The 72,089-nt window shown below is 38.0% G+C and overlaps 1 protein-coding gene and 1 non-coding gene across 2 annotated transcripts; both read right to left on the minus strand.

The window, feature by feature from the left end:
* Window positions 1-44,254: 44,254 nt before the first annotated feature.
* Window positions 44,255-44,361, minus strand: LOC127116666 (small nucleolar RNA R71). The gene has a single exon (XR_007801469.1). It is a non-coding gene; the product is annotated as a small nucleolar RNA R71 (small nucleolar RNA).
* A 16,672-nt stretch (window positions 44,362-61,033) lies between these two features.
* On the minus strand, window positions 61,034-62,854 carry LOC127103094 (uncharacterized). Its single transcript, XM_051040385.1, has 3 exons — window positions 62,580-62,854; window positions 61,699-62,348; window positions 61,034-61,305 (listed from the first exon to the last, which is right to left on the minus strand). Exons 1-3 carry the CDS (start codon window positions 62,852-62,854, stop codon window positions 61,034-61,036), a joined length of 1,197 nt encoding a protein of 398 aa, XP_050896342.1.
* Between the last annotated feature and the right edge of the window lie 9,235 nt (window positions 62,855-72,089).

Consider the following 72,089-nt stretch of genomic DNA (forward strand, 5'->3'; position numbering starts at 1 on the left):
CATCCGGTCCTCCCTAAACGACTTTCACCAAAGCGACCTCTTTACCACAGAGTTGTTTCACCTCTCTATCTTCTATCTGCATAGGTAATTCTCCACGGTCAAATTATCTTTAACCTCAACATCATCTAATTGGACAACATACGAAGGATCCGTAATGTATCTCCTCAACTGAGACACGTGAAACACATCATGGAGATTAGAAGGTGACAACGGAAAAGTAATCCGATAAGCCACATCACCTACTTTCTCAGAAATCTGATACGGGCCAATAACACACGACGTCAACTTACGCGACTTCAATGCTCTACCAACACCCGTTACCGGAGTAACTCTTAAAAACACATGATCATCTACCTCAAACTCAAGCGCTTTCCTTCTCTTGTCATGGTAACTTTTTTGACGACTCTAAGAAACCTTCATCTTCTCTCTGATCATTTTAATCTTATAAGTAGTCTATTGAACTATCTCAAGTCCAACCACATCACTCTCTCCATATTTGTACCAACACAAAGGCGTCCTACACCTTCTACAATACAAAGCTTCAAACAGAGCCATACCAATACTCGAATGAAAACTATTGTTGTAGGTAAACTCAATCAAAGGTAAATAATTATCCCAAGCACCTCCCTGTTCCAAAACACAAGCTCTCAAAAGATCCTCAAGCGACTGAATCGTCCTCTTAGTCTGACCATCTGTCTGCGGATGATAAGCAGAACTCAAACACAACTTTGTACCCAAAACACGTTGCAAACCTTCCCAAAATCTTGAAGTAAACCTTGCATCCCTATCTGAGACAATGCTAGACGAAATACCATGCAAACTGACAATTTTCTCAATATACAGCTTTGCAAGCCTCTCAATCGGATAATCCATTCTAATCGGAATAAAGTGAGCAGATTTCGTCAACCTAACCACAATAACCCAAATAGCTTCACAATTACTCAGAGTCCTTGGTAAACCAGAAAAAAAATCCATAGAAATACTATCCTATTTCCATTCAGGAATAGATAACGGTTGTCACAAACCAGACGACTTCCGATACTCAATCTTCGATTTCTTACAAATCAAACACGAATACACAAATTCCGCAATATCTTTCTTCATACCAGGCCACCAAAATAATTTCCTCAAATCTTGATACATCTTAGTAGCACCAGGATAAATACTCAAACCACAACGATGTCCTTCATCAAGAATCCTCGTTCTCATATCCAAAACATCGGGAACATAAATTCTATCATGACACCTCATGATACCATTCTCATCAATCCGAAAATCACTACCTTTACCTTGATTGATCAACGACAATCGATCTACCAAAACCAAATCAGATTTCTGAGCTTCTCGAATCTCATCCAAAATTCCACTAGTAAGCTTCAACATACAAAACTTCACTCCAAAAGAAGTCTTTTCACAAACCAAACTCATATCTCGAAATTGTTTAAGCAAATCCAATTCTCGCACCATCAACATCGACATATGCAAAGATTTCCTACTCAAAGCGTCGGCTACAACATTCACTTTTCTAGGATGGTAATTCAAACCAAAATCATAATCCTTCAAGAATTCCAACCATCTCCTTTGCCTCATATTCAACTCTTTCTGATGGAACAAATACTTCAAACTCTTATGATCACTAAACACATCAAATCTTGACCCAAACAAATAATGTTTCCAAATCTTCAAAACAAACACAACAGCAGTTAATTCCAAATCATGAGTCAAATATTTCCTCTCATGCACTTTGAGTTGCCTTGAAGCATAAGCTAAAACTTGTTGATTCTACATTAACACACCTCATTAACCCATCAAAGAAGCATCACAATACACAACAAATGGTTTTGATGGATTCAGAACAGTAGTCAATCTCCTCTTCAGCTCTTGAAAACTAGTTTCACATTGTGCAGTCCAAATGAAAGCTTGACCTTTCCTAGTCAACTGCGTTAACGGCAAAGATAACTTAGAAAAACCTTCAATAAACTTTCAATAATAACTTGCCAAACTAAGAAAACTACGAATCTCAGAGATAGATTTTGGTGCTTCCCATTGAGATATAGCCTCAATCTTATAAGGATCAACCGAAATACCACCACTAGAGATCACATGGCCAAGGAAACTCATTTCCTTCAACCAAAACCCGCACTTTGAAATTTTGGCAAACAACTGCTTCTCTTTTAATATAGATAAAACAATCCTCAAATGCTCAGCATGATCCTTTTCACTCTTCGAATAGATCAAAATATCATCGATAAACACAACAACAAACTTATCGAGATATTTATGAAAAATCCGATTCATGTACTCCATAAACACACCAGGTGCATTCGTCACACCGAAAGGAATCACCGAATACTCATAGTGTCCATACCTTGTTCTAAAAGCAGTCTACTGAATATCTTCAGCTTTCACACGGATCTGATGATACCCAGACCTCAAATCAATCTTGCTAAACACACAAGCACCAACCAACTGATACATCAAATCATAAATCCTCGGAAGAGGATACTTATTCTTGATAGTAAACTTATTCAGTTGTCTGTAATCCACACACAACCTCATAGTACCTTCTTTCTTCTTAATTAACAAGATAGGTGCACCCCACGATGACACACTCGGACGAATAAATCTCTTATCAAGCAAATCCTCTAGTTGACCCTTCAACTCTTTCAACTCAGATGGTGACATCCGATATGGAGCCATCGATACCGGACTAGTACCAGAAATCAAATCAATCGTGAACTCAACTTCACGTTCAGGCGGCAAATCGCTAACCTCTATAGGAAAAACTTCAGGAAAATCACGAACAACTGGAAATTCACCTAATGTTCCATTTTCAATAAACTTCAAACTTGCCACCAACATAAACACTTCAGCACCATCTCGCACAAATTAATTCACTTGTTGAGTAGACAAGAATAAATCACTTTCCATCTCTGGCTCAAGAAAAAGAACAGCTCTTGCAAAACAATTGATATAGACATGGTTGGCCCTCAACCAGTCCATTCCCAAAATAACATCAAGTTGACTCAATAGAAGACACACTAAATCAACTTCAAAATCTTTATCACAAATATTCAACGGACATTTCAAACAAACAGATGAAGTAGTCATTAAACCCATAGTCGGAGTATCAATAACCATGCTTCCACGCATAATAGATAATTCAAGATTCAATCTTTTATCACAATCCAAAGAAATAAAAGAACTCGTCGCACTAGTATCAATAATAGCAATCAAATGTATATTATTAATAAAGCACGTACCTCGAATCAATCTCTCCTCAGCAGATGTATGAGCACCGGACAATGCAAACATTTTTCATTTGGATTGCTCCTTCTTCGGCTTCTTGCACTTGGTACTAATATGCCCTTTCTCACCACAGTTTTAAGAAGACACATTCGAACCAACTCTGCAATCAAAATATTTGTGACCTTCCTTGCCACACTTGAAACAAGTCACATCGCCCTTAGGATACTCGGGAGCGCGATGTCCCTCAACACCACATCTGAAGCACTTGACAGGAGTGTGAAATCCTCCCCCACTCGGCTTCTTGCCATCACCAGCTTTCTTCTTACTGTCATACGGCTTCCCTCAGAATTTCCCTTTTCCTTTCTTATCATGCAAGGACTTGTAATGAGTAGCACTATCACGGCTATCCTCATCATTGATCCTACTCTTGTTATCCAACTCAGAAAATCTCGTAATCTGTTGCTAACCCATTGCCTTCTTGATATCAGGTATCAAGTCATTCACAAACATAAGACACTTGGATCTCTCAGCATTTGCAGCATACTCAGCTACGGTACCATTACCTTTCTTCAACTCAAGGAATTCAATTTCCTTCTTTCCAAGAACATCTTCTGGAAAATACTTCTCCAGAAAAGCATCACGGAAAAGTTCCCACGTCACATCAATTCCATCCTCATCAAATCTTTAAACAGTGTTGTGCCACCAATCCTTAGCTTCTTTCTCAAGCATATGAGTGCCAAACTATATCTTCTGCAAATCTGAATAGTTCATAACTCGGAAGATTTTCTCAACCGCCTTCAAGCACTCTTGAGCTTTATCAGGTTCATTAGCTCCTTCAAAAGTTGGCGGATTGTTCCTCTTGAACTTCCCGAAAGCACGAAACTCATCGGCATCATGCTCCCGATCACCAGCATTCATTTGCGGAATGGCACCAGCCAATAGGGTCAATGTCGCCGCAAGCGCATCATCATTCCTTCTAGCAACCATCTTCCTGCTACACCAACCAAACTACCACAAGAACAAGGATTGTCAAACAAACTGTATCGATTGTGTCATACACACAAATCAGATACAACAGAATCAAACAAATTCATAACCTGGCCGAATGACCGACCGTGCTCTGATACCACTAATGTAACACCCCCCCCCCTAAACTACTACTATTTAAATACATCATACAATTGCATAATTAGAGTAAGTTCAAGCATGCATACACGAGGGAATCATATTTACTTATACTAGAAACAACACATGCCATGGTCACATACAAGTAACACGAATTATAAATCAAAACCAAATAACCAACATGCAAACTCACACAACGGAATAACATCTCTCTTCATAAATGGTAAATAGTGATGATTCTCTCAAATCATCTACCACAAAATATCGTTTTGGGCTCTAAGGCCACTCAACATCAAAACCAATATATCCAAATAACAAGATAAAAGAGAGCACAACAATATCTCTCAACATCAAAACAAATACAAATGATCCCATAAACCCAAGTGTTACATGACATGAGCACTATAGACTACCTAGTCAAAACACAACAAGAACTAGCCTCTGAATCTAATCCTTGTGTGCAGCACCACTATCTCCCATACTTGAGCGATGTCGGGATAGAACATCATTCCAACAAAAGGGTGAGAATTGAAATCACTATAGAAAAACATAATAATATGAAATGTATAACAAACATACATATATTATTAGAATTCGTCACGCTTCATACAAACATGCAACATATCATCTTATCAAAGAATCACATGTTTACCATCATACGACATGACTCAACAATCCACAAGTATTCATTTATAAATACTAATCGATGTACAAAAGTCATATTTCACAACATATCGATTTCATGTACATATTATCATCCATCATCATTTACAAATCATCATCAAATATGTATATAACTTTCACATGATTCCATAATGTATTCAAGTCACCATTTCATCACATATATCACAAATATGCACACAAATCACATCAATAACACATCAATAATTCATGTCAAATGGATCATGTACAATCCACGTATATGTATATCTAAAAAAATCATATCACATAATCACACAAACAACAATTCACACCGACACGTGTGACTCAAAGTGTGACTCAATATGATATGCATGTGGATCCCATCCGTTATCATTTTCGGTTTGTGGAGCGTCTCTCAAATAGCCTTGATAAGGACCTCTAAAGCTCGATTCAGCCTTAAGCTTTCAAACACTATTCGGCGTTAGGTTTGGGACAAGCAAATAATCTACGCGAGATTACCCAACATTGCCTCTTTCATAGAATCATGCTAGTGTAAGTGTGCAACAACAACAAGACTCATGCAATTAAGACGATCACAACCCCTTAATCATACATAAGCATACCACATCCAACATTTACATAACATACACCTAACATGACTTCAATCCCAAACAATACATCAAATAACATTCATCATCTATTCATAACACATTAACATAAATTAAACAAACCAGTTCATGTTATTCATCAAATTCACATCATCACATACATAATTTCAAGTATTATGTTTCTTCACAAAATCCATCTAAAACCATCCAATACATGCCAAACAATAGAAAACATGTCATTCACATTCACCATACATACAACATACATCCATATTAGGATTATTTTGAATAAAATATTAATCTAATGTTATCAAAATGAATATCACGTTATAGGTAATATTCTTAGCTTCTTAACGGTTCAAACGGTACCTCAAACGGAGTTACGGTTCAAAAGTTATTGAATTTACAAGTTTTCAAAATGTTTTCAAAACCAGAAAATTTGTTGTTGCGAAAATGCTGTCAAAACCCAGAAAAACTGTTGTTATGAAAATATCATATAGTTATACAACTTATATATATATATATATATATATATATATATATATATATATATATATATATATATATATATATATATATATATATATATATATCATATAACAACTATTAGGATCATAGAAACAAGATCCTAAGCTCCACTAATTTTTACCAAAATCCTAAACCAATCATTTTCAAGTGAAACTCAAACATGCAATTATACATCAAATCATGTTCTATACACATACTCATTCATGAAATTCAATATAGAAACATCATAGCATAACATAAACATCAATTTTATAGATTAAAACATAAACGCATGTTAAGGTTTCTCAAAAATCAAAATCCCCAAATCCTAAGTTCATGATACCTAACCCACATACATTACATACATTATGTTTACCCATAACCACTTGAAATCCCACACTTATCTTAGTATAGATGAAATCTCTAGGTCCTTCTTCTTCTAGTTTTCACTTTTCCTCTTTCTCTTCTCTTCTATTCTCTCTTCTTTTCTTGTTTTACAAAACTAACTTTAATCTCTAAAACCCTTACTATCTTTCTAACTCATAATGGGCTTAACCCACTTATCCACCCATTCTAATTAATTAGGTCCATTACTAGACAATTGCTATTTCTACTCATAAAATTCAATTATTCAAATAACACATATATTCAAATAATTTAAATAATCACCAAAACACATAATTAATTAATTATCACACCAAATAATGATTAATTAAAATAAACACCTAATAAATAAATACGAAAATTAAATTGGGGTGTTACAACTCTCCCCCACTTGAAATATTTAGTCCTCGAAAATTACCTAAAGCAAACAACTCGGGATATGAATCCCTCATCTGACTCTCAAGCTCCCACGTCACGTTTCCACCATTCGGTCCTCCCTAAACGACTTTCACCAAAGCGATCTTTTTACCACATAGTTGTTTCACCTCTCTATCTTCTATCTGCATAGGTAATTTCTCCACGGTCAAATTATCTCTAACCTCAACATCATCTAATTGGACAACTTGCGAAGGATCCATAATGTATCTCCTCAATTGAGACACGTGAAACACATCATGGAGATTAGCAAGTGACGACGGTAAAATAATCCAATAAGCCACATCACCTACTTTCTCGAAAATCTGATACAGACCAATAAAACGCGGCGTCAACTTACACGACTTCAATGCTCTACCAACACCCGTTACCGGAGTAACTCTTAAAAACACATGATCATCTACCTCAAACTCAAGCGTTTTCCTTCTCTTGTCATGGTGTCGCTACCGGGATTTCACGATAACGAAACCGGGACTAAAGAGATGCCAAAGAGAGGCAAAGTCAGATGAGTCTCCACCGAATTTTATTTAGTTTTCCTCTATCGGAGAGGAGAGGGGAAATAGTCGGTAAAACCCTCAAAAAGGAGACGCGCACGGGAAGCGCTAAAAGAGAATAAGGAATCGGTCTCGTAACCGAGATTTGGGTTCGGAAGTCGGTTAGGTAAGGGGAAGGTATTAGCACCCCTTACGTCCATGGTACTCCATGGGAATTATTTGGGTTGTTTTACATACATGGAATTTATCTATCATTGTTTTATTTTCAAAAGAATGTGTGAAAAAGGGGGTGTTTTTGTTATTATAGTACTCGCCAAGGATTGGGGCCCTTGTGCCTATGTATCACTCATTCGGGGATGAGGAATCAGAGCTCTGTAGTTCGGAGTAGAAAATGTTTGTGTGTTGGTTGGTTTTACCTTTGAAAAAAGGGTTTTCGGGATGATGCCCTAAGGCACAAAAATGAGTTTGATGAGTTGTACTAAAGTCTATAGGCGGAGGTGATTATTCTAGACAACAAGCCAAGTGTCTTGGGTCCAAAATAATCAGAGTAAGGGTAGGAATGCTCCAGTCTCACTCATTCTCCACCACTTCAGGCTCGTGGCGCACAATAATAATCGAAATTATTAAGTATTTTTGAATTTGGCTAAGAAAATGCGATTTGACGTTGAATCAAGGGTTTATTTTATTTTGAATATGAAATTTGGCTTATGCAACATGAATGCAAAGTAACCAACAAGAAATTAAAGAGTCTCATTGTAAGGTAGTCCAAGAGAAGCCCTTTTGTGTGCAAAAGTGACCTAAGCTAAACAAAGGATAATGGTCTTACAAACATGCCCCCCTAAGGTGGTGCCATGATGCCATTCTTACAACATGAATGTAAGTTACAAATAAAATCCAACATTTACAAAGTACCACAAAGATAAGGGAAAGACCTCCAAGCAAGGGTCCCAAAATTAAATTCTCTAAGTCCAAGTTGATTAAGAGTGGAATGAATATTTTTGTCTTATCATTTTATCATATTTTTGTTGTTTTTAATGTTTGATGACAATAAAATAAATAACAAGTAAATAAACATGCATGATGAATTTGTACAATGATAATGATGATGAGTACTTTAATGTAAATTACAAGGTAATGACATAAAAGTAAATTACAAGATAAAGAAACAATATCACAATAATAATGGTTAGTGAATATAAATGATATAAAACAAATATAAGTCAATAATACCAAAATGACAATAACAAAGGTTAACGATAAACAAAATTAATGGAGTATAATTAGTGGTTATTAACATGTACAAAAATGAATATTTTTTAAGACTATTTTCTTAGGCCAAAAAGACTTAAAATATGACACATTATGGGATAGATTATCATTGATGCAAATTATTGAAGATGATTAAAAAATCAACTAACAATAGATTTGTAACAAAGAAAGTTATGCAACCTTAAGTCCATCTATTAATATTTAAAAAAAAAGTAATTTGTTTTCTTTCTTTAGTTTTTATTCCTCTTTTATTTAACAAGATAATAAGGTAGTAAATAATTTAGCATAATGTAAATGATATAGTTAGATAACAATAAACATAAACATAAAATACTTGAAATAAAGTGAACAATTAAATACATTGCAAAAAAAAGAGTGCAATAATATAAATGTTAGAAGTTAGTAGTTAGTGAATATAAACATAAAGTAAATGAAATAAAATGAACAATAAAATAAATTGCAAGGAATTAAAGTGCAATAATATAAATGTTAGGAGTTAGTAATTAGTAGTTAGTAACAATAAACAAATGGATTAGAAAATTAATGTAAAGATATAGTTTCATCTATGCATCAAATGACCCATATATGGTTAAAATAGAGGCAATCTATCAATCCCTCAAAGTATCATGAATGACATATTGATCAACCATTGATAGGTTTGAAACATTGAAGATTTAATCAACTCTAAACAACCATGGTCATGATCTAATAAACCTCATCAACAAAAAAAAAATACAACAACAAATCCATAATAAAAGAAAATGATAACACACACAAGGCAACCACAAAAAGGTGAACAAAAAGATAGTAAGAGTAAAAAATCTTTAAAAAAAGTGAGTAAACCAAAGTCAATCATTTTTGAAAGCTTGAATATAAACCATCTCAAAAGACCAACCAAGAACAAGCAACCATTTTTAGTAAAAAAAAGAACCAAAAAGTTAAAAAGTTTAAGTTAAAATCATTACCCACAAAATATGAAAAAAGCTAGGTAGAAATGATGTTGAGCTTGAATGTGAAGCAAGAGGTTTGGGATGAAAATATTTGTGGTGAAAGCTTAGTAAAGGGGTTGGGTTATGAGTTTTTTTTTGGTTTTGATTTAGGTTTGGAGAAGAAGGGTTGGATGATACTTTTTCAGAATTTTTGAGGGCTAGAAAGCATGAAAAATGAGGGGGAATAATGCATCTATTTATAAGGAAAACAAGTGGGAAAGTGGGGGGAACCAAATATCCTTTGTGCAACAAAAAGGCTTATTTTTGGTGTCTACGTATGGGAAATCGATTTACATAATTGGGTAAATCGATTTCCCTATTTTTTTTATTTCATACCTTGAGCCCATGCAATATTCCTTTGGTTATGAATGTTAATAGAATTATGGCGATGGAGCAATCAATAAATGTATGTGTAATAGGATCGTAGATCTGATGAAAGTTGTTTTGGGGTAGGGTGAATTTTGGGGTATGACAGTTGCCCCTATTTAATTTTCTCGGACCTGAATATATGGATAGCGGTGGCTTCCAATGCGTTTAAGGTAAGAGAGAATTAAATACTAATAGGAGTAACCAGAAATTTGCCTGCCGGAGAATGTTAGAATTTGTTGGGGATTATGTGTGGTTGTGATGATTATGCATGCAATGTGATGTATGCACCCTAAGTATCATCTTAATGAGAGAACTTTGATGTGAAAATCCCAAGAAAAAAATTAAGGGAATAAAACTTCACTAGGGAATGAGAACAATGGTGACTGTTCCTAGCAATGGCCGGGGAAAAACAACATGGTGTTTCTTAGCAACGACAGGAACACCTAACATTTATTATGGGTCAACTGGAATACCCGACTTAGTGGGTATGATAAATGATTTCAAATGATGATGTCTGGCGATGGCTGTACCATTTAAATCGTTTGGGGAGAAAAGACAAGGTACGGTGATGATTCCTAGCGACAACTGGAATACCCGACTCTTGAGGGAAAAGGGGTTGTTCAATGGAGATTCTTAGTAACGGCTAGAATACTCGACTCGACTAGAGATACAACTTCATGACGGTACATTGATGATCCTTAGCAACAGCTAGAATACCTGAACGCCGGAAAGATCAAACAGTTTAGTGATGATTCTTAGCAACAACTAGAATACCTAACTCTGTGAGGAGAATACAGATCTCAAGTGACGATTCCTAGAAATGGCTGGAATACCTGACATCTACTGGAGAAAATGAATTCAAGGATAATTCTCGGCTATGAATGTCTGACTCGGCTTGGGGAATGAGCCCAAAAGGCATCTAGTCAAAAAAATTAGAATTCAATGACGATTGTTAACAACGGCTAAGAATACCTAACTCTGCGGGAAAAATATGTTGATGACTTTATAGGAATAGAAGAAGTACAGTGATGTTTATCAATAATGGCTAGAATGCCTGACTCCTCTGGGGAAACTTGACAATGAAACGAAACAGCTTAGCGATGATTCCCAGCAACGGCTGGAATGCGTGGCTGTGCTTGGGAAATGTTTTGAGGGTGAACTTTGATTTTATTGGGGAAAATTCCTAACAACAGTTGGAAAATCCCTAACTCTGACGACTTAATTTGAGTAAGTTAAAGAGATACTTATGATGTGATGTTATGTATGCCAATGCATGTTTGGGCTTTCCTGAGGAATATATGAAATGCAGGGTTTGCAAGTTATGCCAAGTATGTTTGGGATTTGCGGAGGAGTGTATTTGGGGAATACCAATGGTGATTGGGCTCAAAAAAGGTGATTGAGGGAAGTGTACTGACTTTCTGATATTTGAGAAATTGGAGCTCGATGTCCGAGCAAGCGCTGAATGTAATGTTTGAGAATTCCAACCATGGGGAGAATGATTGGCCAAGTCCAGGGACTGTGTGGCACCCCGGGTTGAAAATTCCAAATGCGTTTTGGTTACCTTTAGCAAATTTCAGAAAGAAGTGTAATTCGATGTTGTCTCCCTTATAGTTTTTTTTTGAAAAGGGTCTTTTAATCGAAAATTTCCAATGTAATATTATTTAGGCAAAAACTCATATTTCACAGACAAAGCAAGTAAAAAATATGGTACACATGTGAGGGAACTGATTTTATCGATAAGTGCCCCACCCCCCCCAAAATGGGGATTTTGTATAGAGGAAACAATTCCTAAAAGAGGTGATTGCGAAAAGAAAACGATAATTGTAATGGCAATGAAACATCTCGGGTTTCCACCAAATTCTAACTCTGCTATAGCCTCTATGCCTTTGGTCGCTGTAAGACCCTAATTTTGACCCTAAGATCCCTCATGAAATTTCATCATAAGCATTAGCATTGGGATCATGCCTTGACATCCTCCTTACCCCTTTTCATTGGGTTTGTTTTGGGAGAGATCACCAAGCACTTTGTGATTATATCATACTTGTATATTATCATTTTACTAACCAAAATACCAAAAATATGCCTTTGTATCTATCTAACTCTTTTGTAGGTAAGGGACATGATATCCTTGATTCATCAAGATCACGTCTAGGGTTTGAGATCCTCATGAACAAAGAGCACAACCAAGAATTGATTCAATAATGGTTATAAGCATCATATATGAGTCCCAATTTTCTCTACATGTTATATTGATCAAGTTTGCTTCAAGAGTTTAAGGGTGATTTGACTAGGTATCTTGAGTAACTTCTCTAACAAGCTACCTCACCAATTGATCAAATTTCTCATGGGACACTGCAAATTTTGTCATATTATGCATATATGATGTACCATAAACCAATAAAGTCAAGAGAGTTGGAAATTAGCAAGTTGGTCGATGGTGGTTGGCCAGATGGATTCATCTGATCAAAACTGGGTCTCCCTAGACCCTATCTCCTACAATTTTCACCATATGAAAATGATTCCAAGCGAAAACTTACTCTAAATGATATTATAAATAACTTTCATGTTGAGACCTAGAGCTATGTTTGCTTGGAAAATCATTTTCTATGTTGAAACATTATAGGTCATTTTGTCTAAACCCTAATTTGAAAGTCAACTTCCCAAGGCCATAACTTGCTCAATTTTTATGAGATAAAAGATTTCCAAGTTGCACAATCAAATTCAATGTGTCTATTTCAACTTTGATGTTTGGAGTGGGAGCTAATTCAACTTCTTTGAACTTGTGATATGAGGGTACATTATAGGTCACTTTTGACATATACCATTGATCAAGTGATTTTGCGAAACTTCAAAAATGCATAACTCTATCATTTTAAATCCAAATGACATGAAATTGGTGACCATGTTATGGTCTTTGAGAGAGCTGCAACTTTGATGAATACACGTTTCTCATTTGAAGCTCCCATAAAAAGTTAATCAAGGTGGAATATTGAGGCATATGGCTTGACACTTAGAAAATATTTGATATGTCAAATTTTTCCAAACTTCCACCTCAAATATCTCCAAGTTCCAAGCTCCAAATGAAATCATTTTCAACATCAAAATTGTTCCTCCTTATCTCACCTTTCCAAAGAGCTAAAATTCATGCATTTTGGATGAGAAATGCATAGGCTGCGCATGGCTTAAACAGGCTGGAATCATGTGGCATGGATCAAACTTCAAATGGCAATGCTCAATTGCCTTGTAATCCAATCCATCTCCAAAGCATCTGAAATTCATTTTGGAATTTCAAACAATCATTTCATGGGCATATGCGCGCCCATGCACCATGCTTTCATCATTTTCCAATTTTAGAAAGTGAAAGTGAGTGTGCAAATTTCATCCAATTCCCCTATAAATACAGTCGCTTATGCTCAGAATTAACACACACACTGCACCAACTTTGAATCTCCATTGAAAACCCTTCACATTAAGAGGATAACCCTGATAAATTTAGTTGAATTTGAGCTTGAATCTCCACTGTTTTGGAATTCAATTCTCCAGGAGTCCATTGATTCTAAGCCTATCCATTCCTCTTCTACAAACAATTAAAGTGAAGGAAAGCACGATTCAGATCAAGATCTAGCAAGCTCAGACCTCCATTGAAGGTAATTTGCAGAAAATTTGAACTCTTCGATTCTCCTTGTTTCTTGCTCATTTCTATTGATTATTGTGTTGGCTGAAGTCCTACTAATGGTAGGCAAGGTGTTTGAGTTGCTTTGAGGTCAAATCGAAGCAACTCAGATTATGAACCTCATTTTTCAATTCCACATATCTCTCAATATAGTCGGAATTGGAAAAAATGGAGGTGATATTCGTGCTCAGTGATGTTTTCTCTTTAAAATCATGTCCCTGTTTGAAATTTTGGTGATGGTTCATGATGACCAGTCCGATGAAGCTCGCCGGAGAAGATGATCGGAGCTCTGGCTCCGGTGATGAGGTGTCTTTGGTCTAAACCGTGTGATACAACTCATGCATTTTAATCTCAGCCATTCCTTCTGACTACCACGTTTGCAGCGCGCTTGACTAAGGTGTTGGTGGAACGCGCGCTGTGGATCATCAGATCTGCCACCTCAATTAATGAGGGAGATCTGATGGTCCACGTATTTTAGCATTTTCTGAATTTCCATTTAATTACATTTTTTTCAATAATTCATAATAAATTTAATATTGATCCAAAAAACATGGGACTTTCACCAAATATATTCAAATATTTTTCTCTTTCATATTCTGAATTAAAATTATTTTTTGGATCATTATTAATATTTTTCATGAATTAATTTATTTTTCATTTGTTTTTAATTGTTTAAAAATATCTTTAAGTGTCCAAAAATTATGAAAATATTTATCCAAGGTCCTTTGACCTTGTGTGACCTATGATAAATCACAAGGCCATTTATTTGGTGTTTTGATGTGATTTTAGGATTTGGACAAAACATATTTGAATTTAATGCATTATTTTAATATTTTTAATTGAATAAATGCCATTTTAATTAAGTTGACCATTTGGATTGACTTATTTGAGTTTCTCATTTGTTGTTGGGCCATGGTCAAGGTTGATTAGACTTTGTAAAGTTAATATTATTGGATTTAGGGGATTGATGGAATGTACATTCTATCTCCCAAAATGAATGAATAATATTAATTTGGTAACTGTCCTCCTTTAACCAATTTGTGATTTCATTCATCCCTTTCCCTCTTCATCTAATTCCCCTTCTTCACTCATTCATTTTTAATTGGCCAATGACATCTCAAAGCCCTAATGCTAGTTGATTGAAAGATTAACATGAGTATGGATGAGAATAGGCCACACCTTTGCATATTTTTGTGTGTGGTATGTTTAATGAGCATAGTTCTTAATACTATGTCTCTAACATGCATTAACACCAAAAGTTTATTGCCCGACCTCAAATAGTTGTGTCTTCTACATAAGTCCAATTACGATTGCTTAACATAGCGCTAAATTTGTGACATAAAAGGCATAAGCATTCTAGTTAGTGAGATTGTAAGTCTCCCCTCTTCCATGGTATTGTGTGGAAACTTGGCTTTCTTTCCTTCCTTTGGAAGATGTTTTGGTTCAAGGATCCATGCTTGTGGAATGTGGGTTGAGTGTTCTCCAAAGAATGTCTTGAAATCAAAAGCAAAATAAAACTAACTATTAACTTACTAACCATTAACTTTTACTTTCAAGCTTTTACTTTTAATGCAATTTACTTTTATTGTTCTATTATCATTTGTCATTGTACATATCATTCTAATTTTTTATGTTTATGCAATTTTCACTTTGTCCACTTGGACCATATTGTGTGATATACTTTGTTGCTTTGTTTGTTTGATTGGTCTTTGACCATTAATGTACATAATAATAACAAAAACCCTAAAAGACTTTTTAATGGACTGTTGGTTTGATCTTTCCCAATTGGACATAGAACTTAGGCAACATTCCTTTGCTAATGGACATGGCCAATTCCAATTTTGTTGAAGAAAAAAGAACTTGCAATTTGAATTCATCTGATACATCTCTCCAGATTCATCTGCAACATTGATCATTGTTAAGCTGTTATGTTGAACCTGTGACTTTTGGAATTCATGTGCTACATAGGCTACTCTGAAGAAGATCATGAAGTGGATAAGCTTGGATGAGGCCATCATTATTTGATGCCTTTGCTTTTCAAGATTGATATAATTGCGCACTTGTGTGTTGCTTGATCTAAAGAGTCCAAGGGAATTCTGGGTTTCTATTGACATACTTGTCTATTGGATTTCTCCCATTTGGTCAGATCTTTTCAACTTTAAACTTTTAAATTTTTATGTATAGGGTAGTCTTTTCATCTTCTCCCCATTTCTTTAATTTCAAAATCTCTCCCTCCATTTTCAAAACCTTCTTTGTGTGAACTATTTTGTTCTAAACTTTGACCACTTTTACGAAAAGGTAGAAACTTTGGCCTTATGCCATTGTGTCATACCCCAAAATTTGCCCGTTAATCTTGCAAGACATTTTTCAAGACACTCCAACTCATTGTTCAAGGCATTGATCTTAAAAGAACAAAGACCTAGCACACAGGTGGCCAAATCCAGAAAATGGCCCAAACTGGCATGCTCGCTAGGAGAGCAACTCCTTCGCCTAGCGAACCCTTCGCTACGCCACTCGCCTAGCGAAGCTTGCGAATACCAGAAAATTCTGGGCTTCATTTTTAGCCCATCAGGTCACAAAAATTATTTTAAATAGCAGAGCTTCATTCAGAAAAAGGGGACAGAGACAGACGGACAGAAACCCTAGCAAGGAAACCCTGAAGGCTAACCCAGAGAATTCAGAGCAACCCTCAAGGAAACCCTGAAGGAAACTCATCTGCACCAAGGTTACCTCCGCCCAACTTAATGCGGCGCCAACCCTAAGAGCGACTTGCCAATTCAAGGTTGCAATTCAGTTGCAAACAGGTTTGCATTACTATTACCGCTTTATGTTCTTAACTTGCATGTGGCATTATGATTGAATCTATAAAAATATCTTAAGTTTTTGCATGTGAATTTAAGTATGTATGAATATCTTGAACGTTTAACCATGTAATTTCTGTAATGGATGCCATAGGGTTTGGAGCTTTCTGGAATTGTACTGTTACCAAAACCAGAACCCGCAGCCGCTCGCTAGCACATCGCTAAGCGAGCATGTAGCGAGTATTCGCTAAGCCTTCGCTAGGCGAGGCAGGGGCAAACGTGACAGTCGCCGATTTTTCTGTTCTTTTCTATGCTTATCTGATCTGTTTTATTCTAACCATGCGTTATTTTGCCTGACATTCCTACCACTGTGTTTCTTTTGTGGTGTAATTCTCGATTGCACACTGATTTGGTATACTGACCTGATTGCTGAATTTTGTAAGGGTTCACATACTCCCGGAGAAGGTAGCTTGCTAGGTATTCCACTTTATTGGTGGGATACCCTTGTGGAGTTCCACCCTAATTACCTAATTGATTACAACTACCTAATTGATTGTAAAATATTGCCTTTGAATATGTGATCTTGGATCTCTCTTTGTTTCATTACGGTATTACGATATTATGGTCATGTTCCGCGAATGTGGGGATACACTTAGCAAAGACCCTTCGATTAAATCATCATAAAATAAATCATTGTCCCCCGGATGTTGCTTGCGAATATATGATTTTGTCCCTCGATGACCCGTCGTTGTAGCCTACGGTTAATGATGATCGCCCCTTCGAATGCTAAGGTATCCTTACAAATGTTGCCTTCCATGACCAATCGATGACCCTACGATGACCCTTTTACATCCAAAGGATAAAACTACTTACTTCTCAATAGTACGGACAGTTTTACCCTCATAAGGATAGGAAATACCCATAAAGACCTTGGGTAGGTATAACTCTTAATTGCTGACTCACAACCTAAAACATTTTTCATACATCACACTTTGCAAAATAGCTACTAGAAAATCACCGCTTGGTATACATTCATACTAGAATCATTGCCAAGTTATATTTTTCTAAACAACTTTCAAAATTAAATGAGATAAATACTTTGTATACATTCGGACAAGAATCATTACAAAGCTAAACTCTCTTTTCAAAACATTTTCTAAGCAGTTCAGAAACACTTTTTCAGACAAGAAAAACATAAGTGGTCCAGCAATTAAGAGCCCATGGATAACCATGGATACAAAGGGTGCTAACACCTTCCCTTTGTATAATGTACCTCCCGAACCCAAAATCTAATAAAGGTCTTTCCTGTTCTTTTCCACCTTTCCTTATTGGATAAAAGAAAAGTCGGTGGCGACTCTTGCTATCCGCGACATTTGCTTTCCAAAGCAAAAACACACCAAAGTCAGTTCACCGTATGACAGAACTGGTACTGCAAGAAGAAAAGACAATACAGCCGCATGAGGAATCCGATCTACCAAACCGAGGATGGAAGTGAGGAAGATTGTGAAGTACCTGAAGAGCTTGCCAGACTGGTACTGCAAGAAGAAAAGACTATACAGCCACATGAGGAATCAAATGAAATCTAGGTACTGAAGTAGACAAGAAAATTACTGAGGAAAAATCAGGAGACAATATGGAATGATGAATGTCAAGAAGCTTTTGACAAAATCAAGAAGTATCTCCAAGAACCTCCAATTCTGATGCCACCAGTTGAAGGAAGACCTCTAATCATGTATTTGACCATGTTAAAAAAATTCGATGGGGTGTGTGTTGGGGCAACATGACGAGTCTAGTTGAAAAGAGCATGCAATATACCACCTTAGCAAAAAGTGTACCGACTGTGAAACAAGATATTCACTGCTTGAGAAGACTTGCTATGCTTTGGCTTGGGCTGCTCGCCGACTAAGACGGTATATGTTGAATCATACCACTTTATTGATTTCTAAGATGGATCCTATCAAATATATATTTGAAAAACCTGCCCTCTCCGGAAGAACATGTGCCTCCTGCTCCATTAAACGTGTGGACAACCCCTTGGCCCTTTGCAATGTGGGGCATTGATATGATCAGGGGGATTAAACCTACTGCTTCTAATGGACATCGTTTCATCCTTGTTGCTATTGATTACTTTACAAAGTGGGTAGAGGCGGCCTCATTTGCTTCCGTCACCAAGAATGTGGTGGCACGGTTCATCAAGAATAGTCTTATTTGTCGATATGGCGTCCCTGAAAGAGTTATCACTGATAATGGTACCAATTTGAACAACAAGCTGATTACTGAACTCTGCACGCAGTTCAAAATAAAACACCATAACTCTTCTCCGTACCGGCCAAAGATGAACGGCACCGTGGAGGCTGCTAATAAGAATATTAAGAAGATCATACAAAAGTTGACAGTAACATACAAAGACTGGCATGAGATGTTACCATTTGCTCTTCATGGTTATCGCACTTCAGTACGAACTTCGACAGGGGCAACTCCTTTCTCTTTAGTCTACGGCATGGAAGCCGTCTTACCAGTGGAAGTTCAGATTCCTTCTCTAAGAATCATGAAAGAGGCAGGTTTAGACGAGGATGAATGGATTCAGACCCGACTCGATCAGATAAATTTGATTGATGAAAAGAGACTTGCGGCTGTTTGTCATGGGCAGATATATCAGAAGCGCATGACCCAGGCATTTAACAAAAAGGTCAAGAGACGGGTGTATCAAATCCGCGACTTGGTGATCAAGCGTATATTTCTACCACAAAGTGATCCCAGGGGCAAATGGACTCCCACCTACAAAGGGCCATTTGTAGTTAAGAAGGTATTCTCTGGTGGAGCCATGATACTTGCTACGATGGATGGCAAAGACTTCCCACATCCCGTGAACGCATACATAGTTAAAAAATACTACGCATAAAAGAGACCCGCTAGGTCGACGTATCTAGGCAAAAGTAAGGGCATCCCGACGAACCAAAAGGGTTCGGGCAAAAATTAGGGATAAACATATAAAAATGTACACCCGGCAAGTCGAAAACCTAAAAAGGCGGCTTGGGTAAAAAAGGGTATCCTGGTGGACTGAAAACCTGAAAAGGCGGTCTAGGCAATAATTAGAGATAAACATATAAAAATGTACACCCGGCAAGTCGAAAACCTGAAAAGGCGGCTTGGGCAAAAAAGGGTATCCTGGTGGACTGAAAACCTGAAAAGGCGGTCCAGGCAAAAATTAGGGATTAAAAGCGTATGACTATGTCCCGGTCTCAGACAACTTCACCCATGTCCAAGGGATTGAACCAGCCAATCACTTCTAATCCGACAGTAGGAGATGAGATGCTTGAAGACATAATGACAGTGGCAGAATTCAAATCAATAGGACTTTTTCTTCATAGCTTTTCTTTGTTGTCTCGACGATTTCCTCTTACTAGGATTTCTGTCTCCTTTTGCTCAAATTGCCTGTTTATAGGCCCTCTTTCAAAATCAATACAATTTCATTTCCAAAAAGATGATTTGTTTTACTTTCTCTGTTTTGCATGCATAAACGTCCATTGATTCAATCTGAATTGATATATGCATTTGAATATGATCGAGGTTTATCAAAATACATGCATAAAACGGAAATAGCAATTACTAAAAGACTTCAGGATTGAGGAGAAGGTCTAACCATGCTTTCCAACGAATCCGGTTGCTAGTTCTACTCCCCAGCATAAACCAGTTACTCCCTAGAAGGAATTGGCATCGCTAGACAGACGGATCATATCCTCCATCCCCCAGCCAGACTCTGTTGAATATCTCTACCATCAGACAGAAATCAAGTATCCCCAGCTAAGAGAGGGTCATCGATACAAATGTTCCCAACCAGAATATTGGGATTTATTTTCCCCTGGAAGAACCTTCCTCATGCATAGTTCATTCATTACATCATTTCACAGCATACGCATGCCTACAAAATTCGCATTTATTTCCGAAAGCATAAAACATCTCATGCATCATGACATAGCATGAAGCTAACTTTATTTTTCAGGTTAATTATCCTCCTGATGCAGTCAAAACAAAGGTCCATTCAGACGGATATCTTTATCGATTACGTTCAAGATTCAAATACATCCCTCAGATATAGTCTATATGAACATTCATTCTGACAAGCATTCTGATATCCTCCTAATGGTGGCATCTTTAAGCCCATCTCAGACATTTACTGCAAATACAACAAACATTATCAGATACAGCCTAACGTACGGTTCATTCTGATTCAGCTCAACATATGACTCCTTCAACTCAGATGCGATCTAACGTACGATCCATTCTGATCCTCAAATCCTCAGATACTGCCTAGCGTACGGTACATTCCGGGGTGTAGTCTAGTGTACGACTACTTTCTTCTTCAGATACAGCCTAACGTACAGCTCATTCTGCAACTCCAATACGGTCTAGCGTACGACCTATTTGGACCTTCAAATCCTCAGATACTGCCTAGCGTACGACTACTTTCTTCTTCAGATACAGTCTAACGTACGGCTCATTCTGCAACTCCAATACGGTCTAGCGTACGACCTATTTGGACCTTCAAATCCTCAGATACTGCCTAGCGTACGGTACATTCCGGGGTGTAGTCTAGCGTACGACTACTTTCTTCTTCAGATACAGCCTAACGTACGACTCATTCTGCAACTCAGATACGATCTAACGTACGATCCATTCTGACCTTCAACTCCTCAGATACTGCCTAGCGTACGGTAATTCCGGGGTGTAGTCTACCGTACGACTACTTTCTTTTTCAGATACAGCCTAACGTACGGCTCATTCTGCAACTCCAATACGGTCTAACGTACGACCCATTTGGATCTTCAACTCAGATGCGATCTAACGTACAATCCATTCTGACCCCTTTTTTCAGATACAGCCTAACGTACGGCTCATTCTGCAACTCAGATACGATCTAGCGTACGATCCATTCTGATCTTTCCTCCCCAGCGAAGTCACCCACCTAATGAATAACTCATTCCGCGATTCAGATACGATCTAGTGTATGATCCATTCTGATCCTTTATCCCCAGCAGTGTATGACCCATTCTGATCTTTCATCATCAAACTTCCTAGATGGCATCTCTAAGCCCATCTCCATCAAGACTAACCTTTGATTAACAAGTGCAAATTTTTGGGGCATTCTAGTGTTCAATAATCTTCCACCTCCAGACCACGAATGGCATACATACCATTCTAACTCTCTCAGTTCAAGAATATTGAACAGGGGCAGCTGTCATACCCCAAAATTTGCCCGTTAATCTTGCAAGACATTTTTCAAGACACTCCAACTCATTGTTCAAGGCATTGATCTTAAAAGAACAAAGACCCAGCACACAGGTGGCCAAATCCAGAAAATGGCCCAAACTGGCATGCTCGCTAGGCGAGCAACTCCTTCGCCTAGCGAACCCTTCGCTACGCCACTCGCCTAGCGAAGCTTGCGAATACCAGAAAATTCTGGGCTTCATTCTGAGCCCATCAGGTCACAAAAATTATTATAAATAGCAGAGCTTCATTCAGAAAAAGGGGACAGAGACAGACGGACAGAAACCCTAGCAAGGAAACCCTAACTGAAGCAGCACAGCAAACCCTGGAGGCTAACCCAGAGAATTCAGAGCAACCCTCAAGGAAACCCTGAAGGAAACTCATCTGCACCAAGGTTACCTCCGCCCAACTTAATCCGGCGCCAACCCTAAGAGCGACTTGCCAATTCAAGGTTGCAATTCAGTTGCAAACAGGTTTGCATTACTATTACCGCTTTATGTTCTTAACTTGCATGTGGCATTATGATTGAATCTATAAAAATATCTTAAGTTTTTGCATGTGAATTTAAGTATGTATGAATATCTTGAACGTTTAACCATGTAATTTCTGTAATGGATGCCATAGGGTTTGGAGCTTTCTGGAATTGTACTGTTACCAAAACCAGAACCCGCAGCCGCTCGCTAGCACATCGCTAAGCGAGCATGTAGCGAGTATTCGCTAAGCCTTCGCTAGGCGAGGCAGGGGCGAACGTGATAGTCGCCGATTTTTCTGTTCTTTTCTATGCTTATCTGATCTGTTTTATTCTAACCATGCGTTATTTTGCCTGAGATTCCTACCACTGTGTTTCTTTTGTGGTGTAATTCTCGATTGCACACTGATTTGGTATACTGACCTGATTGCTGAATTTTGTAAGGGTTCACATACTCCCGGAGAAGGTAGCTTGCTAGGTATTCCACTTTATTGGTGGGATACCCTTGTGGAGATCCACCCTAATTACCTAATTGATTACAACTACCTAATTGATTGTAAAATATTGCCTTTGAATATGTGATCTTGGATCTCTCTTTGTTTCATTACGGTATTACGATATTATGGTCATGTTCCGCGAATGTGGGGATACACTTAGCAAAGAGCCTTCGATTAAATCATCATAAAATAAATCATTGTCCCTCGGATGTTGCTTGCGAATATATGATTTTTCCCCTCGATAACCCGTCGTTTTAGCCTACGGTTAATGATGATCGCCCCTTCGAATGCTAAGGTATCCTTACAAATGTTGCCTTCCTTGACCAATCGATGACCCTACGATGACCCTTTTACATCCAAAGGATAAAACTACTTACTTCTCAATAGTAAGGACAGTTTTACCCTCATAAGGATAGGAAATACCCATAAAGACCTTGGGTAGGTATAACTCTTAATTGCTGACTCACAACCTAAAACATTTTTCATACATCACACTTTGCAAAACATCTACTAGAAAATCACCACTTGGTATACATTCATACTAGAATCATTGCCAAGTTATATTTTTCTAAACAACTTTCAAAATTAAATGAGATAAATACTTTTATACATTCGGACAAGAATCATTACAAAGCTAAACTCTCTTTTCAAAACATTTTCTAAGCAGTTCACAAACACTTTTTCAGACAAGAAAAACATAAGTGATCCAGCAATTAAGAGCCCATGGATAACCATGGATACAAAGGGTGCTAACACCTTCCCTTTGTATAATGTACCTCCTGAACCCAAAATCTAATCAAGGTCTTTCCTGTTCTGTTCCACCTTTCCTTATTGGATAAAAGAAAAGTCGGTGGCGGCTCTTGCTATCCGTGACATTTGCTTTCCAAAGCAAAAACACACCAAAGTCAGTTCACCGTATGACAGAACTGGCGACTCTGCTGGGGACATTAAAGAGAGGTTATCTTAAAAACAAGATCACTTATTTAAATTGTCTGATTTACTTTTAAGGGATTGCTTGGGTATTTTATGCTTGAGTGAAAGATCCTACACCCGGATCTAGTGTACCTTAGGTAAGTAGCAAAAGATCATCGCGACTATCCGGCGTATACTGGAATAGTCAAAATGATGGCTACGGTTAATGTGACACTTTGGATGTCCTGATGTTCCTCATGTTTACTTGAGGAAAAATTTGGCTTCCGTGTGGTGTCATCAAAGCATTAACCAGACCTTTAGAACCCTAATTGACTCATCCTAGCCATTAGAAAGTAGTGAGATAACTGACTTCGGTTCCGACTGGGGTTGGTTGAGACTCGATACTACACTCTTTGAGATTGGACTTTAGGGAAGCTTCGGTCAACCACTTGGTGTTGCACTGAAGTGGACTTAAAGGAAGGTCAATGATTTGAGATCCTTCTAGAACCCGGTTACTATTCTAGGACAGGTTGAACCAACCAAACTTCAATGGGGAGGGTACTTACCTATGGAACTCATGCAAGCCTTAAAACCTAGGAATGATTGTTGTGTGACTTGTTTGTGCTTGTTGTTTACATAACATCATAATATCATAACATCATAACATCATAACGTCATGACATTGCACTAATCATTTCAAGGACTTAGGGATTTAACTTTGCTCTGTTTCGTAAGGCTATGGCTTCCAGGAAGACCATTCGGATCAATTTTGTAGCCATCTCTCCTCAACTAAAGGATTTAGTGTCAGAACTTCCTGATCAGGCTCAGTTCATCAAAAAACATGGTTCTCTCCTTAATTTGGTTACCACTGGTTTCAAAGAAGATATGATGAGAGTTCTATTCCAGTTCGTCGATCCTAAACATCATTGCTTCACTTTCCCAGATTATCAGTTGGTACCCACATTAGAAGAATTCTCCAGGATGCTTGGGATACCTATCCTTGATCAAATACCTTTCAGTGGTTTATAAAAGAGTCCGAAGTCTGAAGAAGTTGCCGCAGCTTTACACATGACAAAGTCCGACATTGAAACTAATTGGGTAACAAGAAGTGGAGTTAAGGGTTTACTTGCCAAGTTTCTGATAAATAAGGCCCGAGAATTCTTAAAATATATGAATGTCCATGCTTTCAAAGATGTCCTAGCATTACTAATCTATGGTTTGGTGCTATTTCCTAACCCGGATCAATTCATAGACATGAATGCTATTAAGATATTTCTCACTCATAACCGTGTGCCTACCTTGCTTGGAGATATTTTGCATTCCCTTCACACCCGTACTATGAAAAGGCAAGGGACTCTCATGTGTTGCGTACCTTTATTATCCAGGTGGTTTATTTCGCACCTTCCTCAATCAGTCTTGAAGAGTGAGCAGAATTTGAAATGGTCTCAAAGGATAATGTCACTTTCCCATTCAGACATCCGTTGGTGTCCTTATCGCGAAGAAAATGTTATCCTCATTGACCGTTGTGGAGAATTCTCTAACGTACCACTCCTGGGGATGAGGGGAGGTATTACTTATAATCCTGCTTTAGCCCTACGTCAGTTTGGTTGTGCTCGAAGAGATGGTCCACATGAAATAATTATCCAAGGCACTGTGTTTGACTATGACAACGATTCCCAAGGTCTCCGTCAAAGATTAGTACGAGCTTGGGGCATGGTGAAAAGAAGCGTTTTAGGACAGAAAAACTCTATTCCTATGGAACCTTATCTCAGATGGGTACGCGCAAGAGCTCGTGAACTTGGCATGCCATATCTTGCAGTCGGACCGCTGATTGTTGAGCCAGAAGTTGAAGGAGGTATTTCTCAGATCATTCCTTATCCGGATATGCCTACCAATGTTGAAGAATTGAAAAGATCCTGGATCCAGTTAAGAGAGGAAAGGGATGCTTTTGAAGCCCAGTTCTGTGCTGAAAGGAAGAAAGTGTTAGAACTCACCAGCCAGCTTAATGAGGAACGAAGACTCAATACATATCTTCGCCCGAAAAGAAGCCGTCCCTGGGAGACTTGAGCTGTCATTGTATTTTATTATTTTGTTGTAATAAATATTGATTACAAAATTATTAATAAAACTTCCTTTCTTGGTGGTTTACGCAAAGTTAAATTCCAAAAGTCCTTGAAAACATTTCATACATTGCATAGCATGACATAACATTGCATAACGGGTATTCTAAAGGATCCATGTTCTCACGGTCTTCCTATTGCAGACAGAAAAATGGCCCTTGAACAAACTGTCAAAGATCTCCAGGCTTAGAGCGCTCAATTCCAAGAGATGATCTTGAGCTTATCCAAGGGGCAGGAGGAACTGAAGGCTCTCTTGCTCGAGAAGAAGAAAGACCAGAAACCTGTGAGTTGCATTAACCCGGGAAGAAGCCGTAAAGGACAGGCTGCAGGAGTCAAGATTAGATTTCCGAAGGATCAAGAAGAGGGGACAGATTCAGAAGATGAGAATGCTGATCCTTTCATTCAGGAGGATAAAGATGAAGATTATGAGAATGAACAGTACTCTCCAAAAGATGATAAGTACAAGTTGTTGGAAGAACGTATGCTAGCTATGGAGGGTCAGAAGGCGCCCGGTCTGGATTTCGAAAGCTTAGGTCTGGTCTCTGATGTGGTCATTCCCCGCAAATTCAAGGTCCCCGCGTTCACTAAATATGATGGTGTGTCTTGTCCTCAGATGCATCTGAGAGCTTATGTGAGAAAGATTCAGCCGTATACCACTGATAGAAATCTATGGATCCATTTCTTCCAAGAGAGTCTGTCTGGCACACAGTTGGAGTGGTATTATCAGCTCGAGAGCTCTAACATCCACACCTGGACTGATTTAGCGACAACTTTCTACAAGCATTACCAGTATAATTCTGAATTAGCGCCTACTCGGCTACAGTTGCAGAATATGACTATGGGCTCTAAGGAAAGCTTCAAAGAATATGCCCAAAAATGGAGAGATTTGGCTGGCAGAGTCAAACCCCCTATGACTGATCGAGAATTAGTGGACATGTTCATGGGTACACTGACTGGTCCATTCTACAGCCATCTATTGAGAAGTTCCTCGTCGGGTTTCATTGAACTTATATTAACAGGTGAACATGTTGAAAGCGGCATTCGAAGTGGAAAGATACAGGCGGCTACCTCGGATCCTCAAGAGACTCCTAATGTCATCACTGCTCCTCTGCCTAATCTTGACAAGACTGTTAATGCTGTGGAAGATGCCGATAATGATTGTGACTTGGATAGCTGGATTTTTCCAACAGTTGGCAACGGACTCGACAATTGGAAGGCTGAAGACACTATCCCGATTTCCTTTAGTCAGGAGTAATTGTTATTCCTTATTTTAATGTATCAAATTTTGTTAAAGGTTTTGTCATTTTCATAAGCATATTCACATTCAATAAATCAATGGACCTTTTTTTTTTGCATTCAAATATTGCGCTCTTTATCTTTCCTGTCATCTTTCAAATAAGCTATGTTTTCTTGCACACACTCACGTAACAAATTTCATATCCATATTCACTCTGGATCCTGTTGATAATAATTCTGCTGTTGTTAATTATGTCTTCGAAAATCCGATCTACCAAACCGAGGATGGAAGTGAGGAAGATTGTGAAGTACCTGAAGAGCTTGCCAGACTGGTATTGCAAGAAGAAAAGACTATACAGCCGCATGAGGAATCAAATGAAATCTAGGTACTGAAGTAGACAAGAAAATTACTGAGGAAAAATCAGGAGACAATATGGAATGATGAATGTCAAGAAGCTTTTGACAAAATCAAGAAGTATCTCCAAGAACCTCCAATTCTGATGCCACCAGTTGAAGGAAGACCTCTAATCATGTATTTGACCATGTTAAAAAAATTCGATGGGGTGTGTGTTGGGGCAACATGACGAGTCTAGTTGAAAAGAGCATGCAATATACCACCTTAGCAAAAAGTGTACCGACTGTGAAACAAGATATTCACTGCTTGAGAAGACTTGCTATGCTTTGGCTTGGGCTGCTCGCCGACTAAGACGGTATATGTTGAATCATACCACTTTATTGATTTCTAAGATGGATCCTATCAAATATATATTTGAAAAACCTGCCCTCTCCGGAAGAACATGTGCCTCCTGCTCCATTAAACGTGTGGACAACCCCTTGGCCCTTTGCAATGTGGGGCATTGATATGATCAGGGAGATTAAACCTACTGCTTCTAATGGACATCGTTTCATCCTTGTTGCTATTGATTACTTTACAAAGTGGGTAGAGGCGGCCTCATTTGCTTCCGTCACCAAGAATGTGGTGGCACGGTTCATCAAGAATAGTCTTATTTGTCGATATGGCGTCCCTGAAAGAGTTATCACTGATAATGGTACCAATTTGAACAACAAGCTGATTACTGAACTCTGCACGCAGTTCAAAATAAAACACCATAACTCTTCTCCGTACCGGCCAAAGATGAAAGGCGCCGTGGAGGCTGCTAATAAGAATATTAAGAAGATCATACAAAAGATGACAGTAACATACAAAGACTGGCATGAGATGTTACCATTTGCTCTTAATGGTTATCGCACTTCAGTACGAACTTCGACAGGGGCAACTCCTTTCTCTTTAGTCTACGGCATGGAAGCCGTCTTACCAGTGGAAGTTCAGATTCCTTCTCTAAGAATCATGAAAGAGGCAGGTTTAGACGAGGATGAATGGATTCAGACCCGACTCGATCAGATAAATTTGATTGATGAAAAGAGACTTGCGGCTGTTAGTCATGGGCAGATATATCAGAAGCGCATGACCCATGCATTTAACAAAAAGGTCAAGAGACGGGTGTATCAAATCAGCGACTTGGTGGTCAAGCGTATCATTCTACCACAAAGTGATCCCAGGGGCAAATGGACTCCCACCTACGAAGGGCCATTTGTAGTTAAGAAGGTATTCTCTTGTGGAGCCATGATACTTGCTACGATGGATGGCGAAGACTTCCCACATCCCGTGAACGCAGACATAGTTAAAAAATACTACGCATAAAAGAGACCTACTAGGTCGACGTATCTAGGCAAAAGTAAGGGCATCCCGGCGAACCAAAAGGGTTCGGGCAAAAATTAGGGATAAACATATAAAAATGTACACCCGGCAAGTCGAAAACCTGAAAAGGCGGCTTGGGCAAAAAAGGGTATCCTGGTGGACTGAAAACCTGAAAAGGCGGTCCAGGCAAAAATTAGGGATAAACATATAAAAATGTACACCCGGCAAGTCGAAAACCTGAAAAGGCGGCTTAGGCAAAAAAAGGTATCCTGGTGGACTGAAAACCTAAAAAGGCGGTCCAGGCAAAAATTAGGGATTAAAAGCGTATGACTATGTCCCGGTCTCAGACAACTTCACCCAAATCCAAGGGATTGAACCAGCCAATCACTTCTAATCCGACAGTAGGAGATGAGATGCTTGAAGACATAATGACAGTGGCAGAATTAAAATCAATAGGACTTTTTCTTCATAGCTTTTCTTAGTTGTCTCGACGATTTCCTCTTACTAGGATTTCTGTCTCCTTGTGCTCAAATTGCCTGTTTATAGGCCCTCTTTCAAAATCAATACAATTTCATTTCCAAAAAGATGCTTTGTTTTACTTTCTCTGTTTTGCATGCATAAACGTCCATTGATTCAATCTGAATTGATATATGCATTTGAATATGATCGAGGTTTATCAAAATACATGCATAAAACGGAAATAGCAATTACTAAAAGACTTCAGGATCGAGGAGAAGGTCTAACCATGCTTTCCAACGAATCCAGTTGCTAGTTCTATTCCCCAGCATAAACCAGTTACTCCCCAGAAGGAATTGGCATCGCTAGACAGACGAATCATCTCCTCCATCCCCCAGCCAGACTCTGTTGAATATCTCTACCATCAGACAGAAATCAAGTATCCCCAGCTAAGAGAGGGTCATCGATACAAATGTTCCCAACCAGAATATTGGGATTTATTTTCCCCTGGAAGAACCTTCCTCATGCATAGTTCATTCATTACATCATTTCACAGCATACGCATGCCTACAAAATTCGCATTTATTTCCGAAAGCATAAAACATCTCATGCATCATGACATAGCATGAAGCTAACTTTATTTTTCAGGTTAATTATCCTCCTGATGCAGTCAAAACAAAGGTCCATTCAGACGGATATCTTTATCGATTACGTTCAAGATTCAAATACATCCCTCAGATATAGTCTATATGAACATTCATTCTGACAAGCATTCTGATATCCTCCTAATGGTGGCATCTTTAAGCCCATCTCAGACATTTACTGCAAATACAACAAACATTATCAGATACAGCCTAACGTACGGTTCATTCTGATTCAGCTCAACATATGACTCCTTCAACTCAGATGCGATCTAACGTACGATCCATTCTGATCCTCAAATCCTCAGATACTGCCTAGCGTACGGTACATTCCGGGGTGTAGTCTAGTGTACGACTACTTTCTTCTTCAGATACAGCCTAACGTACGGCTCATTCTGCAACTCCAATACGGTCTAGCGTACGACCTATTTGGACCTTCAAATCCTCAGATACTGCCTAGCGTACGGTACATTCCGGGGTGTAGTCTAGCGTACGACTACTTTCTTCTTTAGATACAGCCTAACGTACGGCTCATTCTGCAACTCCAATACGGTCTAGCGTACGACCTATTTGGACCTTCAAATCCTCAGATACTGCCTAGCGTACGGTACATTCCGGGGTGTAGTCTAGCGTACGACTACTTTCTTCTTCAGATACATCCTAACGTACGACTCATTCTGCAACTCAGATACGATCTAACGTACGATCCATTCTGACCTTCAAATCCTCAGATATTGCCTAGCATACGGTACATTCCGGGGTGTAGTCTAGCGTATGACTACTTTCTTTTTCAGATACAGCCTAATGTACGGCTCATTCTGCAACTCCAATACGGTCTAACGTACGACCCATTTGGATCTTCAACTCAGATGCGATCTAACGTACGATCCATTCTGACCCCTTTTTTCAGATACAACCTAACGTATGGCTCATTCTGCAACTCAGATACGATCTAGCGTACGATCCATTCTGATCTTTCCTCCCCAGCGAAGTCACCCGCCTAATGAATAACTCATTCCGCGATTCAGATACGATCTAGTGTATGATCCATTCTGATCCTTTATCCCTAGCAGTGTATGACCCATTCTGATCTTTCATCATCTAACTTCCTGGATGGCATCTCTAAGCCCATCTCCATCAAGACTAACCTTTGATTAACAAGTGCAAATATTTGGGGCATTCTAGTGTTCAATAATCTTCCACCTCCAGACCACGAATGACATACATACCATTCTAACTCTCTCGGTTCAAGAATATTGAACAGGGGCAGCTGTCATACCCCAAATTTTGCCCGTTAATCTTGCAAGACATTTTTCAAGACACTCCAACTCATTGTTCAAGGCATTGATCTTAAAAGAACAAAGACCCAGCACACAGGTGGCCAAATCCAGAAAATGGTCCAAACTGGCATGCTCGCTAGGCGAGCAACTCCTTCGCCTAGCGAACCCTTCGCTACGCCACTCGCCTAGCGAATCTTGCGAATACCAGAAAATTCTGGGCTTCATTCTGAGCCCATCAGGTAACAAAAATTATTATAAATAGCAGAGCTTCATTCAGAAAAAGGGGACAGAGACAGACGGACAGAAACCCTAGCAAGGAAACCCTAACAGAAGCAGCACAGCAAACCCTTGAGGCTAACCCAGAGAATTCAGAGCAACCCTCAAGGAAACCCTGAAGGAAACTCATCTGCACCAAGGTTACCTCCGCCCAACTTAATCCGGCGCCAACCCTAAGAGCGACTTGCCAATTCAAGGTTGCAATTCAGTTGCAAACAGGTTTGCATTACTATTACCGCTTTATGATCTTAACTTGCATGTGGCATTATGATTGAATCTATTAAAATATCTTAAGTTTTTGCATGTGAATTTAAGTATGTATGAATATCTTGAACGTTTAACCATGTAATTTCTGTAATGGATGCCATAGGGTTTGGAGCTTTCTGGAATTGTACTCTTACCAAAACCAGAACCCGCAGCCGCTCGCTAGCACATCGCTAAGCGAGCATGTAGCGAGTATTTGCTAAGCCTTCGCTAGGCGAGGCAGGGGCGAACGTGACAGTCGCCGATTTTTCTGTTCTGTTCTATGCTTATCTGATCTGTTTTATTTTAACCATGTGTTATTTTGCCTGGCATTCCTACCGCTGTGTTTCTTTTGTGGTGTAATTCTCGATTGCACCCTGATTTGGTATTCTGACCTGTTTGCTGAATTTTGTAAGGGTTCACATACTCCCGGAGAAGGTAGCTTGCTAGGTATTCCACTTAATTTGTGGGATACCCTTGTGGAGATCCACCCTAATTACCTAATTGATTACAACTACCTAATTGATTGTAAAATATTGCCTTTGAATATGTGATCTTGGATCTCTCTTTGTTGCCTTACGGTATTACGGTATTATGGTCATGTCCCGCGAATGTGGGGATACACTTAGCAAAGACCCTTCGATTAAATCATCATAAAATAAATCATTGTCCCTCGGATGTTGCTTGCAAATATATGATTTTGTCCCTCGATGACCCGTCGTTGTAGCCTACGGTTAATGATGATCTCCCCTTCGAATGCTAAGGTATCCTTAGAAATGTTGCCTTCCATGACCAATCGATGACCCTACGATGACCCTTTTACATCCAAAGGATGAAACTACTTACTTCTCAATAGTAAGGACAATTTTACCCTCATAAGGATAGGAAATACCCATAAAGACCTTGGGTAGGTATAACTCTTAATTGCTGACTCACAACCTACAAAAATTTTCATACATCACACTTTGCAAAACATCTACTAGAAAATCACCACTTGGTATACATTCATACTAGAATCATTGCCAAGTTATATTTTTCTAAACAACTTTCAAAATTAAATGAGATAAATACTTTGTATACATTCGGACAAGAATCATTACAAAGCTAAACTCTCTTTTCAAAACATTTTCTAAGCAGTTCACAAACACTTTTTCAGACAAGAAAAACATAAGTGATCCAGCAATTAAGAGCCCATGGATAACCATGGATACAAAGGGTGCTAACACCTTCCCTTTGTATAATGTACCTCCCGAACCCAAAATCTAATCAAGGTCTTTCCTGTTCTTTTCCACCTTTCCTTATTGGATAAAAGAAAAGTCGGTGGCGACTCTTGCTATCCGCGACATTTGCTTTCCAAAGCAAAAACACACCAAAGTCAGTTCACCGTATGACACATTGCATTTTCAAACTTATTTTCTTAAATCAAACTTGTAAATAAACTTAACTATACTTGACTTAAACTTTAAAAAAGCCAAAAAGAACTAACTCATTCAAACCATTTTTAGGCCTTTGTGCCTTTCAAGCATAATTTTTGTTAAAACCAACATACTCACTTTAAAATTTCTAGCACGAACTACAAGGTTTTGATCCCTCATTTATATGTCTGTACGTAGGAACGAGATCGAAGGTCTTGTCAAACATAAAAATATAACTAATGAATTCTTTTCTCATCCCCCCATTCTATTTGTTTGTAAATATCACTTTGTACAAAATACATATGCACACAAAAAGGGCTCCCTAGGAGTACCTAGGACACTTTGGGTGCTAACACCTTCCCTTTGTGTAACCAAACCCGTTACCTGTGATCTCTGATTTTTATTTTAAAACTTCTTACTATTTGGGTTTTGTTCGTACTTTTCCCCATTTCCCTTGGAAACAATAAAAGCGCAGTGGCGACTCTTATTAATTGATCTTTAGCCTGTCAATAGCTTAATGATCATGAATTTCCCGCTACAGTCGCCCTTTGATCTTGCTTTTTTGAAGAAGGGTGATAAGATTGACTTGCTGGATGCAACCTCTTGCTCTTATTAAATCCCTACTTTTTGCCTAGACCGCCCTTTCGGGTGTTCAGTCTACCGGGATATATATATATATATATATATATATATATATATATATATATATATATTTTATATATATATATTTATATATATATATATATATATATATATATATATATATATATATATATATTTTAAGCATAGTATTTTTTGACTGCATCCGCATTCACCGGGGATGGAAGATCTTCACCATCCATAGTTGCAAGGATCAAGGCTCCTCCGGAGAAGATCTTTCTTACAACATATGAACCTTCATAGTTTGGCGTCCATTTTCCCCTTGGGTCAGTATGGATTGGAAGAATATTTTTCAATACAAGGTCTCCGGCCTTTAGGCTGCGGGGGAAAACCTTTCTGTCATGTGCCCTCTTGATGCGCTTTTGTTAGAGTTGGCAATGGCAAATGGCTGCTAAGCGCTTCTCATCAATGAGGTTTAGTTGGTCAAATCGAGATTGTACCCACTCAGACTCATCAAGCTTAGCATCTGTCAAAATCCTTAAGGAAGGAATCTCTACTTCGATCGGTAAGACTGCATCCATGCCGCACACAAGGGAGAAGGGAGTTACCCCAGTGGAAGTGCGTACGGAAGTACGATAGTTGTGTAATGCGAGTGGGAGAATTTCGTGCCAATATTTGTAGGTTTCCACCATCTTTTGCACGATCTTCTTGATGTTTTTGTTAGCTGCTTCAACAACGCCATTCATCTTAGGCCTATAAGGCGATGAGTTGTGGTGGTCGATCTTGAAATTTTGGCATAGCTATTTCATCATTTTATTATTGAGGTTAGATCCATTATCAATAATGATCTTGTTGGGGACCCCATAACGGAAGATGATTTCTTTCCTGAGGAATCGAGTCACCACTTGTCTGGTAACGTTGGCGTACGAGGCTGCTTCTACCCATTTTGTGAAATAGTCAATGGCTACAAGGACGAAGTGGTGTCCGTTCGAGGCAGTTGGCTCTATGCGTTCGATCACGTCAATGCCCTACATGGCGAAAGTCCAAGGTGATGTTAGGACATTGAGAGGCGTTGGCGACACATGGATCTTATCGGCGTAGATCTGGCACTTGTGGCAGGTTTGGACGTGGCGATGACAGTCAATCTCCATAGTCGTCCAGTAGTATCCGGCCCTTAAAATTTTCTTCACCATAGTGCTCCCACTGGCATGCGTCCCAAAGGATCCTTCATGAATTTCCATTATAATTTGGTTTGCTTCTTTCTTGTTCACACATCTAAGCAAAACCGAATCATAATTTCTCTTGTATAATACCCCTCCACTTAAGAAGAATTTGGATGACAGTTTTCGAAGATACTTCTTGTCGGTGATGGATGCGTCCGCAGGATACTCTTGGTTCTCTAAGAATTTCATGATGTCATAGAACCAAGGATGACCGTCAGTTTCGTCTTCTGTTCCCAGACAGTAAGCAGGTTCCTCTAAGTAGTTCAGGTGAAAGGACGACACTTCATTCTTCCACTTAACTTTAAACATGGATGTCAAAGTTGCCAAAGCGTCAGCTAGCTGATTCTCTTCTCGAGGGATGTGGTGGAATGTAATTTCACCGAAGTAGGGGACTAGTTTCAAGACATGCTCTTTGTAAGGAATGAGCTTATGATCTCTAGTATCCTAATCTCCTTTGACTTGGATAATTACCAAGGCTGAATCTCCATAGACTTCCAAGATTTTGATTCTAAGATCGATAGCAGCGTCAATACCAAAGATACAAGCCTCGTATTTATCCATATTGTTTGTACATTCAAAACATAATCAGGCGGTGAAGGGGAGGTGGAAATTAGTTAGAGAAGTGATTACTTCCCCAACGCCATTGCCATGAGCATTAGAAGCTCCATAAAAAACCATGGTCCATCGGGATCCAGTCTTGGGTCCTTCCTCGGGACCGGGGATGTTATAATCCCTAATCAACATGATATCCTCGTCGGGGAATTCAAAACGCATAGACTGATAGTCCTCCAAGGGCTGTTGTGCAAGATAATCAGACAATACGCTCCCTTTAATGGCCTTTTGAGTGACATGTTGGATATCGTACTCGGTTAAAGCCATTTTCCATCGGGCTACTCTACCGGTTAGAGTCGGCTTCTCAAAGATGTATTTGATAGGATCCATCTTAGAGATCAACAATGTCGTATGAGTGGGCATGTATTTTCTTAAACGTTTGGCAGCCCATGCTAGTGCGCAACAAGTCTTTTCAAGCATCGAATAGCTACTCTCTACCAGTCTCGTCATGTTGGCCGAGGACACTACCCATTGATCCTTCGAGAACAGTGAGATATTTGATTAATGGTCTACCAGGTACAAGAGGCATCAACACAGGAGGTTCTTGCAAATATTCCTTTATTTTCTCAAATGCGTCTTGGCAGTCATCGTTCCAAATGATGGCTTGATCCTTTTGAAGAAGTTTGAAGATTGGATCACAAATGGCAGTGAGGTGAGATATGAACCTAGCAATGTAGTTCAATCTACCTAGGAATCCTCATACTTCCTTCTCAGTTTTGGTGCAGGCATAGCTTGTATGGCCTTTACTTTTTCGGGATCTACTTCGATGCCACATTGACTAACGTAAAGCCTATCAATTTTCCGGATCTTACCCCAAATGTGCATTTGTTGGGATTAAGCCTCAATTTGAACTTCCTCAGCCTCTCAAACAGCTCTTCTAGATTGACAAGGTGTTCTTCTTCGGTTTGATACCTGGCTATCATGTCGTCGATGTAGACCTCAATCTCTTTATGGATCATATCGTGAAAGAGAGTGACCATGGCTCGTTGGTATATGGCGCATGCGTTCTTCAATCCAAAAGGCATCACCTTGTAGTAGAAGGTGCCCCATGGTGTTATGAAAGTGGTTTTCACAATATCTTCTTGAGCCATGCAGATCTGGTTATAACTGGAGAAACCATCCATAAAAGAGAAAACAGAGAACTGAGCGGTATTATCTACTAGCACGTCAATCTGTGGCAGTGGAAAGTCATCTTTGGGACTTGCTCTATTTAGATCTCTATAATCTATGCACATTCTTAGTTTTCCATCCTTCTTAGGTACAAGCACAATGTTAGCTATCCATTGGGGATGATTGGAGACCTCTAGGAAGCCGGTGTTGAGCTGCTTTTGTACCTCCTCCTTGATTTTCATAGCCATGTCGGGACGGGTCCTTCGTAGCTTTTGCTTTACTGGAGGGCATTCTTCTTTAAGGGGTAGATGGTGGACCACAATGTTAGTATCGACGTCGGGCATATCTTGGTATGACCATGCAAACACATCTTTGTATTCCTTCAAGAGCTCAATCAATTTTGTCTTCACCTCGTCTTGTAGAGCGGAGCCGACTCAGACTTCTTTCGCTTCCTCATCTGTCCCAAGGTTAATCACTTCCACTGATTCTTCTAGCGGCTGGATGACTTTTTCCTCCTACTTGAGCAGCCTTTCCAATTCTTTTGGGAGTTTAGCCTCTTCCTCACACTCTTCATCAGCTCGATTAATCGGGTTGTCAATGTCATATGAGACCGTAGCAAAATTGTCATTGGTGGTTGTCGAGGATGATCTGCATGATTTAAGGTCCACACTTTTATTGGTATGAAAGAAAGGATGATTTGAAATGATTTTTTTTTAAAAAGAAAAATGCCATTTAAAAAAGGTGAAATAAATAAATGAAAGGAAAAGATCTCAAAATTGATTGCGAACATGAACCTTTTTTCATTAATGATTAATAAGGAAATTTGATGAGGCCCTACAAATGATTCCCTCATGCCTTGGGATTGATATGGGTTCTTTAGATAAAAAGGAAGGAAAACAACATTGGGAATTACATTTCAATCAAGACCACTTTAGGTATTTCAATCTCGGCCCATTTGGTGGCACCATTTCCATCAATCTTTGTGAAGATCAACCCATCATCTTCTTCTTGTTCTTCTTCCACGATACAGATACGGTTGTCATCAAGGTAACCAAGACTTGAGAGGTTTTTGTGTAGCGAGAGCACTGATCCCCTTATAGCTATCGGCGCGGGCTTCTTCAAATTCTGGGAGTTGTATCGTAAACCGGTGTGGTCCTTGTTGGCAGGAAGTTTAAGCAATCTTCCCCATCCTTGGGGGTGTCCATCATTTATGATTATCAGGGCGTCTTTAAGAGATACCATTAGAGATACGACATCTTTTGATTCATCCCTTGCTGGGTAAACCATTTCAACATTGATAACTTCAAATGATTGGAATGGGATTTCCCTTATCTCCCCTTCTCCTTCAACGTATCGGAAATATGCGAGGTGACTTACCACAATATCCTCCTCACCCTCGACAACAACTAGTTTATCATCAGCTAAGAATTTCAATAGGCTGAATAGATATCTATTACGAAGAAAGTGATAAGGAAAGTATGGGGACCAATCTTCATAGGAAAATTCACCTCACCGATTACAGTCCTTCTAGTCCCATCAAATGCTCTTACTATAAGCTCACTCGACTTAATTACGAGTCCTTCAACAGTTAGTTTAACAAAGGAGCTCTTAGGCATCACATTGAGGGAAGACCCAATATCTACCAAAACTCTTGAGAGGACCATGTCCATACACTCCATAGAAATATGGATAGCCTTGTTATGATTCCTCCCCTCGACGGGAAGCTCTTCATCACTGAAACCCAAGCTTAAGCTAGTAGAGATATTGTTAACTACTCCTTCAAACTCACAAACAGAGATCTCTTGCGGTACGTGAGTTGTCCTCAGAAGTTTTACTAAAGCATCCCTATGGGCCTCCAAGCACATTAATAAAGACAACATTGATAATGCGTAAGAACTCGTCTACTTCATTGAAAGGTGCAGGGTCTTATCTTTGTCGAGCGCCATGAATTTGTTTTCCTTTGTCTGAAGTTGAAGGATTGATAGTTCCAATTGGAGTGGGTGTCGATGCAAATATCCTTCCACTTCTCGTGACTCCGCCAGTGCCGGTGATATTGATTATTGGATCACTACACTTCAACGGTTCTTCTTGAATCTTCTGACCATGAATGTAGATTGAGATTTCATACATCCATGGGACTGCCTTGGTGTCAACATATGGGAATGGTGTGGGAACTATTATTATGATTGGAGTAACAAGATTTGTCGACAGAGTTAACTGAGTGAAGTCATATGGAATTTGCAAAGGAGGGACTTCGTCTTATGGTATCTCGAGGGTAGACACATCTTCCTTTGTGGACGGGTAGTCTACCACCAAGATCCCTTGGTCCATTAATTGTTGTATGACAGACTTCAACGTTCTACATTGTTGCGGGTTAAGAAGACAGTGTTCACAGTCATTACTACAGATGGGAAAGGATTTATCCATCATTAAAGCATTCTTGATCTCGATGAGTGGTGTTTTTAACTCGTCCATACAAGACATCAACCTCCTTCCATTGTCAGCTTCCATCATATTCACTAATGCATTGTTGTGAGGGGGCATCGGGTTATTATTTACATTCGGCCTCTTAGGGGCGAACGTGATTGCCTCAGAATCAATAAGATCTTGAACCTTGTAATTTAATGCTTTATAATTCTCGATCGAATGCCCAGGAGCGCCAGAATGAAATTCACAGCGGGCATTTGCATCATAACCGGGAGGAAGAACCGCTGGTAGGGGTCCTAACTCCCTTAGTTGTACAAGTGATCCCCTTAATAAATATAATAGAATGTGGCTATAAGGCATGGGAACTGTGTCAAATCTTCTCTCGAGCCTTCGCATCCTTTGTTGTTGTTGTTGTTGGTATTATGGTTAATGACGTTGCGTTTGTTGTTGATACCGTTGTTGTTGTTGTTGAGTTTGAACAGGAATTGCAAATGATTTCTTGTTCGAATGATGGAGGCGGCATTAGTCTTGCCTTCTCATTTTTTACCGTAGGGAACAAAAGGTTTCTTCGATGCACTAGAAGTACTGGCAGAGTTCTGGATCTTTCCCATTTTAATCATATTTTCTATTCTTTCACCGGCTAAGACTAGGTCGGAAAAGCCCAAAGAGGTGCTCCCGACCATTCTATCAAGGTATGAACCTTGCAGGTTTCCCATTAACATGTCTACCAATTCTCTTTATAGCAATGGGGGTTGTACCCTAGTAGCTAATTCCCTCCACCGTTGGGCATACTCTTTGAAGGACTCCTCAGACCTCTGAGTCAGATTTTGCAACTGTGTGCGATTAGGTGCCATATCAGTGTTGTACTGATAATGCATGAGGAATGCCTCAGCCATTTCCCTCCATGCGTGAATATGGTTTCCCTCAAGTTGCATGTACCAATCCAAAGATGCCCCACTGAGGGAATCTTGGAAAAAATGCATTAAAAGTTGATCATCGCTGGAATAGGCAGCCATCTTTCGGCAGTATGCCCTAATGTGTGTCCTAGGGTCGCTATTTCCCTTATATTTTTCAAAGTCCGGATCTTTGAACTTGGCCGGAATGATGACCCCAGGTACCGAGCACATTTTTTCCGCATCAAGGCCTAAAACATCAGTGCTCCCCATTGCCTTGAGCTTTCCCTTAATAGCCTTCACCTTCCTCTCCACCTCGTTGGTTGCTGAATCGAAGGCGTCATCCTGAGAAGCATCCATTGGGCTGAAGAATGCATTGTGTTGGTTGCTTGTCTCAAAAACACGAGGACGAGGATTTTCGTTTGGAACACCGCCGGGTGCATTAATGTTAATTGGAGGATCAACTAGAGGAACTGGAGTCGGAGTCTTGACCGCTGGAGGGGTTGGAGGATTGGTAGTACTGGCACGTTGGTTCATTTCTTCTTGCATTTTTGCCATAACCTCTTGGCCTCTTGCGACTGCTTGAATAGTCTCCATCAACTGCCACATTTGGGACCGCATCTGAGATACTTCTTCCTGAAGGACAACTTGGTTCTCTTGAAGTTGCTCCATGACAGCTTGTCGACGTCCTCGTGTATCGTACCGAAAAGTCAGCTTTGGAGAGTGGTTTTGGTCAGAAAAAAGGGTGGATGGATGAGTTTTTTATGTTTTTGTGTTTCAAAAGATGCCGATGATGCATGAATTTTTGTGTTAAAGCAAAGCTCTTTTTAGTTATTCATGTTTATTCATTGCAAAAACTACTTGACGATTCACGTTCACAATCATAAATAAAGCAAAACACAATAGAGAAAAATCACAACTTTCATTCATCCTTTGAAGGGAAAATAGACTGCAATACATAGAAGTTGCAAAATACAAGTAATGGAAGCAAATAAACCAACTAGATATCCACCCTGAAAGTGACCCCTTGATGACACTGAAATTCACCATATTTTAGTTGTTTTATTGTTATTTTATTATGTTATTACTGTGTTTTCCTTTGTTTTTAGGTTTTCAGTCGAATCAGAGCCCCGATCGAGAAAAGGAGTGAAAATGAGCTAAAAAGCCTAAAAATCAACATTTTGCACTTGTGGCTCCTGTAAGACCCCAATTTTGTCCCTAAGATCCCTCATGGCATCATCACATTGCATTTGCATTGCCTCAAGGATCATTAAGCATCTTGGTTCCCTTTACCTTTGGGTGGGTTTTCTTGTGATTGGTTTGATATCACCAGGCATGCTTGAATTGTATATCATTGCTTTTCTCATTTTGTTTACTAACCAAAAGCACAAAAATATGTCACTAACATATTTTGTTTGTAGCTTAAGCAATCACTAGGTCAAGAGCTTCAAGGAGATCCTTTGTGCAATAATAAGGTCAAAAGGAGATGATAGCAAGCATGGTAATGGTTCCCAAAGCTCTCATCCATCAAATGCGCCTCCCTAGCATCTCAATTCATCATTTTGATCAAAGCAAGTCAAAGGGTTTGAGGTTTGTGTCCCAATGAAACCCTAATTCATCTGTGCACCACATTGCCTTGCTCTTGGAGCAACCTCAGCCCATGATCAAATACAATCAAGCGAAGTTCTTTAATTCATCATTTCATGCATATTTGAACTTATTTGAGTATCCTCAATCATCAATTCATCAAGATATGAGTCATGGCCTTGAGAAGTTGATCAATCAATTCATCTGAGTATTCTGAAATGAACTGAGACCTAACTTTTCATGTGTTGGTCAAATGGAGATAGTTCCAAAAGAAACAGTGTTCTTAAGGACAATATCAACAACTTTCATGTTCATCAAAAATTGATTTGAAAATTGGAAGGTCATCATCCATTCCATTACATTATAGGTCATTTTGACTGAAACCCTAATTTTGGGTCAACTTCCCAAGGACATAACTCATTCATTTTTTATGATTTTGAGGTGGGATCAAATGCATTGGAAAGGAAATACAAGCACATTTTTTATGATTTTAAGATGTCTAATTCAAATGTTATGTTGAACAAAATTTCAAAATCTCAAAGGAAATACATGTGATAATGCAAGACATTATAGGTCCTTTTGGGCAAAATGCATTGAATGGCAAAAAAGTCCAACTTCAAGTGCCCATAACTTCTTCATAAAAAATCCAAATGATGCAAGATTTAAGTCCATTTTGATTGTCTTGAAAATATATACAACTTTGATGTTGGAGGTTTTTTCATTTGAGGCTTGCATCAACAAAACAGAAGGGCTTGAACATTGGCCAAATTTAGAAACTTTGCCTTTCCATGTTTTACAGCTTGCACTTTAAACTCCAATTTCACCAATTTCCACACTCCAAATGGATTTTTTCCCAACATAACAATTGTTCCTTGCATCAAAACCTTTCCAACCATTACTCACATGATCATGTTTGGATTTGGCAAATGGCAGTTTCGAAGAGGAGAAGTTTTAGGCATGATTATGCATAACACGTTGAAATTCATCACACAAGCTAATTCACTCCAAGCTACACGTCCAAACCATCTCACATTCATTTCAGCTTGCATTTGCACCAAGTTTTGGGCCTCACATGCGCCTGTACAGGCCCATGCATGGAGGACCCAATTCGCATGCACACGAGTTTGATCATGCATTGCATCAGCTCTTGCTATAAATATACTTGCTTGCTTCACTTGAAAACCAACCTAATGGCGCCTGAGATGTTGCACAACTGAATCCATAACCATTAACAAAGAAGCTATTTCACTTTTCTTCAAAAAATTTCAGATCCAAAATTCAACTACATCTGGTTGAATCCTTGGATCTAAAGCTTCTAAACCTTCATCCTTCAGCTCATTGATCTTTTGTTTTGGCAAAGAAAGCAAGGAATCGAGCTCAAACCTCCAGAATTCAAGTTTATTTTTCAACTGATATTTTCTTCGAAACTCATCATATATTGACCTATTTGCTTGGATCTTGTGTTGGCTGAAGTCCTCTCAATAGAGGCATCATGACTGTGCATTTAATTTTTGAAATCCATTAAGTTCATGATGAACACCACAGAACTTCCATCTCTGATTTCTCTCAATATAGAGATCTAGAGTGGAATTGAGTGGCACAGGGATGATGTACATCATCCCAGCTTTCCAAAGATGTATGGATCGTGCGTTTTGGTTTCGATTTGAAGCTCTACAAATTTTGGACATGGCCGGAGGTTGGCCGGAGAAGACGGTGGCGCTGGCCACCGTCTGGTCTCCCGATTCAATCAGGAGCGTCCGTTCCTGTTTCCAGATTGAATCTCATGCATCCAATGTTATGACTTTTTTAAAGGCTATGTGTGATGTTGTTGACTCAAGTACACCGTCCGCACGCGTCTCCCTGCCTTCAGATATGCCACGTCAATTAATGAATCCAGATCTGACGCTTCTGGATTTTTGGCATTTTTGATTTTCTGATTTAATTTCTTTTATTCCAATAATTTTCAAAAATCAATATCTTCTTCATTTTAAATCCAAAAAATATGGGACCAATTGCATTCTTCTCCAAATAAATTCTAGTTTCTGATTTTGATTTTTAATATTTTTTATTTTATAATTTGATATTTTTTGTGAATTTTCTCTTTTATGGTTATTTTTAATTCATTTTAAATAGTTTTTGATATTCAAAAAATACAAAAATATTTTCCTAACGTATTTGAATGATGATGGATCTATGAAAAATATTCTCATCAATTTTTTAATTGATTTGAGATTTATTTGAGATTTTAGTTCAATTAGGTTATTTTTATTCATTTTTAATTGATTAAAAATAGTTTCTGACTTTTAAAAATGCTGAATTTTTTTGTCAAACTTTGTTTGACCTTGTTGAACTTGGGATAAATTACTTGGACCTTTCAAGGTTGATTTGAAGTAATTTTGAAGTTTGACCTTTCTTTTATTTTTAATTCTAGTTTATTTTAGTATTAAAAATGCTAAAAATATTATGCTTATGGTTTGATCTCCAATCTCCATTTCATTTCTGAGACAATTCACAAGTCTTGCTACTGAGAACCCAAACCAACATTTAAAAATCTTTCTCCAATTAGCAGACACATTTAAAACCAATGGAGCTTCTCCTAAGGCAATCCGTTTAAGATTATTCCCTTTGTCCCTCAAAGATAAATCCCTATCATGGTTAGATTCCCTTCTACCCAATTCTATAACAACTTGGGACAACCTTAGAAAAGTATTCCTTACTAGATACTTTCCCCCAAGTAAGACCGTCGTTCTTCGAAACCACATAACCAAATTTACCCAGAACCAAGGAAAATCGTTGTTTGAAGCTTGGGAGAGATATAAAGAGCTGTTAAGAGCATGCCCATATCATGGTTTAGAAAATTGGTTAATCATTCAGACCTTCTATAATGGACTTCACTATAACACTAAGATGACCATCGACGCTGCCGCAGGCGGTGTGCTAATGAACAAACCTTATTCTGAAGCTAGTGCCTTCATCGAAGATATGGGTCAAAACCATCAATCATGGGGAGTTGAACGAGCGACAGTTGAGAAGAAAGAAGCCCAAGGAGGGGTACATGAGTTAAGCTCTATAGACATGATGCAAGCTAAAATGGACTCATTAGCCCTCAAGATCGAGCATATGTGCATAAACTCGAATACTGCAGCTGCAGTTTCGTCGGATTGTGAGATATGTGGAACCGAAGGACACCAATCTGCAGAATGCAGTCTATTAAACGAAACCAACTCTGAGCAAGTGAACTACACCCAAGGGAATCCATATTCGAATACCTACAACCCTGGATGTAGGAATCTCCTGAACTTCTCCTATAAGAACAATAACCCTATCCAAAATACTGCACCTCCGAGACAACCTGGTTACCAAGCCCCAAGACCAAATCAACCTATGCAACCTGTGCCACCAAAGCCGAGCCTTGAGAAAATCATGGAAAATTTTATCACTGCTCAAACCCAACAAAACAAAGAGTTCATGAACCAGAACATTCACGTCAATGAACTGATTACCCAGTTAGGAACCAAGGTTGACCAAATAGATACTCACACTAAGATGCTTGAAACCCATATCTCTCAGGTAGCCTTAAACCAAGCCCCCCAGACTACACCTGGAGGACAGTTCCCTGGACAACCTCAACAAAATCCGAGAGGAGAAGCCAATGCCATTACCCTACGAAGTGGGACCGCTTATGATGAGCCATTTAACTCAAGATTGAGTGAACCCAAAACTTCTAAGGAATATACCAAACCCACATACGAAGTAAAGGAACCAGAGGAATCTGAAAAACAGGAAGGTCAAGAAAAAGGAGAAGAACCTAAAGACAAAACTTATGTACCACCCCCGCCATACAAACCACCGATACCATATCCGCAAAGACTCAAACAAACCCAGATCAATAACTAGTATCAGAAATTCAGTAAGGTTATAGAAAAACTTCATGTAGAAATCCCTTTCACAGTAGCCATCACCCAAATACCTTCTTATGCAAAGTTTTTCAAAGACATCCTTACCAACAAATGTAGACTCGACGATCCAAAGCCCTTGGAATGCAATTCTATTTCCGAGAATAAGTTAGCCAAAAAAGATAAAGATCCTGGAAATTTCTCCATTCCTTGTCTTTTGGGAAGTCATGTCATCGAAAAAGCTTTTCTAGACTTAGGAGCTAGTGTGAGCTTAATGCCTTTAGCAGTTTGTGAGAGGTTAAACTTAGGAGAATTACAACCTACTAAGATGTCACTTCAGTTAGCCAATAGATCTGTTAAGTATCTGACATGCATATTAGAAGATGTCCCTTTTAGGATAGGTCAGTTATTTATCCCTACTAATTTTGTTGTCATGGACATCAAAGAGGATAATGATATACCAATCCTTCTAGGTAGACCGTTCTTATCAACTGCAGGAGCCATAATAGATGTCAAGAGAGGAAAGTTGACCTTTGAGGTAGGTGACGAGAAGATAGAATTTATACTTTCAAAATTCCTTATGGAACCTGTGATGGGAGACGCATGTTATGCCATAGATATCATTGATGAATGCGTTAGGGAAATAAAACAAGAAGAAATTATAAAAACAATTAAGTTGCCATCAACCCTCATACTGGAAGATGATGACTTTAGGAAGCCACACATCGATGATAACCTTTACGAATGTTTATCCCTTACCCCATATCCTATGCCATGCCCTAAGAAACCAACCTTAGTGTTGATTCTAAGTGTTGGCAGCAATTTTGGTAAAACAAAGAGTGTTCATAAGATGTTATGTGTGATGTCTTAACATGAGATATCCTATGTACCTGCTGGAGTTCAAGAACATGTTCATGCAGGATTGTTTCAGAATGCCACTTTCAATGCTATGGCTTCTGATATTGGGTGTACCTGCTGGATCTTAAATGAAAGACATGTTCATGCAGGATTGTTTCAGATGACATACACAATGTCATGGCATCTGATATGGCTGTACCTGCTGGAAGTTATAAAAGGAATTATTGGATTATGCAGGATTTTTCCAGGATGTCAGACCCGATGTCATGACATCCTGTACACATAACATTCAGTATGAATGTTTGGTGTTTTGTGATTGCACAATTAATGGCAATCTTTGGATGATTGAAGGTATGGCTAGCTGGCGCATTCAATCATGGATTACAACCAGATTTACTTATTTTCCAAGGAGATCTATACAGCTGTTATAAAAAGATTTGATTGGAAAATATATTTAGGGTTTTCAAGATGTCCAAGCCCAGCTGAATGCTTCTATAAAAAGGGACTTAGAAAACCTGTTTGAACACACAACCAAGACTGAGCGAAATATAAAGAGAGAGCTAGGGTTTGTGTCTGTTTAGTCGTAAGACTTGTAGGTCATTCAAGTCATCCATTGATGATTGAATTGGACTGATTTGTGGTTGTAATTTGTCACTCTAAAGCTGTTAAGCAAGAGTGTATGTCTTCTTGATCAAAGCTGTGAAGCAAGATCAAGAGTGTGTCCTCTTGATTGAAACTGTGAAGTAAAATCAAGAGTGTGTAATTGAAAAGTATTTTCTTTTCTCAAGGGATTGTTGTTTAAAATCACTGCTGTGTGATTGTAGGGAAGTGAGTGGGTTCTCATATCTAAGAGTGCTTAGGTAGAAATTGCACGGGTAGAGATTAGGTGAGAAAGAATGTAACTTGTTGAAGTGTACGCAGAGTCTTTGAACTAATTCTATTTTAGTGAATTTCCTTCCTGGCTTGGTAGCCCCCTGACGTAGGTGAGTTGCACCGAACTGGGTTAACAATTGCTTGTGTTATTCGCTTTACCATTCTGTTTTTGTTTATCCATTGTCTATTACCAGATATTAGTGTCATGACATTACCTTCGACATCTGATATCTGATACCAGAATTTCACTTAGAACTTAAGGAACTGCCTAAGAACCTGAGATATGAGTTCCTCGATGAAGAGATGAACCGTCCAATTATAGTCAATGCTACCTTGAGCCAAGAGGAAACATACTAACTCTTATGCATCTCTAACCTGAAAGGTATAAGCCCATCTGTATGCATGCATCGGATTTCGCTCGAAGAAGATTCAAAACCCTTCAGAGAACATCAGAGAAGAATAAACCCTATAATGAGTGATGTTGTTAAAAAAGAAGTTCTTAAGTTACTTGAGGCAGGTATAATCTATCAGATCTTGGATAGTAAGTGGGTGAGCCCGGTGCATGTAGTACCTAAAAAGGGAGGCATCATAGTAGTTCAAAATGATAAAGGCGAACATGTAGCAAAATAGATAGAAGGAGGATGGTGGATGTGCATAGACTACAGAAAGTTAAATAAAGCAACCGGGAAGGATCATTTCCCTTTGCCATTTATAGACCAGATGTTGGAGCGTCTAGCCAGACACTCTTACTTCTACTATCTAGATGGATACTCTGGATTCTTCTAAATACCTATCCACCCCGAATATCAAGAGAAGACTACCTTTACATGCCCTTATGGAAGTTTTGCCTACAGACGAATGCCATTCGGCCTCTGTAACGCCCCAGCTACTTTCCAACGCTGCATGATGTCAATCTTTGCAGATTACCTAGATGGTATCATGGAAGTATTTATGGATGATTTCTCGGTTTGTGGATTTGATTTCCCCAATTGTCTTGCTAACCTTGAGAAAATCCTGGAGAGACGCGTGGAGGTGAACCTCGTGCTAAACTGGGAAAAGTGTCATTTCATGGTCACCGAAGGGATTGTTTTAGGACATATAGTTTCCGAAAAAGGTATAGAGGTAGATAGAGCTAAGATAGAAGTCATAGAGAACCTAAAACCACCCAAAACTATCAAAGAAGTCCGAAGTTTCCTTGGACATGCTAGATTCTACCAGCGTTTTATCAAGGACTTCTCCAAAATAACTAAACCTTTAACTGGCCTTTTAATGAAAGATGTTGAATTCATTTTCGATGGAAAATGTAATGAAGCATTTAATCTTTTAAAGCAAGCATTAATATCAGCACCTATTATGCAACCCCCTGATTGGTCATAACCTTTTGAGATAATGTGCGACCCTAGTGATTATGCCGTTGGATCCGTTCTAGGACAAAGGAAAGATAAAAAATTGCATGCGATTTATTATGCCCGTAGAACCCTAGACGCTGCCCAACTTAACTATGCAAAAAATGAAAAGGAACTACTAGCTGTAGTTTTCGCTATAAACAAATTTAGATCTTATCTAGTAGGAGCCAAAATTATAGTTTACCCCGATCATGCTGCCATTCGTTACCTATTAAGTAAAAAGGATGCCAAGCCAACGTTACTCCGATGGATTCTGTTACTACAAGAGTTTGATTTAGATATCCGAGATAAAAAAGGCACTGAAAATGTAGTAGCTGATCACCTCTCTAGGCTAGAACACCTGAAACCAGACTTAGTACCCATAAATGATGATTTTGCCTATGATAGACTGATAGCTAGACTAGAAGCCATTGAAGATGAAAGCCTAGGCCCTCATGAGCACTTCCAAAAATCCTTAGCTGTAAGTAACGTGCCATGGTATGTAGACTTTGTTAATTACCTAGCTGCTGATATCGTACCCCCTGATCTTGACTACCACCGCAAGAAGAAGTTCTTCAACGACGTGAGAAACTTTTATTGGGACGAACCGCTCCTTTTCAAAAGGGGTAAAGACGGCATTTTTCGCTGTTGCGTTCCAGAAGAGGAGGTAAAAAGTATAATTGAGCGTTGTCACTCTGCACCCTCTGGTGGACATGCGAGCACCTCTAAGACATACGCCAAGATTCTTCAAGTTGGCCTATTCTGGCCTACCATGTGGCGCGATGTCCATGCTTGCATTGTCAAATGTGATAGATGCCAACGCACGGTAAATATTTCAAGGCGTGACGAAAAGCCTCTAAGAAACATTCAGGAAGTAGAACTCTTCGACGTTTGGGGTATAGATTTCATGGGACCTTTCCCACCATCCTTAGGAAATAAGTATATCTTAGTAGCTGTGGACTACATGTCTAAATGGATTGAAGCTATAGTTGCACCCACAAACGACACTAGAGTGGTGATCAAGTTATTTAAAAACTATATATTCCCTAGATTTGGAACACCCCGTTTAGTCATAAGCGATGGAGGATCGCACTTCATATCGAGAATATTTGATAAACTTTTAAGCAAATATGAAGTTAGGCATAGAGTAGCGATACAATACCACCCACAGACTAGTGGCCAAGTAGAAGTATCCAATAAGGAGATAAAACAAATTCTAGAAAAAACTGTTTATATATCTAGACGAGACTGGTCTCAGAAGCTCCAAGAAGCATTATGGGCCTACAGAACCGCTTTCAAAACCCCTATAGGAACTACTCCCTACCAACTAGTCTATGGAAAATCGTATCATTTACCTTTTGAATTAGAGCATAAGGCCTATTGGGCCATTAAAACTTTGAATTTAGATTACCTGACCGCAGGTGAAAAACGTATCCTTGACATCCACAAACTGGAAGAACTTAGGCAATCTGCGTACGAGAATGCCAAAATATACAAAGAGAGAACAAAAGCTTGGCACGACAAAAGAATTGTGAAAAAAGATTTCAATATAGGCGACCTTGTTCTCCTGTTCAATTCTAGGTTACGACTTTTCCCTAGGAAGCTGCGTTCCAGATGGACTGACCCTTTCAAAGTATCTAAGATTCTGAGATCCGAAGTTGTAGAAATCAAGAACGAAACCTGTAGTCCATTCATTGTAAATAGGCAAAGACTGAAGCTCTATGAAGGAGGAGACATTCCAACAGACTACTCCAGCCACACTCTGATAGATCCCCCAATTCCTACGACAGGTGTATAAGTTCTGATCGTCAAGCTAATGACGTTAAACAAGCGCTGCTTGGGAGGCAACCCACGTTTTTCTTACTTACTTTTCTTTTTTGTATTTATTTACTTTACTTTATTTTTAATCATATTTTCTTTAGGACTAAATATCATTTGCAATGTTTGTGTTTTCAGGATCCTTTTCCCTAACCTTTGCAGGATGCAGAACTTTGATGACATGCACGTGGCTTTCAGAGATGACGCCCATAGGGAGCGTTACATAGCTCTCTACCAGCGCCCTATGGCCCCTACATGCTATCCAGACCAGGATTGCATGGAAGCTGTAGGCATTGAGCCGAGCATCAGATTCCAGTGCCACCAACTCCAATGGGATGAATTTCTGATGACCTACTCTCTACCATTCAACCACAACTGGCAGACAACATGAGCTTCATGCAAGAATCACAGCGGAGGACAAATCGATCCTATCGGACTGTTGCACAGACTCTGCTTGCGATCACAAACGAGCAATCCCGTCAGCGGAACTACCACCATCAGCCTTTTACGCTGATAGAGGTCACTCAGGGATCCATTTTAGGAAACCTTTGAGAGGTGAGGACTGCTCAGGATGCCTTACAGGCCAGGATGGATCAGAGAGACTGTCGTCGCAGCCGTTCCCGTCGTCCACCTCAGGATGGCGAAGGAACCAGTGGTCAGTAGTAGTATGCCAGGTTACTCTCCCCTTATCCTATCTCGAAACATTGGGGACAATGTTCGATTCAAGTGGGGGAGGATATTTTATCGCTTTCTATTTTTCTTTGCTGTTTTTTTAGATTGTTTATTTTTATTGCTTTTTAGTTGTTTACTTTGTTTGATTTTGCTTTTAGTTAGAGTGTTTTAGATAATGCATGAGTCTGACGAGTCACCATATAGTGTATCTTTAGTACATCCTAATCTCCCCATTCCTTTAGCGCTACCAAAAATTTTTTAGAAAAGAAAACGGTGTTATTCTAAATGTTTTTGGCCTTTAAAATAGGTTTAAGTTAGGATGTGGTGACTTGGGAGAACTTTTTGAAACATCAGTATCGTTTTAGCACCATAGACTTCATGAATATAGGAATCACTCCCGAAACCCCATATACCATGGCCTTAGTCATCATTTGAGTAAAGTCCTCAGTAGTTTATTCTAGCAGTTTGCTCCGACCTAAGCATCCTCTACGTAGGGGACCGATGAACATAAGTGAATGATCCAGTGAAATAAATAAAAGAAAAAAAAGGAAACTCCGATATAGGTGACCCTCACAGACTCATTTAAACCAAAAAGTTGTAAAAATTTGCTGCAAAAGAAAAAGAAAAAGAAAAACTCACCCGCTGTTACTTGGTTCAGAGGTATCTGGCGCTGAACTCGGTAGGGCGGGTTACGATCCGATCCCCCACAACTGCAGTTGGGTCAAATAAAAGGGTTTACACAAATTTATGTGTCAGGAACCCCATGTTTGGGATCATAATCACTAACAGGTCACTCCATTATGAAGCATGTACGGATAACGGGCTTAATGTGATTGCGCATGAATGAAAAGGACCCAAATAGAGATGAAGAGGTAGGCCTAGGTATTTTGGGATAATATGGGTTGGTTGATATAGGAATGGAGTTTATGTCCATGTCTGCGGATAAGTGTCATCACGATACCCTTAGTTCACTCAGTTAGTACCTATCACTCCATCCCGACTTGAACCTAGAATCCTTTCTAGCCCAAATCACTCATCGACACCAGTTTTTCTTCTATGAGCTTTTAAGTATTTTGCTCGAGGACAAACAAGGGTTTAATTATGGGAGAATTTGATGACACTGAAATTCACCGTATTTTCGACTCCGATTTCGCATGCATTTTAGTTTTTTTATTATTATTTTATTATGTTATTACTGTATTTTCCTTTGTTTTCAGGTTTTCAGTCGAATCAGAGCCCCGATCGAGAAAAGGAGTGAAAATGAGCTAAAAAGCCTAAAAATCAGCATTTTGCACTTGTGGCTACAACTGTGGCTGGCGCCATGGGTCCAACCATGACGTGTCATAGTCCAACTTCTCCTCAACTTCCACATCTCCCACTATCTCCACTTGGGCGCCATAATTTACTCTTATGGCGGGCGCCATGGTGTGGTGGCGGGTGCCACAAGAACAAAGAAGTTTCCCTCCCAAATTCAAACTTAAGGGCATCCTTGTCATTTCCATTATTTCCTTTCCTATAAATAGAGATTTGATTTCATTTGTTTCATCATCCAAACTTAGATTAAACTTAGTTACAAATAGGCATATATCCAGTATTATAAAAGTGGTAATCGCTTCACATCGGAGTGTTGCCACACTATGTAATCGAGTATGTAATCGAGTTTGGAGCACTTTGGAAGGAAGTTAATTCTGCCGCCATTTTCATTTCTGTTTCGCACTTTATTCGACCCCCCAATTGGAGTAGGTTTTATTGCTTTACCTTTGTCTACTTTACTTTTCCGCACTGTCTTTACTTTATTTATTTCTCGCACTCGCACTACTTTCGTTTATTTGTCGCACTCGGACTACTTTCGTTTATTTCTCGCACTACTTTTATTTATTTTCCGCACTCGCACTACTTTTATGTAAATTCCACACTCGCACTACTTTTATTTAAAATTCGCACTCACACTACTTTTATTTAAATTAAAATGCACCTTTACTTTACCATGTCTAACTAACCCTATAAAGGTTAGAATGTAAGGATCGTAATTGAACCGATAATCCATACGATTGTTCGTAGAAAAACTTAAGGGCTATTTTAACTTTCAACTTAAGTTTTCCCGCACTTAACTTTCGTTGGGTAAGATCGAAAGCCGTCCAATGTCTTTTTAAACTTAATTGTTTTTAACTATTTCAAATACAGGGAAAGCGCTTTGTTTAGTTCATCAGGAGTTTTTAACTTAAAAAGAAAAGTGATTTTAAAACTATTTTCGGACGCGTTTATAAGTTTAGACTCTGGTTCGTGAGAACCTTTTTTGGTTAAGAAATCCAGGTCAAAATACTTTTCAACTTAGTCAAGATACTATATTTCTTAAAAATAGGTTTACTACTCTAATGCAATACGCCCCTTTTTATAAGTGACAATAAGAGGGTTTGATTAGGGAGTACAACTCGGTTCTGAATACGCAAAAGCGACAGTTCCCGTTAAATTGGTTCTTTTCAAAGTAGGAAACACTGCCCATAAGTAATTCTATTAGCAAGTACTTGGATTATTAATTGATTATGTGAATTACATTCGAACTTTAATACTTTATTAATTGAATTTTATTTAATACTTTATTTTTCATTGTACACTCTTAAAACCCCCTACTTCGATTACCTTAGATAAACCTCGTAACAATAGATAACGATAGATTGACACTTGGTCTCTGTGGATTATACAATCTTTTATATTACTCTGACGTGTTTGTATACTTGCGAAAAGCACGCATCACTCCTTGAGACTTACGGAGAGCCTCAATGTCGGTGATGAGTTCGGCCATTGTTCTTTTGCAGATCTTGACGAAGTAGTACACCTCTTTGGGGGTATTATTTGGGCACATGATCAGATCCGCCTCCTTCAACTTGTCGGGAAAGTCTTTAAGGGCATAGTTAGTTAATACCGTCATGTTGGTGTACTTGTCCCTCCATTCTTCGTAAAGGGCTTGGAGATTATGGATGATTTCGTCCCTTTGAAAAATGGCAGCTTTGAATCCATGGCAACGCTCCTCCCAATGTCTGCATTTGTTTTGAAACTTTACATAGGCTGGGTCATAGATTCCCTTCTTCAAGTTCTTGATTTTCTCGCAAGCTCGTCCAAGGTTGAACTGCTTACGCATGAAGCTTCAGTGAATCTTTTCTTTCTCTAGTTTCTCGTTGGCTAGAAAGTCCTTATACTCTTTTAAAGTGGTCCTTAGTTCGAGAATCTGGGCCTCGTAATCTTCCCTTGCTTCTTTCTTCATGACATTAAACCTCTCGACAGTATTTTCAAGGTCCTTGATGATTCGGGACGCTCGATCCAACTCTTCATTGCGGAAGTCTAGCTCAGAATTAGCTCCTTGTAAAGCTCCGCCAACCCAAACTCTTTGTCCCTCGGCTAATCAGAGCCTTTTCTTGCTATCTTCAAATTTTTCATAGACTTGCTTACCCTTATCCTCCAAGACGTGGTCACGTTCCTTGGCACGATTCAGTTGGACTCGTAGTTGAGTGTTTTCCAACTCGAGCTCTTTGGTTTGGCTGGTAAGTTTGTCCATGTCCTCATGTAGGATAGGCTCGGGCTCGGGCATCAACGGGAATGAAGAAGGATAAAAAAGAAACGACATCTTAACAATCCTAGCCCTCTCTTTTACCCATACATAGTAGGGTTCCTTGGCTAGGATGTTTTTCTTACCCCATCCATGGTCAATACGGACTATGCGTGTCCAAGCTTTTCTCACTCTTTTCACGTTTGAATCAAGTGTATCCACGATATTAATGACGAATGGAATGAAATCTCTTTCCTCGGGGGGATTCTTCATGGTGTACCCTAGTTGTCTCTTGAGTATAGCAGGGTTGTAGTTGATGCAACCTTGCGTTCCTACTAAGGGTACGTTAGAGAACTCTCCACATCTTGCGATGACGACCTTTGTAACCCATTCCCTCTTGTACCATAGAATTGAGTTAGCAGATAGAGATGTGAATCTTTGCGGCCATGTCAGTTGGTTTTCGGCGAAGGGTCCACTTTGAGGCATGCGGACCCTCATCCAAAGATGTAGCATAGGAGCGCAACAAAGGAAAGTACCTCATTTCTTCTCATGCCTTGTATGGAATGTATTGTAGAAATTGGAAAGTAAAAAAGGCACCAAATTCTTTGTTAAAAAGACTTGAACTACTAACTGATCCACGAACTTGTCCATATTTGGGAAGAGGACAATTCCATGAATCAAAAGTGCCAAGGTTGCACTACAAAAGTTGGGTGTTCCTTTTTTAATCATTTCCCAAGCATGGGCTTCTAGGAACTTTTAGGTTAAACCTTTGATGGATCCTTTAACGCCCCAATTGTCCACTAGCTTGTTGGCGTTGATACCCAAGGTGAGTGAGAGCTCGGTCAAACAGAAGCCTTCTTCCAACTTCGGGAAAGGGTTGTATTCTTTGATTGGTCGATTGAGGAGTCTCTCGAGGTCTTCCAAAGTTGGAGAGATTTGGAAGTCGGGGAAAGAGAAGCACCTCAAAGGGACGTCATTGTATTGGGACATTGTAGTGGTAGCACCATAGTCAACCTTCTCAGTTAGAAGATCTACGATGTTCTTAAAATTGGCTCTAAACTTGTTGTCTTTGAGAGATACAACCTTTGAACAAAGGACCTTTAATGAAATGATGTCAGGACTCTTGAAGCAGAAAGTAGAAGTGCTTTTCCTTATTGAAGTATCCATGATTGTGTCAGAAAATAGTCTTGTAATTTTGCGTCTGAACAAACGAAAATTTTAAAAGCTTTGCTTATTATTTTAATGATGAATGAATGTATGAATGAATGATTGGTTTATTATTTCCACAGGATTTTAGGCATGGGTTCATGGTTTTGGACCATCGTGACGAAGCATGGAGTTAATAATGACTGCTTAGTAAACCAAGGCTCTCGTTTTGTGTGATCTAAGGATTTTGGAAAATTGGGTGTAAGACACTGACCCAAGAGTCATGGACTTCCTTGACTGTCAGCCGCTTATGTCAATTTACTTGCTAGGCGACTGCTCCATCAAAGTCATCTACTCTATGTGAGATCTTAGTATCGACCCTTACGAGGAAGGCACCTCGGTGGCCTATACTACGCGACCATCGGTCTAGGATAGCCATAGTTTTAAAGGTTCTAAAAGGGGTCTTAGGGTCATTGACTCTAGTAAAAGAAAAGATGCTTACGCCGAAAGCATGACGGTCATCAATCCCCTTAAGAGAATCTACCACTAAGTGAGGTTCTCGTACGACCCTAACGAGGAAGAAACCTCGCGGATCAATACTACTCAACCTCTCGTATCTCAAGTAAAACACTCAGACTCGGGTGGGGAGTCCTTCACACAAGGTTTTTCCCTTTGCAATCATTATTGCTTCCAAAAATTCTTCGTCACAGAACTAAAGTTTCGGACCAACAGGCAAACAAAGAAAATATGTACAGGTTTGCAATAAAAGCAGTATATACATAAAAAATAGATAATAGACAAATCTCTACGCATGTAAAACAGAAACAACCCAAACTAGGCTAGACTTGCTTAGGGAATTTTGGTCTCCCCAGCAGAGTCGCCAACTGGCGCTACCGGGATTTCACGATAAGGAAACCGGGACTAAAGAGATACCTAAGAGAGGCAAAGTCAGAAGAGTCGCCACCGGATTTTATTTAGTTTACCTCTATCGGAGAGGAGAGGGGAAATAGTCGATAAAACCCTCGGAATTGAGACGCGCACGGGAAGCGCTAAAAGAGAATAAGGAATCGGTCTCGCAACCGAGATTTGGGTTCGGAAGTCGGTTACGTAAGGGGAAGGTATTAGCACCCCTTACGTCCATGGTACTCCATGGGAACCATTTGGGTTGTTTTACATACATGGGGTTTATCTATCATTGTTTTATTTTCAAAAGAATGTGTGAAAAAGGGGGTATTTTAATTATTATATTGCTCGCCAAGGATTGGGGCCCTTGTGCCTATGTATCACTCATTCGGGGATGAGGAGTCAGAGCTTTGTAGTTCGGAGTAGAAAATATTTGTGTGTTGGTTGATTTTACCTTTGAAAAAAGGGTTTTCAGGATGATGCCCTAACGCACAAAAATGAGTTTGATGAGTTGTATTATTTTTACCTTGAATAAGGGTTTTATGAAATGAGTATTTGTAATTATATTGTACTAAAGTCTATGAGCGGAGATGATTATTCTAGACAACAAGCCAAGCGTCTTGCGTCCAAACTAATCAGAGTAAGGGTAAGAATGCTCCGTTCTCACTCATTTCCACCACTTAAGGCTTGTGGAGAACAATAATAATCGTAATTATTAAGTATTTTTGAATTTGGCTAAGAAAATGCCACTTGACGTTGAATCAAGGGTTTATTTTATTTTGATTATGAAATTTGGTTTATACAACATGAATGCAAAGTAACCAACAAGAAATTAAAGAGTCTCATTGTAAGGTAGCCCAAGAGAAAGTCTTTTGTGTGCAAAAGTGACTTAAGCTAAAAAAAGGATAATGGTCTTACAAACATGTTACCCTAAGGTGGTGCCATGATGCCATTTTTACAAGATGAATGTAAGTTACAAATAAAATCCAACATTTACAAAGTATCACAAAGATAAGGGAAAGGCCTCCAAGAAAGTGTCCTAAAATGAAATCCTCGAAGTCCAAGTTGATTAAGAGTGGAATGAATATTTTTGTCTTATCATTTTATCATGTTTTTGTTGTTTTTATTGTTTAATGACAATAAAATAAATAACAAGTAAATAAACATGCATGATGAATTTGTACAATGATGATGATGAGTACTTTAATGTAAATTACAAGGTAATGACATAAAAGTAAATTACAAGATAAAGAAACAATATCACAATAATAATGGTTAGTGAATATAAATGATATAAAACAAATATAAGTCAATAATACCAAAATCACAATAACAAAGGTTAATGATAAACAAAATTAATGAAGTATAATTAGTGGTTAGTAACATGTACAAAAATGAATATTTTTAAGACTATTTTCTTAGGCCAAAAAGACTTAAAATATGACACATTAAGGGATAGCTTATCATTGATGCAAAGTATTGAAGATGATTAAAAAATCAACTATCAATATATTTGTAAGAAAGAAAGTTATGCAACCTTAAGTCCATCTATTAATATTTTTAAAAAAGTGATTTGTTCTCTTTATTTTGTTTTGATTCCTCTTTTATTTAACAAGATAATAAGGTAGTAAATAAATTAGCATAATATAAATGATATAGTTAGATAACAATAAACATAAACATAAAATACTTGAAATAAAGTGAACAATAAAATAAATTGCAAAAAAATAAAGTGCAATAATATAAATGTTAGAAGTTAGGAGTTAGTTAACATAAATATAAAGTAAATGAAATAAAATGAACAATAAAATAAATTGCAAGGAATTAAAGTGAAATAATATAAATGTTAGGATTTATTAATTAGTAGTTAGTAACAATAAGCAAATGGATTAGCAAATTAATGTAAAGATATAGTTTCATCTATGCATCAAATGACCCAAATATGGTTAAAATAGATGCAATTCATCAATGCCTCAAAGTATCATGAATGACCTATCGATCAAGCATTGATAAGTTTGAAACATTGAAGATTTAATCAACTCTAAAAAACCATGGTCATGATCTAATAGACCTCATCAACCAAACAAATACAACAACAAGTCCATAATAAAAGAAAATGATAACACACACAAAGCAACCACAAAAAGGTGAACAAAAAGATAGTAAGAGTAAAAAATATTTAAAAAAAGTGAGTAAACCAAAGTCAATCATTTTTGCAAGCTTGAATCTAAACCATCTCAAAAGACGAACCAAGAACAAGCAACCATTTTTAATAAAAAAAAGAACCAAAAAGTTAAAAAGTTTAAGTTAAAATCATTACCCACAAAATATGAAAAAAGCTAGGTAGAAATGGTGTTGAGCTTGAATGTGAAGCAAGGGGTTTGGGATGAAAATATTTGTGGTGAAATCTTAGTAAAGAGGTTGGGTTATGAGTGTTAGAGAGTGAGAAATTTTGAGAAAAAAATATGAAAATGGAAAAAAGTTGGTGGTGGTGACTTTTGGGAGAGAAAGGTTTTTTTTTGTTTTGATTTAGGTTTTGAGAAGAAGGGTTGGATGATATTTTTTCTGAATTTTTGGGGGCTAGAAAGCATGAAAAATGAGAGGGAATAATGCATCTATTTATAGGGAAAGCAAGTGGGAAAGTGGGGGGAACCAAATACCCTTTGTGCAACAAAAAGGCTTATTTTTGGTGTTTGCGTATGGGAAATCAATTTACCTAATTGGGTAAATCGACTTCCCTATTTTTTATTTTTTATTTTAAATTTTTTTAATCATGCCTTGAGCCCATGCAATATGCATTTGGTTATGAATGTTAATATAATTATGATGATGGAGCAATGAATAAATGTATGTGTAATAAGATCATAAATCTGATGAAAGTTGTTTCGGGGTAGGGTGAATTTTGGGGTATGACACATGGTAACTTTTCTGACGACTCTAAGAAACCTTCATCTTCTCTCTGATCATTTTAATCATATAAGTAGTCTATTGAACTATCTCAAGTCCAACCACATCACTCTCTTCATATTTGTACCAACACAAAGGCGTCCTACACCTTCTACCATACAAAGCTTCAAACGGAGCCATACCAATACTCGAATGAAAACTATTGTTGTAGGTAAACTCAATCAAAGGTAAATAACTATCCCAAGCACCTCCCTATTCCAAAACACAGGCTCTTAAAAGATCCTCAAGCGACTGAATCATCCTCTCAGTATGACCATCTGTCTGCGGATGATAAGCAGAACTCAAACACAACTTTGTATCCAAAACACATTGCAAACCTTCCCAAAATATTGAAGTAAACATTGCATCCCTATCTGACAGAATGCTAGACGAAATACCATGCAAATTGACAATTTTCACAATATACAGCTTTGCAAGCCTCTCAATCGGATAATCCATTCTAATCGGAATAAAGTGAGCAGATTTCTTCAACCTGTCCACAATAACCCAAATAGCTTCACAATTACTCAGATTCCTAGGTAAACTAGAAACAATATCCATAGAAATACTATCCCATTTCCATTCAGGAATAGATAACTGTTGTAACAAACCAGACGACTTCTGATACTCAATCTTCGATTTCTGACAAATCAAACACGAATACACAAATTCTGCAATATCTTTCTTCATACCAATCCACCAAAACAATTTCCTAAAATCTTGGTACATCTTAGTAGCACCAGGATGAATACTCAAACCACTACAATGTCCTTCATCAAGAATCCTCTTTCTCATATCCGAAACATCGGGAACACAAACTCTATCATGACATCTCATGATTCCATTCTCATCAATCCGAAAATCACTACCTTTACCTTGATTGATCAACGTCAATCGATCTACCAAAACCAAATCAAATTTCTGACATTCTCGAATCTCATCCAAAGTTCCACTAGTATGCTTCAACATACCAAGCTTCACTCCAAAAAAAGTCCTTTCACAAACCAAACTCATATCTCGAAATTGTTCAAGCAAATCCAATTTTCACACCATCAACATCGACATATGCAAAGATTTCCTACTCAAAGCGTCAGCTACAACATTCCCTTTTCTAGGATAGTAATTCAAACCAAAATCATAATCCTTCAATAATTCCAACCATCTCCTTTGCCTCATATTCAACTCTTTCTGATCGAACAAATACTTCAAACTCTTGTGATCACTAAACACATCAAATGTTGAACCAGACAAGTAATGTCTCCAAATCTTCAAAACAAACACAACAGCAGCTAATTCCAAATCATGAGTCGGATATTTCCTCTCATGCACTTTGAGTTGCGTTGAAGCATAAGCTACAACTTGTTGATTCTACATTAACACACCTCCTAAACCCATCAAAGAAGCATCACAATCACAACAAATGGTTTTGATGGATTCAGAACAGTAGTCAATCTCCTCTCAGCTATTGAAAACTAGCTTCACATTATGCAGTCCAAATGAAAGCTTGATCTTTCCTAGTCAACTGCGTTAACGGCAAAGATAACTTAGAAAAACCATCAATAAGCTTTCGATAATAACTTGCCAAACCAAGAAAACTACGAATCTCAGAGATAGATTTTGGTGCTTCCCATTGAGATATAGCCTCAATCTTATAAGGATCAACCGAAATACCACCACTAGAGATCACATGGCCAAGGAAACTCACTTCCTTCAACCAAAACTCGCACTTTGAAATTTTGGCAAACAACTGCTTCTCTTTTAATACAGATAAAACAATCCTCAAATGCTTAGCATGATCCTCTTCACTCTTCGAATAGATCAACATATCATCGATAAACACAACAACAAACTTATCGAGATATTTATGAAAAATCTGATTCATGTACTCCATAAACACACCAGATGCATTCGTCACACCGAAAGGAATCACCGAATACTCAAAGTGTCCATACCTTGTTCTAAAAGCAGTCTTCTGAATATCTTCAGCTTTCACACGGATCTGATGATACCCAGACCTCAAATCAATCTTTCTAAACACACAAGCACCAACCAACTGATCCATCAAATCATCAATCCTCTGAAGCGGATACTTATTCTTGATAGTAACCTTATTCAGTTGTCTATAATCCACACACAACCTCATAGTACCTTCTTTCTTCTTAACTAACAAGACAGGTGCACCCCACGATGACACACTCATACGAATAAACCTCTTATCAAGCAAACCCTCTAGTTGACTCTTCAACTCTTTCAACTCAGATGGTGACATCCGATACAGAGTCATCGATACCGGACTAGTACCAGAAATCAAATCAATTGTGAACTCAACTTCACGTTCAAGCAGAAAATCGCTAACCTCATTAGGAAACATTTCATGAAAATCACGAACAACTGGAAATTCACCCAATGTTCCATTTTCAATCAACTTCAAACTTTCCACCAAACTAAATATTTCAGCACCATCTCGCACAAATTCATTCACTTGTTGAGTAGACAAGAATAAATCACCTTCCTTCTCTGGCTCAAGAAAAAGAACACCTCTCGCAAAATAATTGATATAGACATTGTTGACCCTCAACCAGTCCATTCCCAAAATAACATCAAGTTGACTCAATAGAAGACATACTAAATCAACTTCAAAATCTTTATCACAAATATTCAACGGACATTTCAAACAAACAGATGAAGTAGTCACTAAACCCATAGTCAGAGTATCAATAAACATGCCTCCACGCATAACAGATAATTCAAGATTCAATCTCTTATCACAATCCAAAGAAATAAAAGAACTCGTCGCACTAGTATCAATAATAGCAATCAAATGTATATTATTAATAAAGCACGTACCTCGAATCAATCTCTCCTCAGCAGAAGTATGAGCACCGGACAATGCAAACACTTTTCCTTTGGCTTGCTCCTTCTTCGGCTTCTTGCACTAGGTACTAATATGCCCTTTCTCACCACAGTTTTAGGAAGACACATTCGAACCAACTCTGCATTCAAAAGATTTGTGACCTTGCTTGCCACACTTGAAACAAGTCACATCGCCCTTAGGATACTCGGGAGCACGATGTCCCTCAACACCACATCTGAAGCACTTGACAGGAGTGTGAAATCCTCCCCCACTCGGCTTCTTGCCATCACCAGCTTTCTTCTTACCGTCATACGGCTTCCCTCGGAATTTCCCTTTTCCTTTCTTATCATGCAAGGACTTGTAATGAGTAGCACTTTCACGGCTATCCTCATCATAGATCCTACTCTTGTTACCCAACTCAGAAAATCTCGTAATCTGTTGGTAACCCATTGCCTTCTTGATATCAGGTATCAAGTCATTCACAAACATAAGACACTTGGATCTCTCAGCATTAGCAGTATTGTAATGGGGACAAAATTTGATCAACTCCTCAAACTTTGCAGCATACTCAGCTACGGTACCATTACCTTGCTTCAACTCAAGGAATTCAATTTCCTTCTTTCCACGAACATCTTCTGGAAAATACTTCTCCAGAAAAGCATCACGGAAAAGTTCCCACGTCACACCAATGCCATCCTCATCAAATCTTTAAACAGTGTTGTGCCACCAATCCTTAGCTTCTTTCTCAAGCATATGAGTGCCAAACTGCATCTTCTGCAAATCTGAATAGTTCATAACTCGGAAGATTTTCTCAACCGCCTTCAAGCACTCTTGAGCTTTATGAGGTTCTTGAGCTCCTTCAAAAGTTGGCGGATTATTCCTCTCGAACTTCCCCAAAGCACGAAACTCATTGGCATCATGCTCCCGATCACCAACATTCATTTGCGGAATGGCACCAGCCAACAGGGTCAATGTCGCCACAAGCGCATCATCATTCCTTCCAGCAACCATCTTCCTGCTACACCAACCAAAAAACCACAACAACAAGGATTGTTAAACAAACCGTATCGATTGTCTCATACACACAAATCAGATACAACAGAATTAACCAAATTCATAACCTGGCCGAATGACCGACCGTGCTCTGATACCACTAATGTGACACCCCCCCAAACTACTACTATTCAAATACATCATACAATTGCATAATTAGAGTATATCCAGACATGCATACACGAGGGCATCATAATTAGAAACAACACATGCCATGGTCACATACAAGTAACACGAATTATAAATCAAAACCAAATAACCAACATGCAAACTCACACAACGGAATAACATCTCTCTTCATAAATGGTAAATAGTGATGACTCTCACAAATTATCTACCACAAAATATCGTTTTGGGCTCTAAGGCCACTCAACATCAAAACCAATATATCCAAATAACAAGATAAAAGAGAGCACAACAATATCTCTCAACATCAAAACAAATACAAATGATCCCATAAACCCAAGTGTTACATGACATGAGCACTATAGACTACCTAGTCAAAACACAACAATAACTAGCCTTCGAATCTAATCCTTGTGTGCAGCACCACTAACTCCCATACTTGAGCGATGTCGCGATAGAACATCATTCCAACAAAAGGGTGAGAATTAAAATCATTATAGAAAAACATAATAATATGAAATGTATAACAAACATACATATATTATTAGAATTCGTCACGCTTCATACAAACATGCAACATATCATCTTATTAAAGAATCACATGTTTACCATCATATGACATTACTCAACAATCCACAAGTATTCATTTATAAATACTAATCGATGTACAAAAGTCATATTTCACAACATATCGATTTCATGTACATATTATCATCCATCATCATTTACAAATCATCATCAAATATGAATATAACTTTCACATGATTCCATAATGTATACAATTGAGATTCTGGTGCTTCCCATTGAGATATAGCCTCAATCTTATAAGGATCAACCGAAATACCACCACTAGAGATCACAAGGCCAAGGAAACTCACTTCCTTCAACCAAAACTCGCACTTCGAAAGTTTAGAAAACAACTGCTTCTCTTTTAATATAGATAAAACATTCCTCAAATGCTTAACATGATCCTCTTCACTCTTCGAATAGATCAACATATCATCGATAAACACAACAACAAACTTATCGAGATATTTATGAAAAATCTGATTAATGTACTCCATAAACACACCAGATGCATTCGTCACACCGAAAGGAATCACCGAATACTCAAAGTGTCCATACCTTGTTCTAAAAGCAGTCTTCTGAATATCTTCAGCTTTCACACGGATCTGATGATACCCAGACCTCAAATCAATCTTTCTAAACACACAAGCACCAACCAACTGATCCATCAAATCATCAATCCTCTGAAGCGGATACTTATTCTTGATAGTAACCTTATTCAGTTGTCTATAATCCACACACAACCTCATAGTACCTTCTTTCTTCTTAACTAACAAGACAGGTGCACCCCACGATGACACACTCATACGAATAAACCTCTTATCAAGCAAACCCTCTAGTTGACTCTTCAACTCTTTCAACTCAGATGGTGACATCCGATACAGAGTCATCGATACCGGACTAGTACCAGAAATCAAATCAATTGTGAACTCAACTTCACGTTCAAGCAGAAAATCGCTAACCTCATTAGGAAACATTTCATGAAAATCACGAACAACTGGAAATTCACCCAATGTTCCATTTTCAATCAACTTCAAACTTTCCACCAAACTAAATATTTCAGCACCATCTCGCACAAATTCATTCACTTGTTGAGTAGACAAGAATAAATCACCTTCCTTCTCTGGCTCAAGAAAAAGAACACCTCTCGCAAAATAATTGATATAGACATTGTTGACCCTCAACCAGTCCATTCCCAAAATAACATCAAGTTGACTCAATAGAAGACATACTAAATCAACTTCAAAATCTTTATCACAAATATTCAACGGACATTTCAAACAAACAGATGAAGTAGTCACTAAACCCATAGTCAGAGTATCAATAAACATGCCTCCACGCATAACAGATAATTCAAGATTCAATCTCTTATCACAATCCAAAGAAATAAAAGAACTCATCATACTGGTATCAATAATAACAATCAAATGTATACTATTAATAAAGCATGCACCTCGAATCAATCTCTCCTCAGCAGAAGTATGAGCACCGGACAATGCAAACACTTTGCCTTTGGCTTGCTTCTTGTTCGGCTTGTTGCACTTGGTACTAATGTGCCCTTGCTCACCACAGTTTTAGCAAGTCACATTCAAACCAACTCTGCAATCAAAATATTTGTGACCTTGCTTGCCAAACTTGAAACAAGTCACATCTCCCTTAGGACACTCGGGAGCATGATGTCCCTCAACACCACATCTGAAGCACTTGATAGGAGTGTGAGATCCTGTAAGACCCCAATTTTGACCCTAAGATCCCTCATGCAATTTCATCATAAGTATTAACATTGGGATCATACCTTGGTATTCTCCTTACCCCTCCTTAATTGGGTTTGTTTTGGGAGAGATCACCAACCACCAGGTTATTGTATCATACTTGTATATTATCACTTTACTAACCCAAATACCAAAAATATGTCTTTGCATTTGCCTAACTCTTTCGTAGTTAGGGCATGATCACCATTGATCTATCAAGTTCATATCTAGGATTTGGGACCGTCATGACAAAGAGCACAACCATGAATTGATCCAATAATGGGTATAAGCATCATATATTATTTCCATTGATTCCTACATGTTATATTCATCAAGTATTCTTCAAGAGCTTGAGGGTGATTTGCCTTGGAAACCCTAGTTTGACTAGGTTTCTTGAGTAACTTCTCCAATAAGGTATCTTACCATTTGGTCAAATTTCTCAAGGGACACTTAAAAATTCATCATATTATGAATATATGATCTACCATGAGCCAATAAAGTTCAAAATATTGAAGGTTAGCAAGTTGGTTGATGGTGGTTGGCCAGATGAATTCATCTAATTAAAACTGAGTCTCCCTAGACCCTATCTCCTACAATTTTCACCATATGAAAATTATTCCAAGATAAACGTTACTCTAAATGATATTCCAAACAACTTTAATTTTGAGACCTAGAGCTAGTTTTTCTTTGAAATTCATATTCTATGTTGAAACATTATAGGTCATTTTGTCTAAACCCTAATTTGAAAGTCAACTTCCCAAGGTCATAACTTGCTCAATTTTTATGAGATGAAATATTTCCAAGTTGCACAATCAAATTCAATATGTATACTTCAACTTTTATGTTTGGAGTGATAGATAATTCAACTTTTATGAGCATGTGATATGAGGTTACATTATAGGTCACTTTTGTCCTATACCATTGAACAAGTGATTTTTCCAAACTTCAAAAATGACTAACTCTATCATTCCAAATCCAAATGACATGAAATTGGTGACCATTTTGAATTTCTTTGAAATAGCTACATTGTTGATGAAGACACTTTTCTCATTTGAAGATCACATAAAAAGTTAAACAAGGTGGAACATTGTGATATATGGCTTGACACTTAGAAAAAATTTCAATATGTTGAAATTTCCAAACTTTCACCACAAAATTCATCATTATACAAGCTACAAATGTAAAAGTGTTGAACATGAAAGTTGTTCCTATTGATCTAACCTTTCCAAAAATTCCAATTACATCCATTTTGGACAATATTTGAATGGGCTGCACATGGCTTGAACATTGCATCGTAATTTGGCAAAAATCAAACTTCAAGCTTCCATGTACAACTGCCTAGCACTCCAATTTGATTTCAGTCTTATTCACACTCAATTATGGATCAAATGCAATGATCTCATGGGCTTGTACACGCCCGTGCACACATGCATCACTCATTTCCAATTTTGGAAACTCAATTGTAAGGTGAAAATATCATGTGATTCAGCTATAAATAGAGCTCCCTATGCTCAGAATTGAGGACCCCTTCGCACCAACTTTGATCCCAAACACCAAACCTTTTCATTTGAGAGGATAATCATGGTAATTTCCTTTGGAAATTGAGTTGGAATCTCACTATTTTGAGATTCAAAACTCCAGGGATCCAAGACCTTTTTTGCATTCTAATCTACTTCTGCAAGCATACTGAGTAAGATCAAGCACGAGCCAAAGCAAGAACAAGTGAATCCAGACCTACATTGAAGGTATTTTTCAGAAAATTTCATCTCTTCGATTCTCTCTCAGTTCCACTCAATTCCCATGGATCGTTGGTTGTCTGAAGTCCTACCAATGTAGGTAAGAAGATTGAGCTGCGTAGAGGTCAAATCGAAGAAACTCAGTTTACACACCTCAAAATTCAACTCCTTATATCTTTCTATATATGAGGAGTTAGTTAAAATTGAGGTCAGATTCGTTCTCTACGCCATTTTCTTTCAGATCATGTCCTCCTTTTTCATTTTCTTGATGGTGATGAGTGAACCAGTCCGGTGGACCTCACCTGAAAAGGTGACCGGAGGTCATTCGCCGGTGGTGTGCTGGATAGGTTCTGAGCCATTGATCTCATTTGAATTGTTTTAATCTCATGCGTTGCTTGTAATTACCATTTGTGTTACGCATTGACTCGTGACTATGGTGGAAAGCACGCTGATGACAACTTGATCTGCCACCTCAATTGATGAGGGAGATCAAGTGGTCCACGTTTTTTCTGATTATTTGAATTTCATTTTAATTTTTTTATTTTTATTAATTCATATTAATTTTAATATTGGTCCAAAAAATATGGGAGTTTCACCAAAAATTTCCAAATAATTTCCTCTTTCATATTCTGAATTAAAATTATTTTTTGGATCCTTATTAATATTTTTCATGCTTTAATTGATTTTTCATTTCTTTTTAATTGTTAAAAAATAATTTAAGTTTTTAAAAATTCTGAAATTTTTTCTCCAAGGTCCTTTGACCTTGTTTAACTTATGATAAATCTCATGACCATTTATTTGGTGTTTTGATGAGGTTTTAGGAATTTGACAAACCATATTTAGTTTAAATGCCTTATTTCAGTATTTTAAATTTGAATAAATGTCAAATAATTTAGTTTAAATGCCTTATTTCAGTATTTTAAATTTGACAAACCAATTGTGATGACTTGTTTGAGTTTGACTCTTGTTGTTGGGCCTTGGTCATGGTTGATTTGGCTTTGTCAAATTAATATCATTCGATTTAGGTGATTGATGGAATGTATATTCCATCTCCCAAAATAAATGTATGATATTAATTTGGTAAAAGTCCTCCTTTGACCAATTTGAGTTTTTATCCATTCCCCTCCCTCTTTTTCTCATTCCCCTTCTTTATGCATTCATCTCATATGGCCTATGATATCACAAAGTCCTAAAGCTAGATGATCGAAAAATTAACATGAGTATGGATGAGATTAGGCCACCTCTTTTTCATATTCCTTTTTGTGTGTGGTATGTTTCATGAGCATAGTCCATTATACTATGTCTCTAACATGCATTAACACCAAAATATTATTGCCCGACCTCAAATAGTTTTGACTTCTACATAAGTCCAATTACGATTGCTTAACATATCACTAAATTTGTGACACAAAAGCCATAGCATTCTAGTTAGTGAGATTGTAAGTCTCCCCTCTTTCATGGTATTATGCGGAAACTTGGCCTTTTTTCCTTCCTTTGGAAGATGTCTTGACTCAAGGATCCATTCTTGTGATAAGTGGGTTGAGTGTTCTCTAAAGAATGTCTTAAAATGAAAAGCAAAAGCAAAACAATATTAACTTCTAATTCATTAACAACTAACCTTTAATTTCAAGCCATTTACTTTAATGTCATTTAATTTTAGCCTTATTCATTTCCCATTATTCATACCATTCTAATTGTTTATGTTAATGCAATTTTCCCTTTGTCCACTTGGACCATATTGTGTGATATATCTTGTTTGTGAATACTTTGCTTGTTTGTGTGGTCTTTGACCATTAATGTACATAATAACAAGAAAAAACACAAAAAAAACTCTTGTGTGGACTGTTGGCTTGATCTTGGACAAATGAACAAATGGACTTAGAACTTAGGCAACTCTTGTGTGAAACCAAGTGCTTGCAATTTGAAACTTCATCAAGATCCCTCTAAGTTCATTTGCAACATGATCATTATGAAGTTGTTATTTTGAACCTGTGACTTGTGGAATCCATCTATTACACGGGCTAATCTGAAGAAGATCATGGAATGGCTAAAGCTTGGATGTGGCTATCTTTATTTGATGCCTTTGCTCTTCAAGATAATATAATTGTGCATTTGTGTGTTGCTTGATTCTAAATTTCCAAGGGAATTCTTGGTTTCTATTGACATTCTTGTCTATTGGATTGCTACCCATTTGGTCAGATCTTTTCAACTCTTAACTTTTAATTTTGTGTATAGGATTGGTCCCTTCATCTTCTCCCCATTTCTTTAATTTCAAAATCTCTCCCTCCATTTTCAAAATCTTCTTTGATTGAACTTATTTTGTTCCAAACTTTGATCACTTTGCAAACTAGAAACTTTGGCCTTATGCCATTTCATTTTCAAACTTCTTTTTCTTAAATCAAACTTGTAAATAGACTTACCTATACTTGACTTAAACTTTCAAAAAGCCAAGAAGAGTTAACCCATTCAATTCATTTTTAGGCCTTTTTGCCTTTAAAACTTAATTTTTGTTAAAAACAATACATCCACTTTGAAATTTGTATCACGAACTACGAGGTTTTGATCCCTCATTTTTATGTTGGTACGTAGGCACAAGACCGAAGGTCTTGCCAAACACAAAAATAATTAATGAATTCTTTTCTCATCCCCCCATTCTATTTGTTTGTAAACATTATTTTTATACTAAATACATATGCACACAAAATGGGCTCCCTAGGAGTACCTAGGAAACTTTCGGTGTTAACACCTTCCCTCTGTGTAACAAACCCCCTTACCTGTAATCTCTGACATTTTATTAGTTTTGATTTGAAGACTTCTTACTTTTGGGTTTTGTTCGTACTTTTTCCCTTTTCCCTTGGAAACAATAAAAGCGCGGTGGCGACTCTTGTTATTTGATCTCTAGCTTATCCATAGCTTCATGATCATGAATTTATCGCTTCAAAAATTAAGTGGCGACTCTGCTAGGGAGTAGTCTCCAGTGGGTCTAGCCTACTTTTTATGTATATATATTTGTATATATGTGATGTTTGTATATATGTAGGTGTGATATAATCTGCTTGTTGTGCTTGGTGATCTCTAAGTGGTGAGATAAGTTCTAACCCTAACTTGAGTGTAATTAAGATAAGAGGATGGTATAGTCATGTTCGACTTGTGTGGAGTAGTCCTTAACAAGTTGGCTTAAGACGCATTTGCTAAGTGGAGACTCATTTGGATTTGGAAATGTCACACCAGTATTTATGGTTAGACATTACTATCTCTAATTTGGGTCTGAGAAACTGAGAACCGTAGAACATTTACCCCCTCTTGGCCTATTTAGGATGTAGTGCGGAGACTGTTCAAGTGTAGATTTGATAACAGTTGTTACGCGATACTACACTCAGATGAGTTTCTCTTGAGAATATTATGGGTCGATGATTCAGTCATCTTAACCTGTAATATCCGATAGATGGAATTAAGACTCTGGGAACTTTTTAGAACATGATCTACCGGTGTTATCCTTAGTTCACTCCTTTGGGATGGTTCTTGTAACATCCTAATTTTCCATACCTTAAATAATATATATGATTATAATTGAGATTTTAACATCGCTAATTATTACAAACTAAACATTGAAACTAGCAACTATGATAATTAATTAATCAACTAATTACTCTTTATTTTATTATTAATATTATTATTCAATTTGAATATCATCGTTTAATTTTACAAACTAAACTTTGAAATTAGTCATTTAAATACTTAACTTTTAAGTTAATTAATTATCCATATTATTTTTATTATTATTACTTTTGTTGTTTTATTATTATATTATTTGATGTTATTTGATTTGAATATAACTATTTTACTCTACAAACTAATCTTAAAAAAAAGTAAAAAAATAACCTTAAGTTAATAAATGTATTAAATATTTATCCTTGTTATTATTATTATTATTATTATTATTATTATTATTATTATTATTATTATTATTATTATTATTATTATTATACTTATCATTTCATTTTATAAAAGAAATATATTTTATTTTTCTATTAATATTCTACATGATCATATGTCATGAAATAGTAGAAAATCAAACTTCCATACATTTCTCACCAACTATTTTCACAAAGTCTTATTAGAACATCTATAAAACTATTCATGCAAGACTTGTAAATATTTGATAAAGACATATTTACTAGCAAGAGTTGAAAAGTTAGAAAGCATGGGCAAAAGGAGATAAATTTACATTATTTTAATATCTTACAACTAGTATAAATAGGGGCCTTTCTCACCCCATTTTCATTCAATCACAAATCATCTTTCTTACCTATTTATTTCCTGCTTTCTCTAGTTTCTTCATATAGAAATATTAGTTTTAGTTGTTGAAGTTTTCACGGTGTCGGTTTGTAGTTTTTAGAGTTATTTTGGAGTCAAAGTTCTTCTAAAGTTTTAAAGGAGTTTGATACGTCA

This window comes from Lathyrus oleraceus, chromosome 1 (assembly GCF_024323335.1).
Source record: "Lathyrus oleraceus cultivar Zhongwan6 chromosome 1, CAAS_Psat_ZW6_1.0, whole genome shotgun sequence".
In the NCBI taxonomy this organism is placed as follows: domain Eukaryota; kingdom Viridiplantae; phylum Streptophyta; class Magnoliopsida; order Fabales; family Fabaceae; genus Lathyrus; species Lathyrus oleraceus.

Coding starts and splice junctions, on each gene's coding strand:
- LOC127103094 (XM_051040385.1), bottom strand. CDS start 62,854: ATGGGTTACCAACAGATTACGAGATTTTCTGAGTTGGGTAACAAGAGT. Junction 62,349..62,579: donor GGCGATGTGACTTGTTTCAA/GTGTGGCAAGCA, acceptor TATTGATACTAG/TGCGACGAGTTCTTTTATTT. Junction 61,306..61,698: donor GTTAGTTAAGAAGAAAGAAG/GTACTATGAGGT, acceptor CTGTATTAAAAG/AGAAGCAGTTGTTTGCCAAA.